At 33.9% G+C, this 72,089-nt stretch overlaps 5 protein-coding genes and 1 long non-coding RNA gene across 10 annotated transcripts; 4 read left to right on the forward strand and 2 right to left on the reverse strand.

The window, feature by feature from the left end:
* Window positions 1-19,675: 19,675 nt before the first annotated feature.
* On the reverse strand, window positions 19,676-20,724 carry LOC108470970 (nuclear transcription factor Y subunit B-3-like). The gene has a single exon (XM_017772512.2). The coding sequence runs from the start codon at window positions 20,455-20,457 to the stop codon at window positions 19,786-19,788; it is 672 nt and encodes a 223-aa protein (XP_017628001.1). The 5' UTR covers window positions 20,458-20,724; the 3' UTR covers window positions 19,676-19,785.
* Window positions 20,725-31,782: 11,058 nt separating this feature from the next.
* Window positions 31,783-33,841, forward strand: LOC108471202 (alpha-1,6-mannosyl-glycoprotein 2-beta-N-acetylglucosaminyltransferase-like). Its single transcript, XM_017772809.2, has one exon. It carries the CDS (start codon window positions 32,221-32,223, stop codon window positions 33,538-33,540), a length of 1,320 nt encoding a protein of 439 aa, XP_017628298.1. The 5' UTR covers window positions 31,783-32,220; the 3' UTR covers window positions 33,541-33,841.
* Window positions 33,842-35,086: 1,245 nt separating this feature from the next.
* On the forward strand, window positions 35,087-41,549 carry LOC108473484 (phytochrome C). Of its 3 annotated transcripts, none has more exons than XR_008274004.1 (5): window positions 35,087-38,219; window positions 38,726-39,542; window positions 39,710-40,006; window positions 40,504-40,941; window positions 41,060-41,549. XR_008274004.1 is itself a non-coding variant. In XM_053021028.1 (5 exons), the coding sequence occupies exons 2-5, from the start codon at window positions 36,176-36,178 to the stop codon at window positions 40,715-40,717; spliced, it is 3,372 nt and encodes a 1,123-aa protein (XP_052876988.1). In that variant the 5' UTR covers window positions 35,087-35,875; window positions 36,133-36,175; the 3' UTR covers window positions 40,718-41,549. The 3 variants fall into 3 exon arrangements, 2 of the variants coding, with proteins under 2 accessions (XP_052876988.1, XP_017630551.1); XM_053021028.1 differs by having other exon boundaries at window positions 35,087-35,875; window positions 36,133-38,219; window positions 40,504-41,549; XM_017775062.2 differs by having other exon boundaries at window positions 35,087-35,528; window positions 35,733-38,219; window positions 40,504-41,549.
* Window positions 41,550-41,687: 138 nt separating this feature from the next.
* On the forward strand, window positions 41,688-45,445 carry LOC108473485 (putative pentatricopeptide repeat-containing protein At5g09950). Its single transcript, XM_017775065.2, has one exon. It carries the CDS (start codon window positions 41,792-41,794, stop codon window positions 45,026-45,028), a length of 3,237 nt encoding a protein of 1,078 aa, XP_017630554.1. The 5' UTR covers window positions 41,688-41,791; the 3' UTR covers window positions 45,029-45,445.
* An 8,345-nt stretch (window positions 45,446-53,790) lies between these two features.
* Window positions 53,791-58,057, forward strand: LOC108470637 (glucose-6-phosphate 1-dehydrogenase, chloroplastic). 3 transcript variants are annotated; one of them, XM_053022185.1, is made up of 11 exons: window positions 53,791-53,887; window positions 54,052-54,235; window positions 54,712-54,902; window positions 55,038-55,132; window positions 55,237-55,351; window positions 55,946-56,151; window positions 56,239-56,388; window positions 56,474-56,594; window positions 56,691-56,920; window positions 57,022-57,222; window positions 57,570-58,057. In XM_053022185.1, the coding sequence occupies exons 2-11, from the start codon at window positions 54,118-54,120 to the stop codon at window positions 57,820-57,822; spliced, it is 1,680 nt and encodes a 559-aa protein (XP_052878145.1). In that variant the 5' UTR covers window positions 53,791-53,887; window positions 54,052-54,117; the 3' UTR covers window positions 57,823-58,057. The 3 variants fall into 3 exon arrangements, with proteins under 3 accessions (XP_052878145.1, XP_052878146.1, XP_017627490.1); XM_053022186.1 differs by having other exon boundaries at window positions 53,795-53,919; XM_017772001.2 differs by having other exon boundaries at window positions 53,887-54,235.
* Window positions 58,058-65,878: 7,821 nt separating this feature from the next.
* LOC128283560 (uncharacterized) lies at window positions 65,879-66,864 on the reverse strand. The gene is made up of 2 exons (XR_008273932.1): window positions 66,835-66,864; window positions 65,879-66,140 (listed from the first exon to the last, which is right to left on the reverse strand). It is a non-coding gene; the product is annotated as an uncharacterized LOC128283560 (long non-coding RNA).
* Between the last annotated feature and the right edge of the window lie 5,225 nt (window positions 66,865-72,089).

Consider the following 72,089-nt stretch of genomic DNA (forward strand, 5'->3'; position numbering starts at 1 on the left):
ACCTGGATGGAAAAAAAAAGATGGAAAAAAATTTTACATAAAGAGAAAAAGAGAAAAGGGCCCGTGGCAATTGGCAAACATAAGAATAGCTTTGTGTGTGTACTGTCCAGTGACTTGAAAGTTGAATAGCATATGTATATATATTTTTATTTTACTTACCATTATTTTGTTCTTACTTTACTCCAACATTATTACATGGAAAACAATTTTTCCAGATTTAGATAAGACCCATTTTTTGTTCATTATTTATTTCATTTGATCTATTTTCCTTCAATATTTTCACCAAAATAATTATAGTAAGAGATATGGCAGCAGTGAAGAAGAAGAAGAAGAAGCTTACCTTGAAGAAGACAGCAAATGAAGAAGCTGAAAGACTACAGGATCGGCCACTGAGATCGCAAATGAAGAAGTGAAATGAGCTTGAGCTAGTTGGAGGTGGCCGACGGACAACTAGATCGGGGGAGGTGGTGGTGACCGGTGAGCTAGGGATTTGTTTAGAAATGGGAAAAAAGGGAGGAAGGTAGTAGGCTAGCAGCAGGAGGAACTAAACGAAAATGAAAAAAAAAAAGAGTAAAGTTACTTAAACTTAAAAATAAAAAAGGAAAAAAATATAATATTAAAATCGGGTCGGGCCGGGCCGAGCCCGGGCTAAAAAATTCTTACCTGAGGCCCGGGCCGTTTTTTAAACGGGCCTCATTTTTTGTCCAAGCCCATTTTTCGGGCCTATATTTTTACCAGAACCCTCCCATTTTTCGAGTGGCCCTTCGGTCGGGCCGGGCCGCCCAGCCCATGCACACCTCTAGTTCCCTTGCATGTAAGTGATTCTTTGACTTGTTTTTGTTGATTTTTATGTTTTCGGGACCATAGTAGCATAAGCTAGCTAAATAGGGGACTAATTTACAATATGATTGAAAGTATAGGATTTTTCCATGAGAGCATTTTTGTTGTTCTTGAATTTTAATGGAAGAAAATGAATCTTGGTTGTTTAATAAACAATTTTTGTTAAGGGATTTTTAATGAAATGGTCAAATAGGGGTTAAATTCTGAAAAATGAAAAGTTTGTGATAAATGTGTGAAATTATGGGATATATGGGCTGCTTTGAGCACTTATAAAATTCGGCTAGGCTTGGGTGTTGAGAAATTTGCATGAATTTCATTTTACGAGCCTAGGGACTAAATTGTAAAGAATTTAAATGTTAGGGCAAAATGATAATTTTGTCATATTATGAAATTGGACTGAATTGAATAGAATAATTATTAAATTAGTTAAATTTGATATTATATAGATCAAGAAAAGACACGTTCGGGTTTAAACCGGGGAAAAGAAAAAGTAGCGGATTGATCTATCGATTTATTCCGTACTAATTCGAAGTAAGTTTGTATAATCACATTGCATATTTATATACTTTAATTGAAATATATGTATGTCAATTTAGTAATTATGGTATATAAATATTGAATGCATAACTGATATAGTACTAAGAATATCGAGCCCCGTTTGAACCTTAGAAATTCGTAAGATACAAATGACATGTCATTAGGATTACCGATTTTGGTTGAGATCCTGTGTAACAGCCCGATTTAGACCCTATTTGGAACAGTGGTTTTAAGACCACAAATCTGAGTCAGAAAAATATTTTAATATTATTTTTGGGGTCTACAATATGTTAATTTATATGTGTGAAATTTCGTGATTTAATTTTATCGTTAATAAAAGGACTTAATCGCGTAAAATGTAAAATGGCTAGCTATTTGTTAAAGTGCCTATTTGCTTTGGTTAATTAATTATGAAGTCCTTAAAATGAAATTTAGCCATTTGATAATGGGATGGACGGTAAAAGACAACCATTATATAGGTTTCTAATTATTTTATAAAGGTTAATATGGTAATTGTATAATAAAGTATAATAAAATAAAACATAAAGAAAATGTTACATGTTCATCTTTTATTTGACTTGGCCGAATGTTAGAAGAAAGAAGCCATGGATAAAGCTTTGAATATTCGGCACTATTGAAGCTTGAATTAGGTATGTGTTTTGCTCGGTTTTTGATAATTTTTATGTTTTTAAGATCGTTGCTTTGTCTTCTACCTAGCCCATGCCCTAATTTTCGGAATTGATGATGAATTTGCCATTGTTGATAATGTGATGAAATTGTTGTTTGATGATGAAGAATAAATCTTTGATGCTTGATTTTCATGTTTAATTAAGTGATTTTTTATAAAAATGTGTATTAAGGATTAAATTGATAAATTTATAAATTGAAGGGTCAAAATATGAAATAAATGAAATTTGTGGACTTGGATGAGTACTATGAATGTTCGGCTAAGCATAGGCATAATGAAATTTTGAATAATTTGTGTTGTTTTGAATTAGGGACTAAATTGTAAAAATATGAAATGTTAGGGGTTAAAGTAAAAAATACTCATTTATGTGTTCTTAGATGAAATTGAATGAATTGTGGAATAAGTGAGTTAAATTTGTATTGAATTAGATCAATAAAAGTGGAAATAAGATTTGGATCGGGAAAATCGAAAGTTATCGATTAGTCATTTCGGTCCGTTCGTGTCCATATGAGGTAAGTCATAAGTAAATAAATATTGTTAAATTGAAATGTATATGTATTATATGTGCTGCATTGGTTTGTAATTAAATATATGTATATGCCGAATGGTAATCCAAATGTATGTATTGTGAATAAGTTATATATATATATATATATATATATATATATATATATATGTTATTATGATATTGAATTGTTTGAGAAGCAGAATATATGAATACGAGAAAGTTCTGATAACATGATGACGTCCGAAAAGCCCCGTACGAACCCTAGGAATAGTAGAGGATACATATGTCATGGCATAGGATTCCGAGATATGATTTCGTGTAAGACCACGTCTAGGACGTTGGCATCAATTTGAGATATCGTGTAAGACAGTGTCTGGGACACTGGCATCGATTAGAGATTTTGTGTAAGACCATGTTTGGGACATCGGCATCATATTTTATTCATGTAAGACCCTATCTGGGATAGTGGCATCGATATGTGATTATATGTAAGATCACGTCTGGGACGTTGGCATTGTACGATATGTGTATGTGAGTAAGACCACGTTTAATACGTTGGCATCGATATGTGATTCCATTATGTGTTTACGAGTAAGACCCTGTCTAGGACAGTGGCATCGATATGTAATTACATGTAAGACCACGTCTGGGACGTTGGTATTGTACGACATGTGTGACTATCCGAGTATCCTATTTAATTATGAATTATTCAACAGGAAATGTTGAGTAAAGACCGAATGTGAAATCGAATTAAAAGGTTTAGGTATGTGTTAGCTAATGTATTGAAATTAAGGTAAGTTTTGGTATTTGAAGTGATGATATGAATCATGTTATAAAGTTGGTTATATGTATATTGAATGCAAATCTATATTTGGCAAAAATGATATAAGTATGTGATATTAAAGTGTGAAACATGTGTATACATATATGATTTTTGGTACGAGTGAATTGTATATGAATTCAAAAATGGTAGGTGACATATATTATTATGAATGAAAGAAATGTATACAAATAAATGTGTGTCATATGTGCTAGTTATATGACCTTGTGATTCTATGATTCGAACATGAGAAATATGAAACAAGAAACATGGTTTTGAAATATACTGTTTTGATTTGAAAATTTGGATATGAAATAGATATCGAGATGGTGGTGTTATGATGTACGGTTCATATATATGTAAATTGGCTAGTGAAGCATGATATGCTTTGGTTAGTCATGTAATAATTATGTGCAAACTTGATTTATATAATTGAATTAACGGTTGTTATTCGAATTTGAAAAAAAAATGGTATATATATTCATTGATAAATAAGATAAGAGAAGTTATTTAATGTGGTATATGAAATTACAAGTACAATGAATGTAAATGTGATTGAGATTTGTTAAATTCGGCTTAGTGATATTGATTAATAAATATTATTGAAATGATTTATTTGCTTATGGCTTACTAAGCTTTTAAAGCTTACTCTGTGTGTTTTTCCTATGTTTATAGAGTTTCGGAGACTTGCTCGAGTTGGAAGTTATAGGAGACCTCATCACACTATCCAGTTTTCGTTTCGGTAAATTAATGTTTTGAGATTCGGTTATGTGCATGTATAGGCTAGTTTTGATATATTTGGTTTTGGAATTTGTGTGTGTGTGTGTATATATATATATATATATATAGCCATGTGAAAATGGCTTGATTAAGATGTTAATGTTGTGTGTATTCGGTCAAGTCTTAAGGTTATTAAGTATGTTTTACGATATATATATGTGTGGTATTTGGTTATATGGTTCGGCATTAAGAATGCTAATGATGACAAATAAACAGCCATGAAAGTAAATCATTTTGGAAAGTATGAAAAGTGTTATGTTTTGGCTTGATAATAAGGTAAAGTGATATGTATATATATTTGATTGAGTATTGGTTATGTCGGTTCAGTTTACGACGGCAAAGTCTATACTTATATTATGCTTGAGTGTTTGTGTTTTTAGGTACGGTTCATGATGGAAATTGATGATTATATTTTAAGTATGCTTGATGGCCACTTAAATAGAAAAAAGTGACATAATTGTCATGATATTAAGTTTTGAGATAGCATGTTAGCTTAAAATGTGGGTGATGGAAACGTTATGACTTATTGAGGTTGAAATTGATGTGCGAATGGTTGTTTATTTTAATGGTTAGATATACGAGATTTAAACATGAAAATTTTGTATGCTAAAAATGGATAAGTTTGAATTATTATTTGGGCTCAAATTGGTAAATTTTGCTATAGCAAAATGGGTATTATTTTAGGTTGATTTGCTAGACGTATAGATGGAAAATGAATTAATTGTGTATACATAAATTTTGATATGTTGTACAACATATGAAATTTGATAGGTTTGGCTTGGAAATTGAGTTTATAATTAGTTATTGAGGTTATGGTAAAAATGCACATGAAATTATAATGTCCAAAAGCTATATTCCTCCATTTAGTAGTATTTGATATTGACACATACTTGAATACCCAATAAATGATATAAATGATATAAATGATATTTAGCTTATGAAATGGATATGTACAAAGGGATGATGTGATATATGCACTTGTATATGTAATGAAATATGCTTAACCATAATTTATGTATTCGATTACTATTAAGGTGGTGACCATACGGTTCGAATTTTGTAATTATGAAACATGAACAATTTGGTTTTGATATTTGATAGCTTGGCTTCAAATTTTTGAGTAGGCAAATGGTATGGAAATGGAAAAATATTGAAACGTAGTCCGTATAAGAGAATGTTCGAAAAAGCATGATTGTGTGGTAGAATATGTGATTCAAATATATGAATTTGACTTGTATGAATAAGAGGTTGGTTATTATTTTATTTTCGAAAAATAACTTTTATAAAGGAAATTATATTACAAGGTGCATGATTTGTAAAGACTATCTGTTCTGAATTGTGTTTTGATCGGTAATGCTTTATAACCCTAATTCAGCGACGGATACGGGTTAGGGATGTTACATCCTACATGTGTTGCAAACTCACCACAACTCGTATGAGCTTACAGATTTTTCAGCTCGTAAAAGCTTATCGTATTTCAGCTTGGAAGAGCTTATCGATTTTGGCTCGTAAGAGCATACATGTACAGAAATTGACAAATTTACTGTCTAATACACTTCGCGTGTACCACCCGCGTATCTAACAGTATTCTAGTTGGTTCAACGGGCATAGTGTTATTACGGGGTTATACAAGTTCGATATGAACAAGTACAGATATTTACATGAAAATAATTTATAGATGGATTCATTGCATAGATGTTACATGTATATGGAATTCAATTAATTGATGAATTTGTATATGATTTTTTGTTTTATGTGAATATATGACCAACATGATTATGAATTGTATCATAGGCTTTGGCCTAATTGATCTGATTCATGCTTTGAGTTATTTACCTGAAATTTGGGGTAATATGGTAAGTTTTATTCTATGATTTACAAACTTACTAAGTTTAATTGCTGACTCTGTTTATTTGTTCATGTTTTATAGTATTTAGGAAGCTCACTCGATTCGGAAGTCATCGAAGATTGCGTCATACTATCAAATACTCATTTTGGGTTAAATGGCATGTATAGGTATTTTGGCTAATGTGGCCTATATGTTTTGTGGTGTAATTAGCCAATCGATTTGGCTTGAAAATGATATATGTTTTGATATGTAATTAGATGTAGTCGTCCTTATGATATATTGTGTATATTTGTTATGTGAAAGTCATGTTGATGAATTGGTGTTGAAAGTGCCAAGTTGTTGAAATTGGAGAATGTTATGAATGCTAAGTTAGACATAATGTCTCATACATGTAGTTGACCATTTAGGTAACCTTTAAAGTATGTTTGGTATGTTTTAAGGTGGTCAAATGAATTTGTTTGTTATATCATGTTGTGGTGTAAATGTTCATGTCATAAACTTGATATTGGTTGGTTTTGAGTACCTATTTATGCCATGGTTGTAAGCCAATTGATGCGTATAGGTTGATACCAATGTGGGTGAGGAATATAGCTTGGAAAATGGCCTATTTTTGTCCACACGGACAGAGACACAGGTGTGTCTCTCAGCCGTGTGTGACATACGGTTAGGTGACATGGCCGTGTGTCCCCTGATGCTTCTTTTGAAACCAAGTCAGTAGCTTCACACGGCATAGCACATAGGCGTGTGGCTTGGCCGTGTGGCACAAGTCAATATACCCTCTAGTTTTCACACGACCTAGCACACGGCCTGGCACACGGGCGTGTGAGGCCATTTCGAAGGGTACGCAGCCTGGCACACGGGCGTGTGGTCTGGCCGTGTGACCTAAGTTAGTGAGTTACACAGGGTCGAACACAACCTAAAACATGGGCGTGTCCCATAGCCACACGGGCATGTCCCCTGGCCACACGGGCGTGTAACCCCTGCACTTTGAAAAAGTTTCCTTGTTTTCTTAAAAATTCGTAAAGAACTCGATTTAGTCCCGAACCACTTCTAATGTCTATTTAGGACCTCGAGGGCTTGTATTAGAGACTGTATAAATGTATTTGAATGGTTTTGATATGAATGATAAATGCATATGAAATGTATGATTGTTTGACTTATAAGTCTGGTAATGCTTTGTAACCCTATTCCGACATCAAATACGGGTTAGGGTGTTACATAAATTGCTAAAATAATAAAGTTGTCATGAATTTATGTGAAATTTGATAAACATGGGTTGTATGAGACCAATGGAACATTCGTTAGCTTAGTTCAATTTTAATTGTGTTTATTGTTTAAGTTTTGGGTTTAGGGACTAAATTGAATAAAAGATAAAAGTTTAGGGTAAAGTGTAAATGTTGATTAACGAGTTAATTATGTGAATTTTAGTATTTAAAAGTATTTTAATTGGATAATGGAATTAAATTATTATATATAGATCAATAAACAGGTCAATCGATAGACAAATGCGAAAAAGGAAATTTTGTTTATTAGTACTCGGAGTCGTGTTTGCTGTAGAATTGGTTTAGGTAAGTTCGTATAATATAAATGAATTGATTTAGTTGTTGTTTTTTGAATTATTAAATATCTAAGTATGTTGTATTTAAATTTGCTTGCATAGTAAATATTAAATTGTAGAATTGAATCAAATTGAAATAAAATTATAATTGAGGGTCATGATTGAACATGGAAAAGTATATAATTGAATTCATGTGAAAAAGAAATGCTTAAATAATTATATGATATGTTAATTATTATTTATGTTATGAATGAATTAAATTGATTGATTTATGGCAATTAGTAAATTAAACTAAATTGCATTATTAGCTAAATTAATGTTATGTTTGATAAATAAGAACTATGTGGATGTGTTCTAGTAATGGTATAATGTGAAGAAAGTTAATTGAAATGGACATGGTATATAACTCATATGAACCTTGTGGATACTTAGTATACAAATGACATAGCATTAGGGATTATGTGGTTTTGGGTGCTAGTCTTGGATGTCCTACCGATGGCTAAGGTCCCACATCTGTTGTGGATTTTCCATAACTCATGTGAGCAGCATCGTGTAACTAACATCCCGACCTACAGCTTGTGTGAGCAGACCCATTTCACAGCTAGTGTGAGCATTTATAGATATGGCTCTAAGTAGGCCCATTCTTGACATTTTTGGGGCCCTAGACAAAACCATAAAATGGGGTTTTAGGTTCCTTAAAAGTTAGAGAAAAATTTTTAAGGCCCCTTAAAGTTGGTAATTTTTTTCGACCTTTAAAAGTTTTAAAAAAAATTTAGGCCCTTTAAAAACTAGATAATAATATTTTGGACCCCTTTTAACCCTGGGCCTTAGGCGGTTGCACCTCCAGACGACCCCCAAAGCCGAGCCTACTCGTGAGAGCAGTTACAGTTATAGTTACAATTACACTTTGTGTGAGCATGGCTCCTATGTATCCGACATTATTTCATTTGGTTCATCGGATGTTAAATGTATAAAATGAAATGAAATATACGAAACAGTTATATGGAATTAGACATTTAATAGAGAAATTTATATGAATTATTGAAACAAAATGTGATATACAAAATGATTGTGTTATATATGTAAATGAAATAGTAAAATGAAATGTTTAGATGAAACAGTTATACAAAATGGTTATATGGAATGATTAGATGAAATAGTTATACAAAATGGTTATATGGAATGATTACATGAAATGGTTATGTGAAAATATATGTATGAATTGGGACATTGGATATAGATACGGGGTTAAAAGCATATGTGATGTTTGGTTTATATGCCAAATGTGTTATCTAGGTATAAGTTTGATAACATGATTAAGTTATAAGTTTTACATATTAACTCACTAACCTTGTGAGACTTGTGATGTGTACAGGTAATTAACGAACTCATGATCATGATATTAAATTATCTTATAAAATGTTTAAAATTTCATCCTTTATGGTAAGTTAAAGTTTAAGTTTATTACGAACTTACTAAGCTTTACATAAGCTTACCTCGTGTTGGCTTTTCTTCCTTGTAGATAGTCAGATTCGCGCTGTTGATTGGATTGCTTTTGGAGATCACACTATCCGTTAATTTATTTGATAACTAATTGTTTATTTCGGTCTAGTTATAAGTGCCAAGTAAATAGGATGTTGTTTATATGTGTTATAAGCATTATGGATATGTTTTGTACTAATTGAAGTATGAGAAATGTTATTTGGTGTGGATGTCAACTAATTTTTGGTTGATTATGGTGTGTAATGACAATGGTATGTCTATATAAGTGTTTTGATAATATGCTATATGCCTTATAAAAATGGTTAAGAAAGGTATAAGTGTGTGTTTCATGTTCTTGAGATGCATGGATACATGTCTTGTGATTTAGTAAATGATGTATGTGAATTGGATTTTAAATGTTTGAATTGTGGTACCAATGAGGGTACATTGGTTAGGCACATAGGTTGAATGATTTTTGTATGTTTTAAGCTTAGTTGAATATGTTTTAAACACGTGAAAGTGATTAGAGATGGATTGGCTTGGTGTCTAAGAATTGGTTGATGAATTGGCTTGCATTAGAGGTCATTTTGGAAGCACATGGCCTGGGACATAGGTTATCACGCGGTCGTGTACCACACACAGTCATACCATACGGCTGTGTGTTTTTTTAATTTTAAAGTGCAAGTTTTTCCATATGGCATTAGTGAGTTACATGGTCTAGAGACACGGGCATGTGGAGTAGCCACATGGGCATGTAAGTGTAGCCACACGACCATGTTTAAGGCCACACAGGCAGACCTTTTTCACACGGCCATGTGATCCTTGTTTTCAATTTTTTCCACATTTTTCAGTTTTGTTTCAGATTAGTTCCTGTTTGTTTCCAAATTGTTTCTAAGGTTCCATAGGCTCGATTTAAGGTTAATTTTGTATGAATGCTATGATTACTGATTGGACTTTGATTTATGATATTTAAATTGATTTTTGAAATGTGTTTAAATATTATCAGATATGTTAATCATCGTAATATCTTGTGACCCTATTCAGGAGACGGAGACGGGTTAGGAGTATTACACCTGCCACATGGTCGTGTAGTAGCCCATGCGGCCCTTGTACCTTACTCCAATTTTTCAATTTTCGCTCATTTTTTCACTCATTTTTCTCCCAAATGATATCCGAAGTATAAAAACATGAAGTTAAAGGGTTGGGAGTATAAAATTCACCATTTACATCAAATAATCACTCAAAAATGCATTAATAATGATATTAAAACATATTACTTTTAACATCTATCACTTAGTAAGAATAAAGGTTTTCACATATTGGTTGACTACAAACAAACTTAAAAATGGTAAAAGAATGTAAGTGAATAGAAGATTAAAAAATACTTACATTAGATAAGCATTGATTTTAATCATAAAAGAAATTTATTTTAGGGTTCCAATATTCGAAAATCGTATTTATGACATCTATTTTTTTTGAATAATCTTATCATAGGTTCTGATCATATCTGCTTTTTTCGACATAATGCCTAGAACTTCCAAATGATAAAGGAGGGCGGAGGGTGATCGTATTCAAGTTGTTCGACTCAAGAAAGAAAGATTCGGATCTAACCTAAAAAGAAGAAGTCAAATAGATTTAACAAAAGAAGAAAAATTAAAAAAAAAAATATTCAAAATAATAACTAAATAAAGAATAGATAGAATAAAAATGGAAGATGGATTGAATAAACCGATGGATATTATAGATAGATAGATAATTCAATTAATAGCTCTAATCAACTCTCCAAAAAATAATCATTGGCAAATTGAAGGATTAAAATGAATTTCCTCAACTCTTTGAAGAAAATTGAGAATAAAACTACTTCTAAAATTCACAAGAAAGAAATCTTGCACAAAAAAAAAAAAAAAAAACTTAACACCTAAAGTTGAAAAATTTATTGATGAAAACAATTGTCTATCTAATGAAAAATGAATAGGCCTTTATATAGGTTAGCTAATTACATCCAAATAAAACTTTAAAGTATAATGAAATTCTAGGTAATCCAAACAATAAGTAGTTTTAAACTAAACTTTTTATTTAACTCGAAATATAAAACTCCTAAATAACTTAAAATACTTAAAAATATATCCAAAATTCATAATAAATAAATAATAAATAAAATAAAACCAAAAAGCCTAAAAATCTAACCCAATATGATTTAAAGTCGAATTAAAAGCCCGAAACTCGTGATTTCCGTAATAATCTTGTCCAGAAATTTTGCTCACGCAATCTTCCCTAAAATGTTTATACCTGAAGCTCTCAAACTCGAAATCGAGTGACTCAAAGTGTGTTTCAAATATAAGAGATAGATCTTCGTACTCAATGAGGACATATCAACCTAGAAATGCATAGATCCTGTCCAAAAAGCCATCGCAAGTTGACTGATTTTTTAAACTTAAAAATTGACAGCTTCAGTGAATGGAATTTAATAAAATTCGCACTGTCCATATATGTATCATACGACATTTTAGAAAGAAACATTCCCATATCTATGTGGAAAAATAAAATAATTTTTTTAAAATATTATTTATTTATACTAAACAAGGAGGCGTTTATCCTAAAAACGCCACTAATTGTTACAAATTACAACAACAATTCCTACAAAAACGTCGCAAATTGTTCTGTTCAAATACATAAGATCTTTTTAAAAAATTATTCTATTTTTAAAAAGAAGTTATTCTTTGTTTGGAAACATTTAGTACGAGAAATGCCATTATTGGTCCATAAATTTCATGGCATTTCATCCGCATAGTTAAGGCACCAAACCCATTTCTCGGGAAATCATATTTCCCACTTTACTTGGTTGCTTTTTCCCCACCTTTTTGCTAGAATCGCTACTAATATATTCATGCTAGTGGTGTTTTATGTATAAACGCTGCAAATGTAATTAATATAGAGACGTTTTGTTGATAAATGCCTCTAAAGGTTTAGTCTAGTGGTGTCTTACTTGAAAATGCCGCTAGGTTTTGCAACTGTATCCCTACTTTGTTGTAGTGAAGCTTCCTAATCTTTCACATGGTAACAAAACTCAAATATCAAGTTATGAGGGATGGAAAACACCAATTCTTACCTTATTGAAGCTTTTTCTCACTAGATAATTTTTCTCTTTCAAGTGCCACTTAAACTCTAGTTGAAAATGAAAGATTTGATAGTGGACTCAAGCTTGAAGATGAATTTTTTAGTTGGTTTTTACAAGAATACAAAGTTTGGGTGTTGGATTTTTGGTAATTTTTGAAGAAAAAGCAAGAAAAATGAAAAAAAAATAGAAAGCTCTCATGGCTAGATGGTGAAACGAATGAGTGAGGGAGAAGAGGGTTGATTCCCCTCTTTTTCATTCTATTTTAAAATACCAAAAGCTTAGTCAAAGTCCAACTAAAATAAAATAGTAGAATGTCTTATTTGGCCTTCCAACTTTACCAAAAAAATTATTTTAGCTCACTATTTATTTTTTTTCCTCTTTTAGTCCTTGAACTTGCATTGTTTGTCAAATCACCCTAATTAAAATAAATGCCACATCAGCAGAAGTTAACAAGTGTTAACTTTTCCATCCATTTTGGGATTAATTTGACAAACAACATAAATTCAAGGGCTACAAGAGGTGAAAATTTAAACAGATAGCTAAAATGATTTTTTTTTTTTGTAAAATTGAAGGGCCAATTAAATCATTATGCCTATAATATAAAATGTGTGGTCCACAAATTCATCTTTTCATTCTAATCACATCCAAAAGGTCCAAATTTATTCCACATATCAAATTAGTATAAAATAATATATTCAATATATAATTATTGAGAAATGACCAAAATACCATTATTCTAACAAAATTGAATTACAAATATGCCATCTTATAACAAATGCTTAGTTCTATGTGTAACATAGAAATAATTATAATTATTTAAAAGAATTTAAAAATAGCAAAAAATTAGTGTATCACCATATGAATTTAATAATGTATCCTAAACAAATGTAAAGAACAAAACATTAAAAATTACTTTAATTTCTAGCACACATTTAATTATCCTAAACAATCACGGGCGTGTGGCTTGGCCGTGTGACCCAAGTCAGAGAGTTACATGGGTAAGGACACGGGTTGGGACACGACCATGTGCTTCATATTGAATTACCACACGGCCTAAGACACGGGCGTGTTTCTTGGCCGTGTGAGCCACACGGCCTACCCACACGGGCGTGTGTCCCTTGCACATATGAAAATTTTGAAATTTCGCGAAAAATTCTTCGAGTTTTCGATTTGGTCCCGATTTATTTCTAAAGTGTATTTTGGGCCTCAAGAGCTCATATAAGGGACAATATGATTGTGTTATGAATGATTTTTAAAATGTATATTAAATGTTGTGAAATACTCATGTAATAGTTTGTAAATCCCGATAATGCTCCGTAACCCTATTTTGGTGACGGTTAAGGGTTAGGGATGTTACAAATACTCCCCCAATCGTATAATCTGAAGCATTCGTGCATACCTCATACACCTTTGAAAAGTCTGGTAAAGTAAGTACATGCTCACTAATTATGACTAGCTTCACTTGGTTGAAGGCTTTCTCGCACCGAGGGTCCTAATCCCACGCTTTACCTTTTTTCAACAAGTCCGTCAAATGTGACTCCCAATCAGCAATTGCTCGAACTTTGCTTGCATCCATTTGAATCGTGCCACCTTCCACAATATGGCCTAGAAATGGCACTTCTCGTTGGGCAAATGAGCATTTCTCCTCTTTGACATATAGCTCATTTTCTCGTAGGGTTTGGAATACATCCCTCAAATGTCCCACATGCTCCTCAATCATCTTTCTATACACCATAATTTCGTCAAGATAAACAACCATAAAATGATTTTAAAAGGGTTGCAATACCTTATTCATTAGGTTTTAGAACGTGGCCAAAGCATTTGTCAACCCGAACGGCATCACAAGGAATTCAAAAGACTCATACTGAGTCACACAGCCTGTCTTCGGCCCATCCCCTTCGGCTACTCTCACTTGGTGGTACCCCGATCACAAATCCAACTTAGTAAACCATCTCGCGTTACCAAGTTGATTGAACAAATATGCAATAAGAGGAATGGGATACCTGTTCTTCACAGTGATCTTGTTTAAGGCCCTATAGTCGATGCACAATCTCAAGGACCCATCATTTTTCTTTGGGAACAACACGGGCGCACCAAATGGGACTTTAGATGGTCTAATGAACCTGACATCTAAAAGCTCTATCAACTGCTTCTGCAATTCTTCTAACTAGGGCGGAGACATCCGATATGGTGCCCTTGTCGACGGTTCAATATTGGGCAACAACTCAATCTTGTGATCCACCTCCCTCTTAAGTGGCAACTTTTTGGGCAACTCCATGGGTATTACATCTTGAAATGACTTCAACAACTGATTTACTTCATTTGGAATTTCCCCCTCAGATTTCTCATCCACATTGTCCCTCAAGGTGATTAAATAGGAGACTTCATTTCTAAGTACTCCTTTGACAAATTGGATTGTCGAAAATGTTTTTCCCTCCATGCTTCCCTTTCTTTTCATTCACACCATATATTGATGGTTTGAATCATAGATCGTCATGTAATTCTCAGAAGGATGAATACCCACATTAACTCGATCAAATAAGCTTAATCCAAGTACAAAATCATAATCATTAAGTGGAATTACCTTAATAGTTGCTTTGCCAGTCCACTAGTCAAGTTTGAGTTCCACCCCTTTTACCACACCCATTATGGGAATGCTTTCTGAGTTTAATGTTTTGATTCGACCCGAATCCTCCTCAATTTTGAGGCCAACTTCCTTTGTCATTTCTTCAGACATGAATAAATCGGACGCACCAGTATCGACAAGTGCATTCAATCCTTTGCCAGCTATGATGATGTCCACAAACATCATCCCATTACTTGTCTTGTCTTCAACACCACCCAATATCGAACTAAGGCTTTTGGTGTCGTCTTTGGCTTCCTCGCGTGCCTCTATGACATGAAAAGTAGCTTTCTTCAAACAGACACTCATCCTATGTGGGCCTTGACAAAGATAGCATCTCATTGGCCCTTTCTTATCCCAAGGCTTACCTTGACTAGCCCTTGGACCTTCGCCATTCTTTTCTACTTGATCCTTGTCTCCCCCGCCATTGTCTTTGGGTCTTGACTTGGGCTTGGAAGACTCACTATTATCAAACTTTCTTCCCCCCAACATCGTAGAAATTTTCTGCCTCAGCCATGTCTACAGTTAATTCAGTGATACCTAGGCGACGCAATTCTTGCTTAGCCTACATTTTCAGCCCATCTTCGAACCAATAAAATGCTTTTTTCTCATTCAAGTTTGAGATCTGAAGCATCAACTCACTGAATTCCTGAACATAATCTCGAACAGTGTCTTGTTGCGTAAGCCGACGCAACTTAGCATGAGCCTCTCTTTCGGCATGCTGCGGATAAAATTGCTTATTCAACTCTCTTTAGAACTCCTCCCAAGTCCCAATAGTCATTCCTCCATGTTTCTCATCCGTGGACCTACGTCTCCACCACAAGAGAGCAACACTAATAAAGTAAATCGAAGCAGTGTTTACCTTGGTGGCATCATCCTCAATGGCCATTGCTCGAAAATATTGCTCCAATTCTAACAGAAAGTTATCCACTTCTCTCGCGGTCCTAGCCCTTTTGAACTTTTCAAGTTTTGAAAGATCTACATGACATTGCTTCGGTCCCGAAGCCAACATCCCACTTCCTAGGGCAGCCTTACAGATAGTGAGCTCCCCCTTAAGCTCAACAATCTCCTCTTTCATGGCAGTCACCAGGGCCTCAAGAGCTTCGTCCCTTACAATTAATTTGTCCGAAGTGGACCTGAGAGTGTCCAACACAAATTCTTTGCTATCTTCCCTCATTTCTTCCATACGAATCAGGACCACCTCGAGTGTCTCCTTCATGTCACCAACAGACTCTTTGAGATTGACCACTCAATTTTTTAAGCTCGATAGTATGTACCTCGATCGACTAGCCTTTTTGGCCCTTCCACGGGTCTCCAATGGCTCATTCTCACCAATTTCTTTTGACATCCTTCAACAGTGCTTTCGCAAACTTGGCTCGAATACCAACTGTCACGGACTTAGAATTTTTACCTTACAATCCGTGTAGCCTTAGGTAGTTTCTTGCTCCAAAAAGGCCTAAGTCAGCCTCACTCCCATAATATGAGGATTCAATAGAACTTCTCCACAAAAACCAACTCAAACGAAAGCAACTCAAAGCCAAACGAGGATGAACGAAGAATGAAATAATAACAAGTCACAGAAAAATAAGAACACAAGAGAGAGAGAGAAATTTGAGTGAATGCTCTCAAGAATTCTTATTGCTCAAAACTCAAGTGATTTATAATGAGGGGAGAGGCCTCTATTTATAGTTGAGCCCCCCAAATCCAACGGTATAGAAGTACATCAACGACTAAGATTAAAAGGTATTTACAAATCAAATCTCTATGATTACAAAATCATATCTTCTAAGATTACATATCATATCTACGATTGCATATCCTTGAAAGTTATGTTTCCATATATGTCAAGCTTGTAGATGGACCTTTAATCTCTTCAGGCAATGGGCCAGTCCGATCGGGCCAAATGATCTCCTTCTCACGTGGTGGATCGTACAAATGTGTCATGGTTACGGGCTCTCATGCGCAACCCATGGCACTATGTGTCACATAGAAATAATTATAATTATTCAAAAGAATTTAAAAATAGCAAAAAATAGTATATCACCATATGAATCTAATAATGTATCCTAAACAAATGTAAAGAACACAAAGATTATAATTTACTTTAATTTCTAGCACACATTTAATCATCCTTATAATACAAAAAGTAGAAAATACTACAAACAATCAAAGAACTTAAACATAATGAAACAAGTAAATTTAACTAATATTAGATCAATTCAACAAAATTCAAGTTAAAGATTCAAATATTGTTAATATCGTTAAAATTTTTCCATTGAATTTTTGGTGTGATATTCTAAATAAATAAATAAATAACCGATTTGATATCCATGTGATAAAAGTTGACATTGTAAAGGATCTAAATTGATTTTAATAAAAAATTTAATAGTGTTAACAATTCTTGAACTTCATGTCAATATTTTAATTAGAATAAAGCATTTAGATTATATAATGACATTATAAAAATTGAGGTACCAAATTATGTCAAAATTTAAACTATAAAGATTAATTCTCAAATTTAAGTGTTGAATAGTGGCTAAAATTAAAGTTTGACTATTCTGTATAATCTAAATTAATAGAGGGTTTAGAATTGCAAGTTAACTTAATAAGGTAAAAAAGAAAAAAATGGGACATGTGTCGAAGGCCTTCCTTTTATATTTAATAGTATAATTTTATATAATCTAAGTTAGTAGAGGGTCTGAATTGAAATTTAACCATTTATTTTTTAGCTAAATTATAGAATAAAAATTTAGAGGTTGTAATAAGCTCAAAGTTCTTGTACTCTCCGTATACATGAAATTTAATCTCTATACTTTTATTTTTAGGAACTTAGCCCATTTACTTTTTGAATTTAAAATTTAGGTCCATTTTTTAACATTGTTATAATTCTTCTATTAAAATTGTTGGTGTGACATTTTGAAATTAAAAGCAATACTAACTTGGTATCTATGTAATAAAAAATGACATTATAATGAATCTAAATTTAATAGAGAATTTTAATAGTATTAACAATTCTTAAAAACTCGCATCATAATTTTACTCAAAATAGAGTATTCAAAGCTAACAAGTGACATTATAATTACGTCAAGGTTAAATTATAGAGATTAAATTTCAAATTTAATGAAATATAAAGATTAAAATTAAAATTTAACCATTTTATATAATCTCAAAAAGTAAGAGATTACAAGTGAAATTTAGTCATCATCTTCTCCTATCAAAATAGAAAAAGAAAGAGAAAAGGATATGTGTCACGTAAGTAAGGCCATAAAGCCTTTCTTTTATATAGATTAGTATCATCCATTCGGATTGATGTCTCTCTTTAAACTAATATTTCAATTGATTCTTGATTTAATTGGTTAGTTTAGTCTGGTTTAAACAATTGTAATTTTAAGTCTCTAAATTTCATACATTTATAATTTAGTCTTTCTATTTTTATTAATAACATTATAAAAATATTAAATTAATTAATAATATTATAAAAATAAAAAACCAAATTAAATTTAAATTTTTTTAGGTAACTATATTCAAAATTAAAGTAAATAGAAATCAAATCTCAAATTAAAAATGACCTATTTTTATAAAAGAAAAGAAAAGAAAAAGAAATATGATGAGAGTGTAGCACATGTGAGTATGAAAATAGTTGTTTGAAGATTCTTTTTATATATATAGGTATTTAAGTGAATTCATATCATAAATTGAACTATTTCAGTAAACTAATTATTATCTAATTTAATTTTCAAAAACATGTGTGAGACACGTGCCAAACCATGGAGCAATGAGTTGTTTTCCATCAAACAAATGTAAAAAATAATTTTCTTCACTTATTTTTTTAGTATTAAGATAAAATGGGAAGATTAAATTTATTGATTAAGCTTAATTAACAACAATTAACGAAAGTATGATTTTACGAAGTTGAATGAATAATTTGGCGAAGAAAATTATACTCAAGGATACAGTTTTAGCCAAAAATAAATAAGGTATTGTATGTGGCTCTTATCCCGAAAAAACTAAAAAAATTCAGTTGGAAGGTGGAGCTATAAAGTGGGCAACTAACTATGATGCATGGAATAGAGTGGAGTTAGTGCTCCTCATGTTGCCCCCGCCCCCACTTCACTTTCATTTGCTCTCCAAAACCCACTTGCCACATGAATCAATCTTTTCTTCAAATATGGTTTAAGATTTTAAAACCAAACAAAACTGCATGAGAATGTTTGAGCTGAAACCCAATATGGTTTTAACAAATGGAGCAAAGCTGGAAAAAGGCTTCCCTTTTACAACATCATCTATATTCAATACCTGACATAAATCCATAGTTACCAAGTTTTTTTTTTTTTTTGACCCTCATGCAGCAATTGAAACAAGCACAAAATCAGCTTTTACATTCTATTTGAAATTCGAAGGATTGAGGCATGCATATGATAATATCTAAAATTGGAGGCATCTAAAAATGGAATAGTGAAAAGAGGAAGTCTCCCCTCCCCTATATTGTATTGAGATGAGGATGACCCAACCCAACCAGTCCCACAAATGGCAAAACACATTTCCTCCTTTTTTTCTAAAACAAACATGCCAATCCAAACTTTCCTTTTCCTTTAACATTGACACACTGCTTCTCCAAACTCTTTGCTCTTATCTAATATTCCCCGTCAATTCAACACATAAACTAATTACGAAGGAGATGGCAGAAAATGTATTAAAGTTTTCATCTGCAGTAGTTGCACACCAGGGGTTTTTTTTTTCCCATTAAATTAGAATACTACTAATTCTCTTTTATCATTGAAGGTTACAACTTTTTTTTTACTATGCATCATCTTCTTCTTTCTTCTTGCCGACAATCACATATCCCACAAAATAGAGACCTAAGAAATCGAGTTAATGCTTAACAAGTAAAATTTAAATACCCAATCAACAATTAATTAACATCAACAATTTTCTTCTTAAACCATGCTCCATACCCCCTACCAAACCATCTACCTTACTTTCTACCTTGACCTGACAGCAGCTCCACCTCTTGCTTCATCATTGGCGGCGGCAACGCCTGTGCCACCACGTTTCTCCATGCTAATCTGATGATGATACCCACCGGAGCCGTAAACGTGACCTTGATGATGGCCCATCAACATCATCCCTCCGTACATCCCTCCTCCATTGAACCCACCACCACCACCACCACCACCACCACCACCACCCGGACCTACTCCACCTCCACCGCCACTCCCTCCGCCACCGCTGCCACTTGCCCCGCCGGAGGAACCACCACTAGCGCCATCTTTTTCTCCCCTTCCCATGGAGCTCTTCTCGCCTTCCATCTCCCTGTACTTCTGCAAATAAATCTTCAAGGGCTCCACGTACTCCTCGAATCCAAGCGTCGTCATGGCCCAAAGCAGATCATCCCCGTTAATGGTCTTCCGCTTTTCGCGCTGACACTTGTCTGAAGCTTCTCCTGTGATGAAACTGATGAACTCGGAGACGCATTCCTGGACCGTTTCTTTAGCGTCTTTGGAGATCTTAGCGTTCGCCGGCAACGCCTTTTTCATGATCCTGCTTACGTTTGCGATCGGCAAGAACCTGTCTTGCTCACGCGCCGACGTTTCGCTGTGAGCGTTTCCTCCGCTGTTGTTATGCCCCCCCGATTCATTGTCGGATTCAGCCATCCCCAAAGAAAAAAGAACAAAAAAGGAAACAAATCCCGGACAAGTTTTCTATAAGCTAGCGGAGAATTTGGGGGGTTCGGTGAGGGTAGAATTGGGATTTCACGATGATCGTTGTCGCTGGTCGGAAAGGAAGAACGGGTTCCGAAGAATGAGGAAAGGAGTGTCGGATGCAGAGAGAGAGAGAGAGAGAGGTTGTTTGGGTCCGTTGGATAGATGGGATAATAATGCATCGGGGATGACACGTGGTTGGTTTTGGACCGTTTGTTTATCGATAAGAGTGGACTCATGAAGTGGAATTTCGGTCGTTGGATCTCCTGTGGGCCCTGGAGATCTGAACGGCTTGAAAACGAACCACGTGGTGGAGGAAAATGGGAGAGTGCGTTTTTACTTTTTAGGAGCACGAGAGAATCTTTAGGCGGCTGCTGCGGCTCAGCGATTTTTGGCTTGGCTGAGGTGAGCTGAATCGAGCTGGCAATGCCAACTCATCATCCTTTGTCTTGGTACACGTGGCAAGTCATGAGCCTTTGACGTTACATGCGTCAGATTGCGGAGCTTTCCAAATTGTTAGTACCCGATTCTCCGATATGCCCATTGCCCATTGCCCATTGCCCATTGCCCATTGCCAATTGCCATGTGAAGTCTTCTATCTTTTTACCCTCATAAATACTCTTATCTGTGTACTTTTCGGACGCTTTTTTTTTTTTTTTTTAATTTTACTCTCACATCTATCCATTTAATTATTTTAACTTCATACTTTAATCTATTTGACTTCAACTTACTTTTTAAAATTAAATCAACTTAAGTTTGGTAATTTGAAATTAATTTTCTGGGTATGCAATACGCTTTTTCTTTGATAATTTTCGGTTTAAAAATAATTATTAGCTAAAATAATTTTTTTAAATAATTCAAATGTGAATTTGTCATTTTTTCAAAAATATGTAAATTTTGGCTTAATTATAATTCTAACACTATTATATTAGCCTTCACTTATATGAAGCAATGATTTAAAGTTATTATCAAACACTCATTTGACATGAGTTAATATCGTATAACCCTCATCTTCATCTTTAATATTATATTATTTATATAAAATAAACATATTGTGTTGGATTTAAAATAAATAATATATACATAAAATTAATTAAAATGATTAATTTTTATATATTTTCATGATTTATTGTCTATATCTGGGGTTTGATTAATTCTTATTTTGAAAATATTAAAGTTTTAATTATATATTACAAATCATATTCGAGCAATCATTTAACATATAAAAGTAATCATTTTACATTAAAAAAAATTGTTTGAGAGAAAATACCAGTCGAAAAATATAATAAATATATTTATTAAAATTAAGAAATAAATAAAATATTGAATGAAATGGTAAAATTTATAGTGTTTTGAATTAAAACTCATCATTGATGAATTAATAAAATATGATAAGACAAAATAGCATGAGAGTGGAAGCCTTGGGAGAAGCAGCCCATTGGGTTTTGGAAAAGAAGCTCAAAGCCTAGTCCTTTTGAATCTAAGGATTACAAGATGGTTGAAGCCGAACTAGGAAATTGGATGACCATGGATGCTTAGCTTAAACCATTATCGACAGAATGGTCGATGTGTGTGGAACTGGTGACCGAGCCCTCTTTGGCCCGCCATTGGGAAAACGGCTCTGATAGCGAGCCAAAATTATTTTAGTAGATTTTTATAACATGTCATTTTCAATTATTTATCTCATTTTCACAGGTTGTGAGTGATAAAATTTAACCAAAATTATTTACATTTCATGCTATATGTCTAGATTAAAATCATATTTATTTTAGTGATTTAATTGTTATATTTATATAATTATTACGTTATTTTTGTGACCTACTTTTTAAAACTCATATTGTGTGAATACCATGTATTAATTCATCCCCTTTTTGCTTATGGATTAATATCAAATGCACTGATAAAACTTTCACAAAGGATCACAAAATTTTTATCTTTTTACTTGCAATATACTAAATAATGATCCGTTAAATTTTAATATAATTTTCCCAAGGAATTTTTGGTTTATGACCTCAAAAATTAGTAATTGATTATATATGGAATTAAATCTCCATGTTAATGTATACTATATCTATGTTTGGCTGCATCAGAAGAGAAGGGTTACTCATTGCTATTATTTCACTTAAAAATTTAAATTTTAAAATTTAAAATTTATAAAAATTAAAAATGATGAAATTAGAGAATATGAACTAAACCCATAATTTATGTATAGTACAAGCCCTACTTGCATAATTTGACACTGTTACTATTTGGATCAATATTGATATTTCAAAATTTTAAAAATATAGGGATTAAATTTGACTTGCTAGAGTATAATGAATAAATTTGTAAATTAGACATAGTACAAAATTAATAGAAAATTTTGACTTTTATAATTATTATTTGTATTTTCACACTACTAAATCCCCATAGGTGGACTAAAAGTTTTGCCACAACTTATGAAATGCTGAAACTAGCAAATCTTGCGGTCTTATGTGATTTTTTTTGTTTTAAATTTGCTTGAATCAACCTAACTCTTGAAAGGTAAGAATTTTTCCGAAAATTCTCCAAGACACTGAAAGTAAAGTTGAAGCAACTAAAAAATGAAGGAGCAACAAAAAAACTTAGAAAGTCACAAGAAAGCAATACACAGCAAGTGTTTGAGTAAATAAACTCAAATATATTTTAACTCAAGAATGGAACAATAATATGATTATAAATGAGGAGGAAGTCTTCTTTTTATAGTTGAGCTCCCCCATATCCAACAATACAAATTAAATTAAATCAATGGCTAAGATAATACCAATATACAAGGGTGTCCTAAGAGATTTAAACTTTGGATCAAATTTTACTTATAGTTTGCTTACAACAGGATCCTTAACTGGACCATTCCTCACCTTAGAAATAACAGGCCTCTTCAATAAGTCCCTAATCATAATACCCTTTGCCCCAGGCTTTCTAGATGAACGACTATTTTGACCTGATCCCTTACCAATACTAAACTTGAGCCCTACCACCTCTTTCCCTTTTGATTGAGCCTACTTTACCTGTGCCCGTTTCGACTGGCTACACTTTTTATCCATTTCAAACACGCTACAACAACTATTAAGTCGCTACTATCCTTTGGCATAAGACCATCATCCTAATCATTTTGTTCAGCCACAAGATTGAAACGTGATCCCGTATTCCGTGGATGAGGTCGACCCTCCTCATCTAAAGGCTTCTTCGACTTTCTCTTAAATTTTTTAGCAACTACCATCCATGATCCAAAAACCTCCCCTTTTGCCCTTTTATCAAGGTCTGTCGTCACTGGTTGTTGTTCATGACTTGTACCATTATAACCTCGATCATCGACATCATCTCATATGTCCCTCGTACTCTTTCCAATCTTCGGACAAAAATCTTATAAGTGCCCAAACAAGTCACATTCAAAGCAAACATTTAGTAGACTCTCATATTCAACTCATTGTAGTCTCCCCTCAATCCAAATCTTGGAAACTAGGGGCTGTTTGAGATCAATACTTGTTAGAATTAAGTGACCCAAATTCTTATTTAAATAAAATACGATGGAAAATAAAATAAAAGTAAAATCCATATAGAACTAGACTTCTTTTATTTTATTTTAGAATAAGGTTTTTAAACCTTATTAAACTCCATCTATTTTATATTGATTAGGATAAGGTGTTTCAATCCTACTAGAATATGGCTTTGCAAGCCTATAAATAGACATAGTCTATTCCTCTTGTATTTGAGTAAAATTTTTCGACATAGTGAATTTTCTTTCTCCGCCTCGTGGTTTTTTTCCGAAAGGGTTTCCACGTAAAATTTATGTGTTCTTTATTTTATTTATTTTATTCTATTTTATTTTTCACAAATTGGTATCGAGCTTAGGGTTATTCATCTCGATCACGGTAATGGCGTCTTTGAAGTATGAAATTCATTGTTGGATCGCAACACCGATTTGCGTTGTGGCAAATTAAGATGCAAGCGCTTCTTGCACGATGGATCTAGAGGATGCCCTGCTAGGATAGATAAGATGCCTTCGACATTAATGAGATGAAGAGAAGAAGCGTAAGGATCGAAAGGCATTAACACAATTACATCGCATTTGTCCAACGAAATTTTACAGGATGTGATGAAAAGAAAACCGCCATTGTATTATGGAAGAGGCTAGAACAAATATGTATGTCGAAAACTCTAACAAGCAAGTTGCATATGAAGCAGCGTCTTTATGCTCATCGTTTGGAGGAAGGTGCGTCAGACACGAACACTTAATGTGTTTAAAGAAATTCTCTCAAACTTGGAGGCCATGGAGGTTCAAGATGATAAGGAAGATCTAGGGTTGATTCTACTTTGTTCGTTGCCCGTCTTATTCAACCTTTAGAGACACGATTTTATATAGCCATGAGTCTCTCACAGTTGATGAGGTTTATGATTCTTTAACCTCGTATGATAAGATGAAGCATCTTGTGGTTAAACCCAACTCTCGTGGAGAGGGTCTCATTGTTCGTGGGAGACAAGACCGAATGTTGATGATGATCGTGGTAGAACACAGAACGGAATCCTCGTGGTAAATCTAAGGGTAGATCGAAATCTTCAAACAGAGGTAAAACTTGCAACTTCGCAAGAAGAAAGGGCACATTAAACTGAGTGCTATAAGCTACAAAATAAGATTAAAAGGGAGGCTGCGAATCAAAAGGAAAACAAATGGAAAATTCGGTGAAGGCGATGTTGTAGAAGACTACAGCGATGGTGAACTTCTAGTTGCTTCATCAATGATTCTAAAGTAAGCGAGAGTGGATACTTGATTCAGTCTGCACCTTCCACATGAGTCCCAATCGGGATTGGTTTACAACTTATGAAACAAAGATGTCAAGGTGTTGTTTTGATGGGAAATAATGCTTCATGTAAAATCGCGGTGTTGGAACAATTAAAGTTAAGATGTTTGATGGAGTTGTCGAACACTTAGTGACGCGGCATGTTCCGAATTGAAAAGAAATTTAATTTCGTTGAGTACTCTTGATTCAAAAGGTGCGATACACAATGAAAGTGGGGTTTTAAAGATTTCCAAAGGGTCCTTGTTGTGATGAAAGGGCAAAGAAAGATTGCCAAGTTATATGTTTTACAGGTTCTATCATTATTGGTGATGCAATTGCCGCTTCCTCTTCCTTGTCGATGATGATATTACTAAACTTTGGCATATGCGCCTAGGGCATATGAGTGAGAATGGTATGGCGAATTAAGCAAAGAGGACTTCTTAATGGGCAAGGAATTTGCAAACCTGAATTTCTGTGAGCACTGTGTTTTGGGAAGCAAAGAGAGTTCGATTCACTAGAGGAATCCATAACACGAAGGAAACGTTGGAGTATATCCATTCGATCGTGGGGCCGCCCGAGTGCCTTCGAGAGGTGGAGCTAATTATATGCTAACCTTTATTGATGATTTTTCCGAAAAGTTTGGGCGTTCTTCCAAGCGAAAAGCGATGTGTTTTCCACATTTAAGTCTTGGAAAATTATGATTGAAAACAGACGGAAAACAGATAAAATACCTCCGCATGCACAATGGCTTAGAGTTCGCTCGATGAGTTTAATAGATTGTGCAAGTCGAAGGATCATGAGACACTTGATTCGTCATACTCCACAACAAAAGCGGCGTTGCGAGAACGAATGAACGAACGATCATGGAGAAGGTTCGATGTATGTTGTCAAATGCCAACTTACCAAGTCATTTTGGGCGTAGCGACCTCATCTGCATGTTTTTGATCAACCGATCTCCATCCGTTGCCATTGAGAAAAGACTCCACAAGAGGTATGGTCCGTAATCCCGCTAATTATTCGATTTAAAGATTTTTGGGTGTCCTGCGATGCTCATGTTGATAATGGAAAATTGGAACCGAGATCCATTAAATGCGTTTTTCTTGGTTATAAAGTGGTGTAAAAGGCTATAAGTTATGGTGTCCTGAAAATAGAAAAGTTGTAATTAGCAGAGATGTTGTTTTGATGAAACCGCTATGCTACCTAACTTATCTCTTAAAGACTCTTCCAATAAAGAAAACCAAAAGCGGTGGAGCATCGATTAATACGTAATCAACTCCTCAAGCCAAGACAAAAATTGAGAATAGAGTTGCTTCTTCACCGCAATACTCTATCGCCAAAAACAGGACAAGAAGAGAAATTAAACCTCCAAAGAAGTATGCCGAGGTTGATCTAGTTGCTTATGCTTTAAATGTGGTGAAGATATAGATGCGAATCAAGAGCCATTTAATTATTCGAGGCGATTAGTTGTGAAGACTCGAAAAGTGGATGTTTGCTATGCAAGAGGAGATGGAATCACTCCACAAAAACAGAACATGGGATCTTGTAAAACTTCCTAAAGGTAAAAAGGTCATTCGTTGTAAATGGGTGTTTAAAAGAAAGAAGGACTCAGGAGTTGAAGAACCCAGATATAAAGCAAGGTTTGTTGCAAAGGGTTACTGATCAAATTCCGAGTGGACTTCACAGATGTGTTCTCTCCAGTTGTTAAGCATAGTTCGATTCGAGCTTTGCTTGGTATTGTGGCCATGCATGATTTGGAGCTTGAGCAGTTAGATGTAAAACCGCATTTTGCATGGAGAACTTGAGGAAGATATTTACATGCAACAACCGAGGGTTTTATAGTCTCGAAAAAGAGGACTATGTTTGCTTCTTTGAAAAAGTCCCTTTACGGTTTGAAACAATCACCAAGACAAGTGGTACAAGAGGTTTGATTCCTTTATGACTTCTCATGATTTCAAAAGAAGTAGTTTTGACAGTTGTGTCTACTTTAAGAAAAATGTTGATGGTTCTTTTGTGTATCTACTTCTTTATGTTGATGACATGTTGATAGCGACAAAAGATAAAGAGAGATAAGAAAGGTTAAAGCCCAACTAAGTGAAGAATTTGAGATGAAAGATTTAGGACCAAGAAAGAAGATACTTGGTATGGAGATTCTCGGAGATAGAAAAGCAAGTAAATTGTACCTAAGTCGGAAGGGTACATTGAGAAAGTTCTTTGGAGTTCAATATGCAGAGTGCTAAGCTGTTAGTACTCTTTTAGCGACCCATTTTAGACTTTCATCACCCTTATCTCCTCAATCGATAATGAGATTGAGTACATGTCACATGTTCCATACTCTAGTGCAAGAGGATCTCTCATGTATGCTATGGTTTGTTCACGCCCGATTTATCATATGCGATCGGTGCAAGTTAGCGGATACATGGCGAATCTCGGTAAAGAACACGGAAAGCGATTCATGGATTTTAAGATACTTACGAGGCACTACTAATGTTTGCTTACGTTTGGAAGAACTAAAGATGGAGTTATAGGGTATGTTGATGCTGATTTTCTTTGGAGACCTTGATAGAAGAAGATCTCTCACAGTTACGTCTTTACAATCGGAGGTTGTGCAATTAGTTGGAAAGCCACTTTGCAAACTACGATCGCTTTGTCTACCACTGAAGTCGAGTACATGGCGATTCATGAGGCTTGTAAAGAAGCTATTTGGTTGAAGGACTATTTAGTGAACTCAATGAAGACCTTCAAATCAAGACGAGATTTTGTGACAATCAGTGCCATCTTTCTTACAAAAGATCAAATGTTTCATGAGAGAACAAAACACATTGATATTCGGTATCATTTTGTTCGTGATATTATTGCTCGTGGTGATATTGTTGTGAGCAAAATTAGCACTCATGAAAATCCTGCAGATATGATGACTAAGTCACTTCCTATAACCAAGTTTGAGCATTGCTTAGACTTGGTTGGTGTTCATTGTTGAAGTTAAACCCTTAAGGGTTTTTGGAAGAGGTGAAGAACTTGTTTATTGAAAGTTCGCGATGAAGAACTTGTTCATTGAGAATTTGTGTCAAGGTGGAGATTGTTAGAATTAAGTGACCCAAATTCTTATTTAAATAAAATACGATGGAAAATAAAATAAAAGTAAAATCCATATAGAACTAGACTTCTTTTATTTTATTTTAGAATAAGGTTTTAAACCTTATTAAACTCCATCTATTTTATATTGATTAGGATAAGGTGTTTCAATCCTACTAGAATATGGCTTTGCAAGCCTATAAATAGACATAGTCTATTCCTCTTGTATTTGAGTAAAAATTTTTCGACATAGTGAATTTCTTCTCCTCTGCCCGTGGTTTTTTTCCCGAAAGGGTTTCCACGTAAAATTTATGTGTTCTTTATTTTTATTTATTTTATTCTATTTTATTTTTCACAATACTGATTGCCATACTTGCAAAACGACCCCTCGACTCATTTTCTGCGTTATCATCAACCTTAAAAACTTGTCCAATAATGTTTCCTTTAGCTTTCAACAAACTCTTTTTGTACATGGCATCGGAGAACCCTGGAAGTTGAATTTATACAACCATTTGATACAAAAAATCTTGTGATGTTGTGAAAAAGGTGGACCAAGGCTGCACAGTTAAGATTGTCTATATATCATCCATGGACTTTGCAAGAGCGCCTTACTGTAGTCTGTCTGAGTCTGAAATTTGACTATGTAATAGTCGCTCTCTAAATCCATTAGTTGGAATGCTCGTTTAGACCTCTAGAGGCTATAAAGTTTGCTACAAAATGCATTAATTGAAATCAATTCTATGGCCTAGCAACTTAATGACAACCGATTTCGAAATGCTCTTCTGGATCAACGTATGCACCCTTTCCGAAAACTGAATATCAGGAACACCATCAATGAGTTGTGTAATCACATTACCATATTTAAGATCAAAACCATCATCTTCATATAGGTCTCAGATCCCTCCTTACCTGATTTCCCACCAAGGAACATTGCCTTAAAAGTCATCTGGCCTATCATATCTTCCTCCATTGCCATCGTATTCCTATCCGGTGGATCCTCCTCTCGTTGCCGCACTTTTTTCATAGCCATTGCCATACTGGTCTCTCCCAATTCATCACGTTGGGAGGAGACGCCACCACTTGTAGAGAATTCTATAACCCTGCTTATTGTTGACCAAAAGACATAATAGGTCTTTTATAAGTTTTTATTATATAAATTGATTAAGACATGAAAGGTCAACACACAATTTTTAATTGCCTAGCCACTTAAAGACATATTAAATTTACTTAAAAGCTAACATTGAAAATAAATCTGAGAATTGAATAAACTTAAAGCTAAATCAATATTAGGGTTGGTGACGGATCGTATATTCTTTTGCAAAATTTGATTACTAAGCATTTTATCCAGTGAAATCCAATGTAATTTGATTCTTAGACAGTGTATTAAATTTAGATTTCATTACTTATCATCATCACATTTTCTTTAGTGGTTACGATATTCATCATTACTATTGATGGCTTGGATTTTAAAATTTTGATTCAACTGTATAAAAAAATTAATTAGGGATTATTTTGAAAAATATTAGTACATGAAATTGGATAATACAATATGGTCATGTATGGGATATAATTTAATATAAATTAAAATATATAATTTGTTTTTTACAATTAGATGTCTTTTTGCTTAGTTTAATTAAAAAATTCTCAAATTTTACTGAATTTTAGAAAATAAGTTTAAGTTTTAATTGATTTTCCTCGCCAAATTTTAGAGAATACAAATGAAAAAAAGGTGAGCAATATTTTTTTTAGAGAAGACAAAGTCTTTTTCAAGTTACCAATCAAACAAAAGAAGCATTGGACCAAGGGCAAGACAACAACGAGAACAAGGAAGCTTCCCATTGTGGAATCCGATGGAAACAACGAAACATTTCTATATTGATTTAATCTCACCAAAAGTCGTCAAACTGTAGTATAAATTATAAATTAATTCTGAAACTTTTCCTCAGTATTGTGTTACCAAAATCCTTCCATCATCCTAGTCATTAACTTGTTAAATGTCTGTTCAAATATGACCAAAGTATATTTATAACACAAGGATCATATTGTAAATACGTATGCTCCTATTGCATAAAATCAATTCAAAAAAAAAGAAAAAACATGAACAAATTTTCTTGACATTGTATGTTTTTTAACACATCATATCCAAACTAAAGTGTGTATATTAAAGTATTCAAGTATTTACATTTGGATTTTTCTATTTTAAACATATTTTATATTACGTTCATAGACATTTAACACCTAGATTGATGATTAAAAGAAGTAGTGAATTTAAATTATAAAATTGTTTGGTATATTACTTAAAATTAAATACATAATATAATTAGATCATCCGATAAATATAAAATTTAAATTATGAATTCTTTTTATTTTATATGTTTATCCTTAATTTTTAAAATATTTCACATTATTTTATAAAGATAAAGTACTTAAAAGATAATATAGTGTTCAAATAAAATAAAAATATTTTTCAAAACAATATAATGTTAAAATAAAATAACTGAAAAAATTCTATATTAAATGATAATATTAATTGTCAGCTACCTTGTCAAATAAAACATTCCGAAAATTAAACATCAACTTAATATTTGAACAATAATTTAGATACCTTTGTTGAAATTTACCCTTTGGTAAAAAAAAGTAATCGAGAAAAAGTAAGAAATATTTATTGATAAAAATTGTGGAGAGCCATGGAATAAAGTGTTGGTAATTTTGACGAGTTTTAAGTAACCTACTCTCACTTGGTTCACTTATTCACATTTAAAATTTTATCTACAAATAGTTTAAATAAAATATGAAACCCAAAAATTTAAAATTCATCTTCTATATGGGTTTAGTCTTTGGACAAAATCTTTTATTCTGACTCCATCCTGAACATATATATTATAAAAATTAATTATATTAATTATATATGTTATATAATGATTATATATATTTGTATTAAAATTACTAATCTAATAATAATTAAATTTATTTTTCAAAACTTAAAACTTATCCAATTAAATAATCTAACCCAAAATATAAAATTTTAAAATTATATTTAATATAATAAAATATTTATTATATTTATGATAATGTTTTTAATATAAATAATTTTTAATCTATTTTAATATGTTGAAAACTTTTATTTTAATATTTTCAGTGTATTATATTTTAAAAAATATTTTAAAATAAAACATAATCTAAAAAATATCAAATATAATTGAATCAGATCTGAATTTACTTGTTTTTTAAATTAGATTAAACTTAGAAAAAAAAAGGTTTCTTTTTCGAGTCAAGCTCGATCTTAAACTACCTTGCATAAGCTTGACCCGCACACTATTACATTTAATTTTAAGATTAATTACTTGAGGTTTTTTTTTTTTTTCAAACTCGTGTTTATGAACTTTAACACCGTCTTAGTCTTTAACGAAAGTCAATTTCTCCTTGTTGAATTTACCTATTTTTTTTTCTTCTTTTCTTACTTTGAATCCGTCAACCAAGTAATTTACACCGTTGATCTTTCTGATTACGGGCAGCCATGGCTGCTATTTCATCCATCGCCTATTTTCATTTATTTACACTTTCTCGATCTCTCGACGTCCCTCGAAACCTAACATTGATCCCCATTTCCCATGAGTTTTGGGGGTTTCTCTTTAACCGCTAAAACCATTGATCCCTGTTGCCGCAAGGAAGAAGCCCAGTGTTAAAGAACTGTCTTTTGAGGGTTTTGGCACTTACCCTTTTACTTATTCAGTTTCTTGTAAACTGGGTTGCTTTTATTCTTTGCTGTTTGGTTGTCTATGATTTTTTTTTTTTTGAGTTTTGTGGTATTTGTTTGAAGAGACAAATTTGAGCTGGTAGTTGGTTGATGTTGTGTATTGTTAGTTCTATGGCTAATTGCAAGAAACTGCGTTTGAAAGATGCAGCTCTTAAACGTTTGCTATCTGTAGTTGTAGTTACCTTATTAGGAGTTTTACTTTTGATAGTTTCTCTTAGGACCAATACAACCCCAGGTTTAAGTGAATTAGATGAAGATTTAAGTGAAATCGCTGATATTCAGAGCTTTAGTGAGAAACTCAACCTTCCTAAACAGAATGAGTTTTCGATTCGATTGGCAAAGCAAAACCAGATGCCCCCAAGGAATAGAGATCTGTATCCTAAGTTAGCTAAAGATCATATAACCATTGTTTTATACGTGCATAATCGGCCGCAATATCTCCAAGTGGTTGTTAAGAGCTTGTCCAAGGTTGTGGGCATAAGTGAAACATTGTTGATAGTTAGCCACGATGGCTACTTTGAAGAAATGAATAAGATTGTGGAAGGGATCAAATTTTGCCAAGTGAAGCAGATATTTGCCCCGTATTCGCCTCATGTGTTTCCCGACAGTTTTCCAGGTGTTTCATCAAATGACTGTAAGGAAAAAGATGATGCTGGGAAGAAACATTGTGTTGGGAGTCCTGATCAGTATGGGAACCACCGGTCTCCGAGGATAGTTTCTTTGAAGCATCATTGGTGGTGGATGATGAACACTGTGTGGGATGGGTTGAAGGAGACCAGAGGGCACAATGGACATATTCTTTTCATAGAGGAGGATCACTTCATTTACCCCAATGCATATCGCAACCTACAGCTTCTTGTTTCGCTGAAGCCTATCAAATGCCCAGATTGCTATGCTGCAAATCTGGCACCTTGTGATGTGAATTTAAGAGGGGAAGGATGGGATAGTTTGATTGCAGAGAGAATGGGAAATGTAGGTTATGCCTTCAATCGGACTGTTTGGAGAAAAATCCACAAGAAAGCTAAAGAGTTTTGCTTCTTCGATGATTACAATTGGGATATAACAATGTGGGCGACAGTCTATCCTTCGTTTGGCAGTCCAGTGTACACGTTACGAGGTCCAAGGACTAGTGCAGTTCACTTCGGGAAATGTGGTTTGCATCAGGGCCAAGGGCAGACTAATGCTTGCATTGATAATGGATCAGTAAACATGCAAGTAGATGACATTGATAAGGTTGCTAATATCAGATCAGAATGGGGTGTGCATGTGTATGACAATCAACCTGGGTATAAAGCCGGGTTTAAGGGCTGGGGTGGCTGGGGAGATGACAGAGATCGTCAATTATGCTTGAATTTTGCTCAAATGTACCATTCGCACAACACTTCTCTTTCAGCTGTGACGATGAGTTGAGACTTGAGCATCTCAGATTTCCCACTGTTGTAACTGGTGAGAGCTACATTATTTTCTTCAATAGTTTATAGAAACACGTATAAATTCAAAGTTGTTATAGTTTTGTATCATCGAGATCGTTTCTCATTCTTTCTCCAAATTGGCTGCTTGTCTTTGGAGCAACACGGAGAGCAATAAGTTTGTGTTGGCAGTAGTGGATTCTTTTGAGCTCAGATTGCTTTGTAAGTTGGTTGACATACAAAATTTTCTTTACCATATTAGTAAATGGAAACACACACCAACAGCTATGTGATTCTGTCAATATCGTGTGTTTCTTCTATTTTCATACACACCATAGAATTGAAAATTGCTGCATTGCCTATGATAAGAATCTATTTTCTCCTTCCAGATGTTGATACTACTTTTAGGCTTTTAATTGTATTCTGCTTGAAGCTCTGTTAAGTCAAGATCTTTGTTTATGGTGAATTATTCAGCGATAAATTGAAACTCAAAGAAGCTTGATCTACACCAAATTTAACGTCAATACAATCAGTTAACAGTTTTTTTCTTGATTTGGAAAGGATGCATATCCAATCACAGTTTTTTCCCTGACTTAATATAAATTATTTTAAATTTAAAATGAATTAAAATGGCTAATTGAATTCGATTGATATGGGTATTATTGCCAATGTGGGAGGACACGAATTTGAATATGTTGAAAGATATTATTCTCTTATTTTTTATAATATAAATAATAAACATTCTAGCTTGAATAAGATTAATTTTAGATGGTAAAATACATTTGATTAGGATTTTACTTTAATATCATCTAGACTCCAATTTGATTTATCTTAGACTGTAAAATTGAATTAGAGATGTGTTATTAGGATTTTATTTGAATACAACTTTGATTTAAATATGATTAGTCCTAAATTGTAAAATTGACTTGAAAATTTAATATACCGAATATTTTAGTGAATCAAGTAATTAATATTATTTAAGATTTAAAAAACTTATTTTATTTTAATTAATGTAACAGCCTCTAATTTACTAGCAAAATATCAAATAGAGGAAACATTGTAGTGCGAAAACACCGAGACAGTTGGGAGCTCGGTAACAGTACAGACAGCAACCTTAAACAGATACACGTGTCAATTTGCCTTCTCTCCCGTAAGTGTCACGACCACGCACGTGATGACGGTATTAGCCTGTTTGGTAGTTAGCTGTGAGTTGTGGCGGTGATGATGATGATACCAGCACGCAAAATCCGAATTCATTGTTTTTTTTTTCCTTTTAAATAAGGAAATTTATTTTATTTTAAATTAGATTATAAGATTGAAAATAAGATTATTTTAAAATTTTAAAATAATATTTATTATTTTATAAAAAATAAGTTTTTGTTAATTTTAAATTGAAATCGGAGAGATAGATTGAAGTCTAAATAGATAATATATATTAATTTATAATTATCATTTTAAATAAAAAAGAAAGGAAATGAAGAGAGAAGTTGGATCTTATCCTACACCCTTGTCAGTGTTGTTCATTTCTTTATTTAGCTTTTAAATTGGCCTTTTAACGCACTTCCCACTTATCATTCAACTACAATTTTGGTGGGGGAAGGAGGATTGTAAGGGCTTGTTGCCTTTGAACTACCCAGCTAATTTATTATTTTCTCATGTAAATTATTTTGTGATACTAAATAAATAAAAAGTTTTCATAACAATAGTTAGTTAAAAAAAAAAAAAACAGGTTGTGCATAACATATTAAAATACAAGGTAGGCAAAAAGCCATTTCTAAGCTCCTCATAAAATTGCGTAAACTCAGAGCCAGAAAAGACGGGACCGAACCCAAGCCATATTAGGTAGTCGCTGGAATTAAACCCCTTGTGCGCCATCTTGGGTCTCAATTGTCAATTGTCAATTCTCAATCAGACAGCAGCAGGAGTTCCTCCTGAAATTCATCGCTCTGCTCCTGGAGCCTCCTCCACTCTCTCTATATAATAGTTGCCGTAACTATTTTTTCCTTTCATTAAGTCCAGCACTCTTTCCCAGTAATACGCAATTTTTCTTTCCTATAACTACGTCTTCAATTCACATACCGGGTCATCATTTTATTAGTTTCTTCAGTATCGGCTTTTTCTTCTGGGGCTTGGGCTTTGTCAATGGAAACAGTTTAGAATAATGAGTTGATTACTTGGTTTCTTTTTGTTTAGGATTTTGGAGGGGCAAATTACGAGGAACCTGCCCAAGGTGGTGGAATCTATTTTTCTGGCGAGCCTTTTGATTTCATTGGTGCCTTTTTATTTTGGGATTGAGAATGGAATCATCAGAATTATCTATCTGAGAGAAAAAGCTGGTAACTTTTTCTTCTTTTTTTAATGGTTGTTGAGGGATTTTTACTTTGGTCATGATTCCCGGGTCCAGTAGATTCGTGCTGGCAACAAATAGGATTCTTTTAGTATGGGAATTTCAATTTAGTTACGGACTATGTTGGTGAAGTCTCAAGTTTTGTCCTGGCATTGGCTGTACAAACATTAACGGATTCCATATAGAGCTTTAGGTTTTTCTTTTGGTCATGCTGATTTTGAGATATTACATTTATATGGGTTGAAGAAGAAGCAGAAGAAGAAAGAGGAAAAAAAGGGTGTTTGAGAAAATGTCATCCAGGTCAACAAACAAGAGTAACTGTTCTAGGAGCAGTTCGGCACGGTCAAAGCAAAATGCTCGTGTGATTGCGCAAACTACAATCGATGCCAAGCTACATGTGGATTTTGAAGAATCCAAGAGGCTCTTTGATTACTCCACTTCTATCGACTTCAACATTTCAAGTTCAACCAGTAATGTTCCATCTTCTACTGTGTCAGCTTACCTTCAAAAGATGCAAAGAGGGAGTCTAATTCAGCCCTTTGGTTGCTTAATTGCTGTTGATGAGCAAAACTTCACTGTTCTTGCTTATAGTGAAAACGCTCCAGAATTGTTGGACTTGGCGCCTCATGCTGTTCCAAACATAGAGCAGCAAGAGGCTCTTACTTATGGAAGTGATGTGAGAACACTGTTTAGTTCTCCTGGTGCAACGGCCCTGCAGAAAGCTGCTAATTTTGGGGAAGTTAACCTTCTCAATCCGATATTGGTTCATTGTAAAACATCAGGCAAGCCCTTTTATGCTATTTTGCATAGGATCGAAGCTGCGCTAGTTATAGATCTAGAGCCAGTTAACCCAGCCGAGGTGCCAGTAACAGCTGCTGGCGCATTGAAGTCCTATAAGCTGGCAGCCAAAGCCATTTCAAGGTTGCAGTCATTGCCAAGTGGGAACATATCTCTGTTATGTGATGTTTTAGTTAAGGAAGTTAGTGATTTGACAGGTTATGATAGGGTAATGGTTTATAAATTTCATGAAGACGAACATGGAGAAGTAATTGCTGAAAGCCGTAGACCTGATTTGGAACCTTATCTAGGCTTGCACTACCCAGCTACCGACATACCACAAGCCTCAAGATTCCTTTTCATGAAAAACAAAGTTAGAATGATATGTGATTGTTCTGCCCAACCAGTTAAGGTGATTCAAGACAAAGGATTAGCTCAACCATTAAGTCTCTGTGGATCCACGTTAAGATCTCCTCATGGGTGTCATGCACAGTATATGGCAAGTATGGGATCAATTGCATCTCTTGTGATGTCAGTAACTATCAATGAGAATGATGATGAGATGGACAGTGAGCAAGACAAGGGAAGAAAATTATGGGGATTAGTGGTCTGCCACCACACTAGCCCCAGATTTGTTCCATTCCCACTGAGATATGCCTGTGAGTTTCTTATACAAGTATTTGGAGTGCAAATTAACAAGGAAGTGGAGCTGGCAGCCCAAATGAGGGAGAAGCATATTCTGCAAACCCAGACTGTGCTTTGTGACATGCTGTTGAGAGATTCCCCTGTAGGAATTGTTACTAAATCTCCGAATGTTATGGATCTTGTTAAGTGTGATGGGGCCGCACTTTACTACAGACAGAAATTTTGGTTGCTTGGAGTTACCCCTACAAAGGCACAAATTAGGGATATAGCAGAATGGCTTCTTGAGTACCATAGGAGTAGTACGGGCTTAAGTACTGATAGCCTTATGGAAGCTGGCTATCCAGGTGCTTCAGTTCTTGGAGAGGCAGTTTGTGGGATAGCTGCTGTTAAGATCACTTCTAAAGACTTCCTGTTTTGGTTTCGGTCCCATACAGCTAAAGAGATTAAATGGGGTGGTGCAAAGCATGATCCTGGTGGCAAGGATGATGGAAGAAAGATGCATCCAAGATCATCATTCAAGGCTTTTCTGGAGGTTGTCAAGTGGCGTAGCCTGCCTTGGGAGGATATAGAAATGGATGCAATTCATTCCTTACAGCTGATATTGAAAGGATCCTTGCAAGACGAAGTTGCTGATGATTCCAAAATGATTGTGAATGTACCATCCATTGATGACAGGATTCAGAGGGTGGATGAACTGCGTATTGTCACTAATGAAATGGTCCGCCTGATTGAGACTGCTGCTGTCCCAATCTTCGCCGTTGATTCCTCTGGTAACATAAATGGATGGAACTCTAAAGCGGCAGAACTCACTGGCCTGACTATTGAGCAAGCAATTGGCATGTCATTGTTTGATCTTGTTGAGGATGATTCAGTTGATGTTGTCAAGAACATGCTTTCATTAGCCCTGGAAGGTGATAGTGGGATTTATCTTTTGAACTCGCTGCTTATTAGATATTTCTTTCTTTTTTTTTTTTTTTTGGTCTAGAAATTATATCCTTATTTAATTGAACATTGCATTTCAGCATTGTGGATATTTTTTGTTTCTTTCATATATACCTTTGGTTAAACTGTTTCACTTGCATTTGCATCCACTATTTTAGATAGCGCAATCATATTATGGAGTGCATAACTGTGTTATTTACCAGTGACATGTTTGTAGGCATACTGATCAGAGTATTGGGATTGGGATTAAGGTTTTCTGCATCGTTCAGCACGGGTTGTTTACTTAGTGCTATCATGCTGACTAATTTTTAGATCTTGTCGGTTTTCATTGAACCATGTAATTGGACATTTCCTTATGCAGGAAATATCACTTTAGCTTTGTCCATAGGGCTCCTCATATTCAATCAATTTCCTTTACACTGTTTAGATGTTTCCTGAATTTATGCTTACATTTAATGTTGATGAGAAATGGCAGGTATAGAAGAACGAAGCATTGAAATCAAGCTTAGGACTTTTGGTTGTCAGGAAAATAATGGACCTATCATCTTGGTTGTTAATGCATGTTGTAGTCGAGACTTAAAGGAAAATGTTGTTGGAATTTGCTTTGTTGGGCAAGATCTCACCAGCCAAAAGATGGTCATGAACAAATATACGCGTGTCCAAGGTGACTATGTTGGTATTATGAGGAACCCATCTGCTCTTATTCCCCCAATTTTTATGATTGATGAGGTTGGCAGATGCTTGGAGTGGAATGATGCAATGCAAAAGTTGACTGGTATGAAGAGGGAAGAAGCCATTGATAGAATGCTTCTAGGGGAGGTTTTTACAGTAGACAAGTTCGGCTTTAGGGTGAAGGATCATGACACATTTACCAAACTCAGGATATTATTCAATGGGATAACTGCTGGTGAGGATGCAGATAAACTATTATTTGGGTTCTTTGATCAGGAGGGTAAATTTGTTGAAGTATTACTCTCAGCAAACAGGAGGACTGATGCTAATGGAAGGATCACTGGGATTTTGTGTTTTTTGCATGTGGCTAGCCCGGAGCTTCAGTATGCTTTACAAGTGCAGAAGATATCTGAACAGGCAGCAGCTAGTAGCCTCAATAAGTTGGCTTACATCCGTCAAGAACTCAGGAAGCCTTTGAAGGGGATTGTATTAATGCAGGGTCTGATGGGGGCTACTGATTTGAGTAGTGATCAGAGGCAGCTTCTGAGGACAAGTGTAATGTGTCAGGAACAAATGGCCAAGATTGTCGATGACACAGACATTGAAAGTATTGAGGAGTGGTAAGAGTGCTTAACATGCTTCTTACCTTAGTTAGCGTCATATTTGTTCATTGTTACCATCAGTCTTTCATGGATTGAACATTTCTCATTATTGTATGGTGTTGTTCATAAGCTGGCCTTATCTCTTCTCTCTCTCTCTCTTTAACGAAAGGTTGCTCCGTGTGCAGCTACATGGAAATGGACTCCGGGGAGTTTAACCTTGGAGAAGCCTTGGAAGCTGTCTTGAAACAAGTTATGTTAATGAGCCAAGAGCGGCAAGTTCAGGTGATCCAAGATTTACCTCCTGAAGTCTCATCCATGTACTTGTATGGAGACAATTTGAGGCTTCAGCAAGTCCTATCAGATTTTTTGACAAATGCACTCCTCTTCACTCCTGTGTTTGAGGAATCATCGGTTTCATTCAGGGTAATTCCTAGGAAGGAACGTATTGGGACAAAGATACACATTGTTTATCTTGAATTTCGGTAAAATCCGTTTCCTGTATGCTTTATCATGTTCATAGCTGATGCAATCTGGCAAGTTCTTTAATATTAAAAAGGAAGAAATGACTCAACCACCACATTTCCACATGCCTTATAATTTCCTTTTTCCCTTTTTTGCAGAAGTAAAATAGGCGAGTGGGGGGAGTGACTAGAGTAGTCATAAACTTTAGTATGGTTAGCGACATTAGTATTGTTTACATCCTGAAAATGATAAATTTATTGTTTTCGTTCTCTGCTTGGGTTCTTTCCTCGCTTTCCTTTGTTTACCTAATTTGAATGGTCTTACTTTTCCACCTTCTTTTAGCCATTTTAAGGATGCATTTATTGTACTTATGGCATGTAGAAATAAATTATTTTTAACTTCTCTTTGGGTGAGTATTCATACTCTCCCATGCAGTGTGGCAATCATGCGGTGTTTCTATATATCCTAATATAAAGAATCAATATGAAGCTGTTAACTTTGAGTGATTATGTTGCAGGATCACTCATCCAGCACCAGGTATCCCCGAAGATTTAATTCGGGAGATGTTTCACTATAGGCAGGGTGTCTCAAGGGAAGGTCTTGGCCTATACATCAGTCAGAAGCTTGTAAAGATTATGAATGGTACTGTACAATATCTAAGAGAGGCTGAAAGGTCATCCTTCATTATCTTTTTAGAATTTCCATTGGCTCGCCAGCTTGGCCACCATTGAAAACCCATAGCCAAGTGAAGCTTATAAGCATCGAAACAAGGCTACTGCAGCTTCCATATGAACCGTATCAGTAGCTTGTCATCTCAAGCAAACAAGCACCTTAACACCCCGGGGTGATCATACCGAGTCTGGATGATACCGGGGGCTGCTCAGCCTGTTGAAGAGCATTGTCCATTACAAGTATGTAAAGCAGGCAAAAAGTTTGATGCAGAGTCGAGGCTTTGGTAATGGGAACACTCGATAAAAGATTAGCTAATATCTTAGAAACCCCCTTTTATTAGGTATCTTTCTTGCATTACAATTCAGTTAACCGAGGTAATATCTAATTTCTTGGACATATAGTACCAATGTCGCTGCTTTTGGTGTATAAGAGGCTACTGTACATTGAAACCTCCAGATGATCTATTGACTTGATGAGAAACCCTTTTCTAGCTATGGGGGAGAAACAGATTCAAAGACATTGGTGCGTCGTGCTTGTGAATGCAGAAGAATTAGATGAGTTCTCGAACAACTGCAGAAATCTCCTTCAAGCCATTGGTACCGCAGACAGTTCCATAGTTTTCAGTCGTCCAAAGTTGCAGTTCCAGAATACCCGTAGTAAGAGTTAATATTGGGAGGATTGGCGACCGACTTTTGTGTTTCTAAAATTGCTGTTCCCTCCATTGATAGTATTTATGTTGTCTTGTTTGTGTTCTTTGATGTTTCTGTTTGTAAATGGCGGAGGCCTGTCTGTTTGTTTGTAAGCAGCTGTATCATTGTGTTGGTAAAACGGCTGTAAACCTATCGTGTTCTTTTTTGTTCAATGAACTTATATACTTAATTTACGTGAAAAGGGCGGATTCAGTTTATGTTTTTGTACCATAATAATAATAATAATAATAAACGAATCTTTATGCATGAATGTTAATATTAATGAATTGTCTGTTTCAATGAGAGTTCGTTTTTCAGTATAACATTTTTCGACTCTTCACTCTTAATATGCATTTCCATTTGTTCGTCAAAAACTGATAGTTTTGAGCAACACAAAGGAGGGCGAAAAAGCATGAACCAGAAAGGTCGACCTTCAACGTCGTTATGCTCCGGTTTCTCTTCCCATCTACTCAAATTCCCATGCGTGTTACCTGCAACTCAACACTTGCTTTTACTTCATTCGCCCCTTCACTTTTTACCAGGAGCGCCACTAACCAGCATTTTTGCAGACCCCAAGTCCTCCATTCCTTAATCAACCCTTCTCTTCCTTCTCCAATCCCATTGGAAAAGTTGTTTTCTCACTATAAATCGTCTCAATCTCAACTCTCCTCCCCGCCCTTTTCAGCTTCAAGTTTCGAGCTACGCGAGTCTTTGGTTACGCGGTACAGAGATTCTCGTAGCTTAACCGATGCTAAAGAGTTTCATTTGCAGGTCCTGAAACATGGGTTTAACGAGGATTTGTACTTGTCCAACTCCGTCATCAATGTTTATGTAAGAGCTGGTGATTTAATATCTGCGCGAAAAGTGTTCGACGAAATGCATGAGAGGAATCCGGTTACCTGGGCTTGCTTGATCTCAGGGTACAACCAAAATGGGATGCCTAATGAGGCGTGTGAGGTTTTTAAAGAGATGATTTCTTTGGGTGTTTGGCCTACTCATTATGCCTTTGGCAGTGTTCTTCGAGCTTGTCAGGAGCTCGGACCATGTGGTCTTCAATTTGGTTTGCAAATTCACGGGATGATTTCGAAATCTAAATATTCGTTTGATGTAGTTGTTTGTAATGTGATGATATCAATGTATGGGAGTTGTTTGGGGTCCATTGCCAATGCACGTCGCATTTTTGACGACATACAGGTTAAGAATTCAATATCTTGGAACAGTGTTATATCAGTTTATTCACAAACTGGAGATCCAGTGTCTGCATTCAAGTTGTTCACGAGGATGCAAACAGAGTGTATAGGGTCCAGTTTCAAGCCTGATGAATATACATTTGGGAGTTTGATAATTGCCGCTTGTTCTTCCATTAATTTTGGTTTATGTTTGCTCGAGCAATTGCTTAGTACAATTACAAAATCTGGGTTTCTTTCAGATCTCTATGTAGGTAGTGCTTTGGTGAATGGATTTGCAAGTTTTGGTTTAACTAACAATGCTACGAAGATTTTTGGGCAAATGAGTTCGAGAAATGTAGTCTCTATGAATGGTTTGATGGTTGGATTAGTAAGGCAGAAATGTGGTGAAGCAGCAGCTAAAGTTTTTATGGAGATGATGAACTTGGTTGATGTAAATTTTGACTCTTACTCTATATTGTTAAGTTCTTTTTCCGAATTTAGCGAGTTAGAACATGGGAGAAGAAAAGGTAGAGAAGTTCACAGTTATTTAATTCGTAGGGGCTTAGATGACACTGTGGTTCCACTTGGAAATGGACTTATTAAAATGTATGCTAGATGTGGTGATATTACTGCTGCTACTTCTGTTTTTAGACTTATGGTTAATAAAGATTTGGTCTCTTGGAATACCATGATTTCTGGTCTTGACCAGAATCAGTGTTTTGAAGATGCTGTCTCAACCTTCTACGCAATGAGAAGAACTGGATTAATGCCTTCGAATTACACTGTAATAAGTGCCCTGAGTTCATGTGCAAGCTTGGGGTGGAGGATAAACGGACAACAGATACATGGTGAAGCTCTAAAATTGGGACTTGACGTGGATGTTTCGGTCTCAAATGCTCTTCTTGCATTATATGCCACTATTGGAGGTCCTCCTGAGTGCAAGAACATTTTCTCCTTGATGCTGGACCATGATCTAGTTTCATGGAATTCTGTGATTGGAGCATTAGCTGATTCAGAGTCTTCAGTTCCAGAAGCAGTTAAATGCTTTTTAGACATGATGTATTACGGGTGGGTTCCCAACAAAATAACCTTTATAAACGTTCTTGTGGCAGCATCATCTCTTTCACTCAGCAAATTGAACCATCAGATACATGCTCTAGTAATTAAACACTTTCTCGCAAATGACAGATCTATCGAGAATGCACTTTTGGCTTGTTATGGAAAGTGCGGGGAGATGGATGAATGCGAGAAGATCTTTTCCAGGATGTCTGAGAGAAGAGATGAAGCTAGTTGGAATTCCATGATTTCTGGGTTTATACATAATGAGCTATTGGACAAAGCTGTTCATTTAGCCTGGTTTATGATGCAGAAGGGTCAAAAACTGGATGGTTTCACTTTTGCCACTGTTCTAAGCGCCTGTGCTTCAGTCGCAACATTAGAGCGTGGCATGGAAGTTCATGCTTGTTCTGTAAGAGCTTGTTTAGAATCCGATGTTGTGGTTGGAAGTGCAATTATTGACATGTACTCAAAATGTGGAAGGATAGATTATGCTTCAAGATTTTTCAACATGATGCCAGTAAGGAATGTATATTCTTGGAATTCTATGATATCAGGCTATGCTCGTCATGGACATGGAGACAAAGCTCTTGAGCTCTTTATGCGTATGAAGCTAGATGGTCAATTACCAGATCATGTAACCTTCGTCGGTGTTTTATCAGCTTGTAGCCATGTGGGATTGGTTGATGAAGGGTTTTCTCATTTCAGCTCTATGAAGGAAGTTTATGGGTTGGCTCCCAAGATGGAGCACTTTTCATGTATGGTGGATCTCCTTGGCCGAGCTGGTGAACTTGACAAAATAGAAGATTTTATAAATACCATGCCAATGAAGCCTAATGTTCTTATTTGGAGGACAGTTTTAGGGGCTTGCTGCCGAACCAATGGCCAAAAGACAGAGTTGGGTCGGAAGGCTGCTGAGATGCTCTTTGAATTGGAACCTCAAAATGCAGCGAACTATGTCCTCCTTGCCAACATGTATGCTTCTGGGGGGAACTGGGATGGTGTAGCAGAGGCCAGGGTGGCAATGAAAAAGGCAGCCGCAAAGAAAGAAGCCGGTTGTAGTTGGGTCAAGATGAAAGATGGCGTCCATGTATTTGTGGCTGGTGATAAATCACACCCGGATAATGATATGATCTATGCAAAACTCAAGGAACTTAACAGAAAAATGAGGGATGCCGGATACGTGCCGGAGACAAGATTTGCGTTGTATGACTTGGAAGTAGAGAGTAAAGAGGAAATCCTGAGCTACCATAGTGAGAAACTGGCAGTGGCATTTGTTCTCACACGCGATTCCAGATTACCGATTAGGATAATGAAAAACCTTCGTGTTTGTGGTGATTGCCACATGGCATTCAAGTATATATCGAAGATTGTTGGTAGGGTAATTATACTACGGGACTCAAACAGATTTCATCATTTTGATGAGGGTAAGTGTTCATGTGGAGATTACTGGTAACTGACTTGGGAATTGCATGCAACACTTGGGGTGAATCTGAGGAATATCATCAACTCCTGAGGTTGAAATCTGACTATTGCTTGGCTCACAGCGGGGTTCAGTATGCTCTACTCCATTCCAATACATAACATGGTTTGGTGATTTGGCAGCTGTTGACTAGTAAATGCTCACCCCCTTCCAATTATTTTTCTTCAATCGGAATAAATACTGGGATAAAAATTTAGAAAAAAAACTGAGTTTGCCCACAGTCTCACACTAACATTTGGAATTCATATTCAGCGTCGCAGAGAATTAAGTACTGATGTTAAGATTCTTGGAATTTTGAACAATGTCAATCAATATTACATGTGGGTAATATACAAGTTGTTTTGTATCATTCTTCAGCTATATCAGGTTTCTGGTTTTTTTTTTCTTTAATTCAAATTTTAACGTTGATTTCATGCACCTTTTGATTTAGAATTATTCCATTTAGCCCATATGTATTAGATTTTATTTAGTCATTAAAATAATAGATTATTAGTTGAATATTTGGTTGAATTGGTATAGATTGAAAAAAAAGTTTATGGTTTAAGCTTATTCTTAATTTATTAAAAAAATTAATTTTAAAATTATATATAAATTTTGATTTTGTTATGAATGTTATTCAATGGATATTTAACATTTCATCTTGTAACCCCTTTTTCTTATTTTTGTATTAAAATATGAAAAGTCTAATCTCCATATATATATATATATATATATAGTGGAGTTTATTATTGTAAGTATGATGATAAAGTATAGGATGCAATAGAAATCCTTATATTCTTATATCCATCTTTTATCTATTAGTTTTGTTTATAATACGTTATCAACACGAGCGTTTACATCAATCCAAGAGTTGTGTTTTTCGTTAGTTTGGATCAATGAATGTAATACATTTTATAAAGATGTCTATTATGATAAAATTACTTATAATACAGTCAAATTACTTGTAATTTATTTTATGACAAAATTTTGTTTGTGAGAATAAAAAGATGATTATGGCATCGTTAGTACAACTCATTTGGAAGCTGTTGATTTCTTCACCACCCTTAAAGGGAATAATTGATCTTTTAATTTTATTATTATAGTTTTAAAGAATAAATTTTATGCAAGTTTGTTATGTTTTTAACAACATGGTTATTATATTTTGTTTTAAATTATTTATGAAAATTTTATATATTTTGAAAAATTTATATGACATTTATTTGTTTTCTTTGAAGAATATAAATATCTCTCAAATTCAATTAGCGACAAATAGTGAATACTTATGCTTAGTAGACAGTGCAACTACTCATACTATATTTAAGAATAAAAAATATTTTTTTCATTTAATAATGCAAAAAGCTAGTGTGAGTACTATATCTAGTAGTACCAAAATCATAGAATGCTGTAGAAGAGTAAATATATTGTTGCCTAGAGGAACTAAGTTTCAAATTAATGATGCGTTATACTGTCCTAAATCTTAAAGAAATTTGTTGAGTTTTAAAGATATTTATCGTAATGGATATCATTTTGAGACAATAAGTGAAGGGAATGATAAATATTTTCAAATTACGAGTATAATTCAAGGAAATAAAATTATTTTTGAGAAATTGTTTGCACTTTCTTGTGATTTGTACTACACGAGAATTAATACAATTGAAGCACATACTATAATAAATCAGAAGTTTACTGATGATTTTATTATTTGGCATGACTGGTTAGGTCATCCTAGTTCAGTTATGATGCGAAAAATTATTGACAATTAATGTGGACATTCATTGAACAGCCAGCAGATTCTTCAAGCTAATAATTTTTCATGTGATGCTTGCTCTCAAGGAAAATTAATCATTCGGCCATCACCAGCCAAGATAAATTATGAATCTATCACTTTTCTAGAACAAATATAAGGAGATATATGTGGACCAATACACCCTTCGTGTGGACCATTTAGATATTTTATGATTTTACTTGATGCTTCAACTAGATGGTTGCATGTATCCTTTTTATCAACTCAAAACATGGCATTTGCGAGGTTACTTGCTCAGTTAATCAAATTACGAGCACATTTTCTAGATTTCCCTATCAAGACTATTCGTTTTGACAATGCTTGTGAATTTACTTCCCAAGCTTTCAATGATTTTTGTATGTCTATTGGAATAAGTGTTGAACAACTTGTAGCACATATTTATACACAAAACAGTCTTGCTGAATCATTAATCAAACATCTTCAAATGATTGCAAGACCATTACTTATGAAGTCAAAACTTCTAATTTCTGCTTCGGGGCATGTCATACTACATGCAGCATCACTAATTCGAGTCAGGCCAACAAATTTTCATAAGTTCTCCTCATTACAAATGGTTTCTTTGTCAATATCCAAATATTTTCCATCTGAGAACTTTTGGCTATGCTGTATATGTTCCGATTGCTCCACCACAACACTCTAAGATGAGTCCTCAAATGAGGTGATGAATATATATTGGATATAAATCTCCATCAATAATTAAATATCTCAAGCCATCAATGGGGAATTTATTTATGGCTCGATTTGCTGACTGTCATTTTAATGAGTCAATTTTCCCGACGCTAGGAGAAAAAAATAATCAGCTGGAAAAAGAAATAGATTTGAATGAATTATCATTGTTACATATTGATCCTCATACACAACAATGTGAATTGGAGGTTCAAAGGATAATTCATTTACAAAGTTTAGCAAATTAATTGCCAAACGCATTTACTAATCCAAAAAGAGTGACAAAATCACATATACCAGTTATAAATGCTCCAAAAAGAGTGAAAAAATTACACATACCAGTTGTAAATGCTCCAATCAAAATTGATGTCCTTGAAGGACAAACTCTAGCTACTAGTGAGTCTAAAGCACGTTTGAAGCGTGGTAGACCAGTCAGTTCTAGAGATAAGAATCCTTGAAAAAGAAAAGGAGCAAAAATAGATAATGGACAGATCGAGGAAGTAATGAATTTAAAAGGATCTCTAAAAGAGATTTTAGACATGACTGAAGTTCAAGAAAAATCTCAGGTACCTAATAACGAAGAGATCTCAACAAATTATGTCATGTCAAGAATTAAATAGAACTGAAATCAAATCGACATCGATGACATATTTGCATGCAATGTAGCATTTGATATTTTGAATGAAAATGTGGATCATTAACCAATGTCAATTGAAGAATGTAAACAAAGAGATGATTGGCCAAAATGAAAATAAGCAATTGAAGTGGAGTTAAAATCTCTTGCAAAGAGAGATGTATTTGGACATGTAGTTCGTACACTTGAAGGTGTAAAACCTGTGGGATATATATGAGTTTTTGTAAGAAAAAGAAATGAAAAATGAGAAATTATGAGATATAAAGCGCGTTTGGTTGCACAAGGATTTTCACAAAGACCTGGTATTGATTATGAAAAGACATACTCCCCTATGATGGATGCAACTATTTTTAAGTTCTTGATTAATCTGGCAATAAGACAAGTGTTTGATTTATGTCTATTGGATGTAATTATAGCCTATTTATATGACCCACTTGATAATAACATTTACATGAAACTCCCGGAAGGTTTTAAATGGCTAGAAGCAGCTAATTCATGTTCTCGAGAACATTACTCCAAATTAAATAGATCCCTCTATAGATTGAAACAATTTGGGTGCATGTGGTATAATCGCCTTAGTGAATACTTATTGAGGGAAGGCTATAAGAATGATCCCATTTCCCCATGCATTTTTATAAAAAATTTTGGATCAAGATTTGTTGTAATTGATGTGTATGTTGATGATTTAAATATCATTGGGACTCCTGAAGAGATTTTAGTGACAATAGAGTGCTTAAAGAAAGAATTTGAAATGAAAGACCTTGGAAAGACAAGATTTTGTCTAGGGTTACAAATTAAGCACCTAAATAATGGAATCCTTGTGCATCAAACAACATATATAGAAAACGTGCTAAGAAGATTTTACATGCATAACGCACATCCGTTGAGCACCCAATGTTTGTTAGGTCACTTGATGTAAATAAAGACCATTTTCGTCCTTGGGAAAATGATGAAGATTTTCTTGGTCTTGAAGTACCATATTTAAGTGCTATTGGTGCATTGATGTATCTTGCTAGTTATACACGACTTGATATATCATTTGCTGGCAACTTATTAGCAAGATTTAGCACTTGTCTAGCCCAAGGACATTAGAATGGGGTTAAACATGTTTTTCGTTATCTTCAAGGTTCAAAAGATATGAGTTTGTTTGATCCTCACAATACTCGATCACAATACTCACAATACTTGGTTGGTTTTGCAAATGCAGAGTACTTATTTGATCCTCACAATACTCGATCACAAACTGGTTATGTTTTCACATATGGTGGTACTACAATTTCTTGGCGTTCTATGAAACAAAAAATTGCTATTACTTCTTCTAATCATGCTGAGATTTTGGCAATCCATGAGGCTAGTCGTGGATGTGTGTGGCTAAGGTCTGTAATTCATCACATATGAAAAGATCGTGGTTTATACTGTAATAGCCCAAATTTTAGCGATGTCGAAAATAGTGGTTTGAGACCACCAAATCCAAAAAATGAACTCGTATATTATATTATTTAATATTTATGAGCCAAATGTAGCTTTTAAAAGATTTTTGAAATAGTAAATTGTGTTTTATAAAGATTTATTTGGTTAAGAAATTGAGAAAAAAAGTATCGAGATCTTGGTGTTATAAACCGAGCCATAAATATTTTTATAAATATTTACGGAGTGTCAATAAGGTAGCATTAAAATATCGTTAGAAAATTTTGACGTTTGGATGATTAATTAAATAAAAAGGACTAAATTAAAAAAGGTGTAAAACTTGCTAGAAGGATTAAATAGCTCAATTGTCAAATGAGGAAGGACCTAAAGTGAAAATAAGCCCAAAAGAGATATTTTGGGCAGCAATAGCTGAGAAAAATCAGGAAATGGGTGAAATAAGGGCAAAATTGAAAATTTGCCAAAATTAGCTAAATAAAAATGGGACCAAATTGGAATATCTAGAATTCTCTTCATTTTCATCAGCTGAAAAACAGCCATGGAATAGGGTTCAAGCTAGTTTTCATACTCTAGCTTCATGTAAGTTTAATTCTTGCTTTCTCCTTGAAATTTCTAAGATTTTAGACTTTTACAATTGGGTCCAACTTAATATGTCATTACTTTTTGATTCCATGACTAATTTTTAAAGTTGCTATCGATGAGTGCTGGAAGCATATGATGAATAAATATAGAATTAAAACTTTAATTTTGATATATGATGACTTTATCAAGTAAAATTGATGGAAATTGATTTTATGACCTAATTATGAAAGAGTTTGGAATTAAGGTCTAGTGCTAAAGTTTTGATTTTCAGGGGTTATGAAGTAATTTAAAATGATAGACTAAAGTATTAATTGAGAAAAATTAGCTCAATTGAGGGGTTAATTGAGCAATGACTGAATTGTATGAACTGTGAAATTTGGGGTAAAATGGAAATCAACATTTTTCATTAAAACTGTTTTGGAAGCAACAGTAGTCTAATTTTGAAAAATCACCAAAAATTTTAGAAATTGAATGTGAGGATGAATAAAATATGAAATTAAAACTTATTGAGTCTAGTTTCTTATAGAAGAAACGATGTAAGCAATGGAATTGTAAATCATGAGATATAGTAAATTTTGTGAGACAATGTCAGAATGATTTCGGGTTCCCCTATTCTGACTTTGTAAAATCATAAAAAATTTAAAAAAAATAATCAGTGGCTTAAATTTATATGTTTAGAATCCTGAATGAGTCTATTTTCAAAAGAAAAAATGGGAACATCATTCGAATCCTGTACGAGGAGATAATTAATTTTTAGTGAAGAAGGGTCAGAACTGTCAGGCAGCAGAACAGGGGTGACTTTAAAGAATAAATTGTACTTATTGGCTAAACCAAAAATTTTAAAAATTTTATGGTAAGAAGATATATAAGTCTAGTTTCAGGAAAAATTAGCAGATCTTAATTTGGAGCTCCATAGCTCAAGTTAAAAATAATTTAGTGACTATGACACGGATGGACAACTTTGAAATATAAATATAAGTAAATAGTTAATGTTACTTATAAGCGTGTTATATATATTAAGGATGTAGAATGGAGAGGAGGAGGAGAAAAATATGTGAGTGGCTTATGCATAAATTGATCACATGCTCGATTATATTTGGTAAATGTTAAACTTTGTTAAAATGAAAAATGTTATAAATTCATGTTTGAATTAAATGTTATATATGTTAAAGAATAATTTGAATATTTGATATTGCCTAATAAATGAATATCCGATATTGCTTACTAAATGTCAAACCAAATATATATATATATATATATATATATATATATATATATATATATATATGTTATAAGTGGAACATGTGTGAAAAAATGTGGTAAGTATTTTCATGGTTATTATTGAGCTCATTCACATGAATCTATCATTTGAAATTGTGATAGATAGGAAGAAATAGTGAATGTCATGCTTATGTATGGTTATATGTATTTATTTGAGACACAAGAAAATGATGGTTATATATTTGATATATGGAGACATGAGACTATGATATATGAACATGGAATATATATTTTATAAATGTGTTCGTTCATAATTATAGAATTGTGCAACTCAAGTGTACTATTTGTATAAAGATAGTATTTCAAATGATTTGATGAGTAAAGCTCCAATGTGAGATAGTCTGAAATCAAGACAAATTGTTATGAAAGCGTACTTAAAATACATAGATATGATTGTTATAAGTTATGTGAATAAATGATGTCTAAAAGTATATGCATATGAGAAATTTAATGAAAGTTGAGCCCATACATGTTTATTGATATTCATATGAATTATATGACTAACAATGTGATAAGAATAGGTATTAGGGCTCATGATCAATTCGAATAATTATGCTTTGCATAATTATGTTGAATATAGAGAAGTGGTAAGTTAATTGCCATGTTTTATAAATTTATTAAATATTACATGTTTACTTTGTTTTATTTTTTCTCCTAATTAATAATGATTCGATAAGCTCAGGTAATGCCTCGTACCTTGTTCCGATGACGGATATGGGTAGGGGGTGTTACATATACTCTAAAAAAGAAGCTCCAACAGTTTTATATGAAGATAATACAACTTGCATTGCACAACTTAAAGAAGGATATATTAAGGGTGATAGAACAAAACATATATCATCAAAATTTTTCTTCACTTATGATCTACAAAAGAATAGAGATATAAATGTTCAATAGATTCGTTCAAGTGAGAATTTGATAGATCTTTTTACTAAGGCGCTCCCTATTGCTATAGTTGAGAAGTTAATTTTCATTATTGGATTGCGACGTTTTAAAAATCTTAAGTAATACTTACATGAGGGGGATTAAATTCGTTCTTTTAAGGTTGTGACATACAGTGTATCAAAGGATTATGTACTCTTTTTTCCTTCACTAGGTTTTTGTCCCACAGAGTTTTTTCTAGTAAGGTTTTTAACGAGACATATCATTTATACAATGAACATTTAATGGGAAGTGTTATGAATGTTATTTAATTGATGTTCAACTTTTCAATCTTTTATCTCCCTTAGACTTTCCACCTTTCATCTTCTTTAACCATCTTCCTTAAACATTTCATCTCATTGTAACCGATTTTTCTTATTTATGTATTAGAATATGAAAAGTCTAATCTCTCAAAATATATAGTGAAGTATACTACTTGTAAATATGACGAAAAAATATACAATGCAATAGAAACCTTCATATTCTCATATCCATATTTTTATCTATTAGTTTTGTTTATAATAGATTTTAATTTATTTTTAATTATTATGTGCAATTTTAATTTTGATTTTAAATTTTAGATCCCACGAACACTGTTACTTACATTATAATATTTTATATTATTTCCACATAATTTTAAGTGAAATAAACGCTTTTATCACTATAGTCACGTGGAAAAAATTAATTTTGTAGAAATAATTAAAATTATTTTTAAAAATAGCACAATTTAGATTTATTAATTCATTTTCTAATTTAATAAAATATTTCATTAATAAATTTCCCATAACTTAAATAAAATTAAAAGCAAAATTTAATATATACAATTATATCAAATAAAAATTATTATAATATTATACATTAAATTAAATCAAAATTTACATGTAATTTTAAATTCATCCGTAAAAATATCATATACACATTGAAGGTAAAACATTAAAAAGTGAAGACCATAAATTTGATTAATGCTATTTTTATTTAATACTTGCCATATTTAAATTACTTATTTAATATATTTTTCAACCTATCTAAACCTATTACTGTTTCGTTAAAAATTATAATTTTATAATCAGCAGTTATAGTTTTATTAATAAATAAACTTTTATTTTAACTAATTAAATCTTAATTTATTTGGAACCGATATTGTTGTCAATATAAAAAATATAAGTTTCTAACATATCAAGCGCATTATCCTCCTATAATCTATATTTGTTTCTTAGATTATATAAAATTAAAATTAAAAATAAAAATATTGTTGCTTGTTGATTCCTTTCTTTGGTCCCTCCCCGGATCATTACACAAACTTGCATCATATATTTCTTTCCATTAGTTTTTTTTTTTTTTTTTGTTGAAGTTCCATTGTTTATTGATTTGAATTCAACCCAAGAAAGGAATCCTGAACGCTGAAGTTGATGAAATAGCCGCTTTTAGCGCCACTACATATATAATAAAAACCTGATAAGATTAAAACAGAATCTAAAAGAGGAAATGTTCCTGACCTCACATTTCAGATTTCATTAGTATTTTTGAACAACTCTAAAGGGCAAGGATATTTTTCTAACATTCTTTTCCAAAGTACCCCAAACATCTATCTCCTTACTCGTATCATAATCCAACAATGCACGCAACATGCTTGCTTTAACATTTGTTTAGTTTTTTCTTTTTTCTTTATTCCCTTATTTATTCATCATTTGCATGGCTGCACAGATTACTCCTCCTTCTTCATCTTCTTCTTCACTTGCCTTCTCTTCTGAATTCAATGTTTGGAAGCCAATGAGATGTTGTTTCTTTAAATGGGTTTCTCAAGTTTGTCCCAGAATCCGTCCAAGCAACCATTTCCGGATCAAATCCTCTAATGGACATCCATTAAATGCTATTTCTATGCAGGGTGGTCAGTCATTTTATTACTTTAAAAAAAAAACCGTTTGATTTGTTCATAATATGCACTGAGTTGTATTTGCAAATGAAATTTAGATAATTGATTTTTAGTTGGTAATAATGTAACCTGTTATTTACAACTGGCAAGCATTCTAGTTGTTGGATTTTGGAATTGTTGAATGGAATAAGCTGCTTTTACCTTTCAAGATTCGAGATATGAATACTTTGACTTCACCTATGTATGATTTCTGGGAAGCTTTGATTTTGTGTACTAATATGATTTTGGTGGATAATTATCAATTTGTCAAATAATAAACTATTTAAAGAGGTTTTTAGATTAGTCCAAAGCGGTGCAATAGTTTCTTTTACCATGTATTCGTAATTGTGATTTGAAAGTATTTTTTGGATTCTGGAAATCATGTGATTTTGTGTATTCTTCATCAAGTTTGTGGTTGGTTTAGTTTCTCACTCGAGGGCTTTTGGGATTAGGTATGGACGGTAGCCCTTTGGCGAAAGGGATCAACCCTGAAGAACAAGAAGAATTTTTCATCGACATCTTGGACAAAGAGGAAGCACTGTCTACACTCAGCATAACTGTTGTTGGAGCTTCAGGGGACCTTGCTAAGAAGAAAATTTTCCCTGCACTTTTTGCTCTTTACTATGAAGATTGCCTTCCTAAGGTAAAATCTTCTTCATTTCTTTCTTAAGATCGAATAATTTTCTTTGAATGGAGCCTACATAATTTCTATATGGCAGAAAAATAAGACATTGGCAATGACTAGTGAGTTTGTGCTATGTTTCCTCTTGTTATGCAGAACTTTATAGTTTTCGGTTATGCTCGTACTAAACTCACAGATGAAGAGCTCAGGAACATCATTAGCACAACTTTAACTTGTCGAATCGATAAGAGGTAAGATTATTATCATGCTGGAGTAACTTGACTAATCTCTATCATGTTATATCTAAAAAGTCTGTATGTTGTTGTGTTGATTTATTACATGGTATGACTTGTAGGGAAAATTGTAAACATAAAATGGAGCAGTTCTTGAAGAGATGCTTTTACCATTCAGGTGAATATAATTCCGAGGAGAATTTTGCTGAACTAGACAGCAAGCTGAAAAAGAAAGAGGTAAGGTAACATGTTAGCTTGCATTTTTTCTCGGTTTCCTCAACCTCCAATCAATCTTACTCTGTTGTTTTCGTATTTACTTTTAAGACTAGCTTAAAAATGTACATGCAGGTACAGGAGCTGGATAGGTTTTAGCAATGCATATCTAATGGTATTAGATTTGCTATCTTTTTGGAGTGGGATGAAACAGACTTGAGAATCTGAGAAATTTCCTTCAGATTTATGGAAAATTTACTTTTGAAAACGAACTATTGCAATCACAACATATAGCATTTTCTAACATTTTACAATTTGTTTCACCTACAAATTGTGATACCCCTACACGATCCTCCCATTGAAGTCCTGACATTTTTAGAATGGTGCAATAGTGGAAGGTTTTTCATGTTTGTTCTTGTATGATAATACCGGGGAATTGGCCTTAGAAAAGATCGATTAAGATCTGATACTTAATAAAGTATAATACAGAAGGTTAGAAAATGATATCAAGGATTATTACTCATTGGGATGTCTTATTGAACCTAATGATGGATTTCATTGTTTGCCTGCTAAACACGCAATACATGCACACTGACATAGAAATGGCTTATTTTCCAGGCTGGAAAACTGTCAAACAGGTTATTTTACTTGTCGATACCTCCAAATATATTCGTGGATGTGGTGAGATGTGCCAGCATGAAGGCCTCTTCAGCAAACGGCTGGACAAGGGTCATTGTTGAAAAGCCATTTGGCCGTGATTCAGAGTCCTCGGCTGAGCTAACAAGATGTCTGAAAAAGTATCTAACTGAGGATCAGATATTCAGGTACATCTTGCTTTACAGTTTTTAAAATGAAAATGTCGAAGTTAATGAAACTAAACGAACATCTTAATTTTAATTATGCTTTTCTAGGATTGACCATTACTTGGGTAAGGAGCTTGTTGAGAACCTCTCAGTGCTTCGCTTCTCGAATCTTATTTTTGAACCTTTATGGTCAAGGAATTATATCCGCAATGTGCAATTCATATTTTCTGAAGACTTTGGTACTGAAGGACGAGGAGGGTGAGTTGCTGTTCATCTTTTTGTATTTAAAAACACGGTTCTTTTCAGTGACCAAGATCACTTATGTGTTTCTTATTGATTTCAGTTATTTTGATAATTACGGGATCATACGGGACATAATGCAAAATCATCTGCTGCAAATACTGGCACTATTTGCAATGGAGACCCCTGTCAGCTTAGATGCTGAGGACATTAGGAATGAAAAGGTAATGTTATTACCTTTGACATGATTTACTTTTACATTGTTTTTAGTTTTCCGGAAATTCTATTTATTAAGAATCTAACATGGTGCGCATTTTCAGGTAAAGGTTCTGAGATCAATGAAACCATTGGAACTAGAAGATGTCATCATTGGTCAGTATAAGGGCCACAACAAGGGTGGTAGAGCATATCCAGGTTACATCGATGACTCAACTGTACCTAAGAACAGTATAACGCCTACATTTGCAGCAGCAGCTTTGTTTATCAATAATGCTAGATGGGATGGTGTCCCTTTTCTCATGAAGGCCGGAAAAGCTTTGCATCGGAAGCGGTATGTGGATATTTTTATTCTTTGATTTTTATCGCGGGCCTATGCCTTGTAATCATTCTTATAATTGAATGGATTGAAAAGTTGTGGACTTGAAAACTCAGGGCAGAGATCAGAGTTCAGTTCAGACACGTTCCAGGTAATTTGTACAAGCGTAATTTCGGAACTGATTTGGACAAGGCTACAAATGAGCTTGTGCTGCGTGTGCAACCTGATGAAGCCATTTATCTGAAGATCAATAACAAAGTTCCTGGTCTTGGAATGAGATTAGACCGCAGTGACCTTAATTTGCTTTATCGAGCCAGGTACAGGGTTAAATTAACTGTTTTTCAACTCTATATGCTGCTTTCTTTCATTGACCTGCACTTAACGAGCTTGATATTGGAAACTATAATGTTCTGCATAGTAAAAACGATCATTGTCGGCCATTTTTTTCTAGTTCAGCGGCATCTTTAGACCGGCAAACCCATCGGTTTTCACTTAAAATCACAGATTTTACAACTACCCTTGGCAAAACAAAGATTTCTTGCCAGAAAATGCATATCTAACAGGATTCAATTTGAAAATTAAAGATAATTTTTGTCTGAAACTCCTTATTTCCTTCCAAGATTCTCTCATTGCATGAACTTAAGACTCCGGTTATGATATTCAGGTATCCAACAGAAATCCCAGATGCATATGAGAGGTTGCTCTTAGATGCTATAGCAGGGGAGCGAAGGTTGTTCATTAGAAGCGATGAGCTCGACGCTGCTTGGTCACTGTTTACGCCATTGTTGAAAGAACTTGAAGCAAAAAAGATTGCTCCAGAGCTATACCCTTATGGGAGCAGAGGACCCGTCGGAGCACATTATCTTGCAGCCAAGTACAATGTCCGGTGGGGTGATCTCGGGGGTGAAGACGACTAGTGCTCCAAAAGTATCAAACAATTGAATCCTGTATACTCATTGTAAACCATAGCAGAGCTGTTTCGTTCAAGTGTGTCGTGCATTTCAAGTGATACTTGTATTCACAAATCGAAATCATTATTTCACATGCTGATGCATTTGGCATGTATCAAAACTGAAGATGTGAAAACTGTTAGTAGTCTGCAATTATACTTAATCAATTTAATACACCAAGTTTTAGTTTAATATGCATAAACCAATTTCATTAAAATTTTAAGCTACATTTGTTAATTGATGTTTCAAATCGAAAGACATCATTTTATACGCATAATCTTTATTTGTGCAAAAGATAACTAGATTACTAACATCTCAAATTAGTGGGAGATTATTAATAATTTGCAATATTTAGTAATCCTCCATTGTTAAGAAATATATGTGTTCCTTAAAACTAAGCCAAATGAGTCTACATGATTAGCTCATGTATATATATTCTCAGATTGACACTTGGGATAAGTTTATCATATATTTCTAACAAAAACTATTATACTTATTATTTATGTTGTTTATATATATGTTCTTTCATTACTTATTTTTATTTTTAGGGTTAAATCACTATTTAAGTTTGAATTTGGCAACTTTTATCATGTTGGAGTCTGAAATTTTTTTGGTCAAATTTTGAATTTGACAATTGTTCACACATTAGGAGTTGTACTTTGCAATTTTTTTCATACTGAGACTTAAACTATAAAGCTTTCAAAGACTAACTTGAACAAAAAAAATTCAAGTCCCAATATAGGAACATTTGTCAAGTTCAAAGCCTACCTTGAATAAAAAAAAAATCATGTCTTAATATAGAAACAATTATCAAATTTAAAATCTAACTTGAAAAAAGAAAATCCAGACCTTTACCAAAATCAATTCTTAAAATATGAATTAACCCTTATTTTTATAAACTATTATCTTTTTTGAATTACATATCCATTCCAGTATTAATTTGATTTTTAGGGTTCCTATAATACCACTGTTGGTGCATAGGCTGAAGTGTACCACAATATGTTGAAACTAATGTTGGTATATCTCATGCCACAACTTCAGTCAAACATGTGCCAATATCAGTCAAATTGATCTACATATTGTCGGTAGTTTTTTACGACAAATGTACCTCTTATTTTAACAGATAACTTGACAGCAAAATTTGTGATAATTCAGAGCAGATAGTGGTTATTTTTATGATGGATATATTTTGGTGATTATCTTAGCTGATAATGAATAGCTTGTGTGACAAGGCAACAAGGACTTGATCAACTAATGTGAAGATTATATGTTAAGGTTTAATAATCATATATTTCTTTAAGATAATGCAAGTCATAGTTGATGAACATATTGAAGATAATATGGATGATTAATAAGAAGATAATGTGGTATTTTTGGTAATAATATGTAAAAGCTTATTAGTGTACTAATTAGTGTAACCACATTTTTTGATACACTTAACTACTAGATTTTTTTTTTTTGGGTTTGGTATTAAAATCATCCATTTAAAGTATTTGGTAAGATTATATATCTAATAGTTCTAAAAATGAAATGAATGAAAAAAAAAAAAGGTTGAACTCAATGTCCATTACTATTAGTGGTTCAAATTAGGCATATTGATTGAAAGACTAGAATAAGAGTTTTAGTCAAATCAATTGATGAAAAGGTGTTTTGGTGTATAGTTACTAGATGGGTACCTCTCTATATTGAGGCAAATGGTGTACGAACTCCTATAGTTGAGACAACATGGACATCAAAAGAAGATAAAACAGTAAATTATAACTCAAAACCTTAAATGTTATATTTATAGCTGTAGATCTAGAAAAATTTAGATTGGTCTCAAAATGTGTATCCACACGTGAAGCATGGATCGTACAAGAGACCATGCGCGAGGGGACACCATAAGTCAAGCTCTCAAAACTCTAGATGCTCACTTCTAAGTTTGAATCGTTACGAACGAATGATAGGGAAACTATTGCTGAATATTATGCCAAACAATATGATATTACTAATGAGGCATACTCTTGGTGAAGTGTATCTTAATGAGAAACAAGTTTGAATAATGCTAAGATCACTCCTTGAAAAGTTTACAATGAAAGTCAAAACAATTGAAAAAGTCAAAGACATGAGTACCATACGCATGGGTGAGCTAATTGAATCACTACAGACTTTTAAAATGAAACTACATGAGGCACAGAAAGGGCAACACGAAAATAAAAAAGGCAATAGCATTAAATGTAAATGCGGTAAAAGAGCATACGAAGATGCTTAACATCAAGGTTTAGTCGAGGCATTTGAAGCAAAGCGGTGGCGACCACATTTCTAAGCCACTTCATCTTTTCCAGGCATTGCTGGTAATATCGGATCTTGTAAACGTTATTTAGATGAAGAGTGTTACTGTTTTTATGTGACACCCTACACAAGATCCGTTGGTCGGATCCGAATGGATGATATCACAATACGTTGTCAGAATAACTCAAATTGCTTTTATTCATTTTGCTAAGTAATTTAACATATAATCTTAATGAATCTTGTACATTTCCAATTTCAGTCATAAACATGTACAATAGAAGTTCACTAGTTTCATTTAAAGCATTTTGAGATTATATGGGATCATACACAAAGTTAGGATTCAAATCTAACTCAAAATATTAAAATTCAACAATGTGTCTCGAGACATTCCTCCCATTTTTTTTTTGAAATCGATTATCTCAAGACAATTGTCTAAAGACAATGGGGTTCATGTCTCGAGACAATGACTTCCTTGTCTTAAGACATAAGTTTATGTCCTGAGGCATGTTCATTCTGTCTCGAGACCATTGACCAGAAAAATCCTAATTGATCATTTTTGTTCTTAATGTCTTAAGACATGCTCTAGATTGTAAGTGTATACAAGGAAATCAATAGAAAATGAACTGACTGAAATGAATTGAAAAATGATTTATTATTGCCTACCTTGATACAGTTTTAACTAGTGTATTTATATACAATTTATAGAGAGATAATTGCTACTAACAACATGTGAACAACTCACTAACGATACTAACAACCTAACAGATTCTTTACTGATAGAAAACGATGAAAACGAACAAACGTGGATGCAGACAAAGGCTTTGTGAGAATATTGGCAACCTGATCGCAGACTGGAACCTCACCAACAATAAGATAACCATCAACCACTTTCTCCCGAACAAAAAACAAGTCAAGCTCAACATGTTTGAACTTAGAATGCAAAACTGGATTAGCAGTTACCGCAACAACACTAGAGTTGTCACATTAGATAGTTGGAGTATCAGCAGAGTAAAATCGTAATTCATTCAATAAAGAAGCCAACCAAGTAACATAAGAAGCTGCAGCAACCAAACTTCTGTACTCAGCCTCAGCAATGGAGCGAGACACAACTTGTTGCTTCTTAGAGCATCAGGAGATAGGAGTAGTTCCAAAAAACACGTAATCACTAGTTTCCAATTGTCTATCATCAAATTCAAGCCTTAGTTAGCGTCAGCATAGCCAACCAGAGACAATCTGTCAAAGGGAAAAAAACCAACCCATAATCAATAGTGCTACTCAAATATCGTAAGATTCGTTTTAACACAATCAAATGAACACTAGTGAGCGCATGCATGAATTAACAAATCCGATTGACTGCATAAGCAATGTCAGGTCGAGTGAGAACCACATATTACAATGCGCCAGCAAGACTTCTATATTCAGTAGGATCATCTAGAAGAACTCCTTCATCTTTAGACAATATAAAAGAACTGATCATGGGTGTGTGGACACCCTTGGCATTAGCTAACGAACTTCTGCTAAGAAGATCCAGAATATACTTATGTTGGAAAATATGAGGACTCTCAATTGACGAACGAGTAACCTCAACGTCCAAAAAATAATGAAGGGCTCTCATGTCTTTAAGAGAAAACTCATCGTGCAACTGTTGAACAAAAGCATCAATACTTTCAGGTGCATTTTTTATAATGATAATATCATCAGCATAAACTTACATGCACATACTCGAGTCATTTGTAATCCGAACAAATAGTGAAGCATCATATTTTGATAAAACAAAACCTAAAGAGACAAGAAACTATTTTAATTTATCAAACCATGTTCGTGGAGCTTGGCGTAGCCCATACAAGGCTTTCGTCAGGCGACACACCAAAGGCTCACCATTCACACCACATTGAACATACCTTGGAGGTTGTTGTATGTACAATTCTTCAGTAAGATCACCATTCAGAAAAGCATTGTTAAAATCAACTTGACGTAGCTGCCAACTCTTCGAGATAGCAACAGATAAAATAGTCTGAATAGTAGCAGGTTTAACCACTAGACTAAACGTTTCTTTAAAATCACAGGTTCACACGGTCGCGTGGATTTGGGGATTAGGGTTTTTGGACAAAAATTCATGCCACACGACCGTATGGCTGATTTGGGAAAATCAGTCAATTTTCACACGGTCGTGTCCCCTGGGCATACGGGCGTGTGTGTTTGGGAATTAGGGTTTTAGTGATTTGGTGCCACACGATCATATGGGTAATTTGGGGATTTAGAGATTCTACACGGGCGTGTGTTTTAGGACACACAAGGCACGCGGGCATGTAAGACCCTTACACGGTCTTGTCCTCCCTGAACCCTATTTTAGCACAATTGGACAGAGAGTTACACGGCCATGTCACTGGCTCACATGGACGTGTGCCTCCTCCTCACGTGGGCTTGTTGACCTCCACACGGTCAGAGAACATGACCGTGTGACCCTAAGTCACCAATTTTAGTTCCATATATGTTTTTTATCTGAAATTGTGTCTATGTGTTCTGACCCTTGGCTAGGCTTTAATGAGGGTAGTTAAAACTCTGATCTGAGCTCTGGTTTATGTGTTATTTTTTATTGATATGCGAGATATCTGAATATGAACCCAGTTAGCCAAATGTGTGCATGTCTATATCTGTCTGACTATCTGTTGATGTGTTCATGGTTTTTGCGTGGTTGTAAGTATGCTTGTATTTGCATAAAGTAATTTTTGGGTTGGTTGTGAAGAGAAAGAAGACTGATTTTGATCTGATCTGGCAATTTTGACTGCAACATATTTGTACAGCGGTTACCGCATATACGTCAACTTTGCTGCGTATTATTTTTTTGAGTGGCTTAGTCCACATATATGGTCTGTAGGGTTGGATGGGTCTTTCGAGGTCTTATGTGGTGTGTTTAGTTGGATGAGCTTGTGCAGATCTTTTGGGGTGTAATCGGGGGACAGAGAGGTGTTGGCTAGATAGGTGGGTTTTTTATTACTTGGTTACATTCATCCGCATCTGTTTAAGTGACTGGATGTAAGATTATTTGACTGTATTCTATCTGACTGAATAAAATTTGTGATTGAGTATATGTGTATGACATGGTGTGCTTGAATTGCTACGTTCTGTTGGGACGTTAGTTTCAAGTTTGCTTTCTAATTCTGTGTATCTCTGTAAGTATGTTTCGCTATCAAACTGATTTCTGTAATTCTATTATTAGTCAAGTGTTGAACTCACATTGAGCTCGTGTAGCTCACCCCATTAGTGTTTTCCCCTTTCAAGTACATTTACATGTTCTCGGTATACGAAGATCTCAGACAGTCACGATTTAAAACAGGCTTTAATAGTGTTATTATAATTTTTGAGATTATAACTAAACAGTTTGTGTTGTAAGTACTATTTGAAAATTGTGGTACGAAATTTTATGTTTTATGCTCGTAAGTGTCGTTGGGACTGCATCTTCTTTTGAAATATCAGAATTTTATAACTAAGAGTATTTACACAACTTAAATACTATTATGTTTTTCGATTTGTAAAACTAAAATTTTCCTATTATCACTTCGGTGGTCAATGTGACCTCCGGGATTCGGCCTAAATGCAATACCTCTAACCCGTATCCATCACCGAAATAGGGTTACGGAGCATTACCAGACTTATCACTTAAACAATCATACATTTCATATTCATTTCTCATATCCAAACAAAAGTCATTCAAATTCAGTCATATAGTCCTTAACACGAGTCCTTGGAGCCCAAAACAAGCATTAAAAATAATTCGAGACAAAACTAAGAACTCAAGGAAATTTTGGGAAAACATTAAAAATTTTCAAAATGCAAGGGACACATACCCGTGTAGCCAGACCGTGTGTCTCACATGGCGAAGAGACACGCCCGTGTCACAGGCCGTGTGGGCATTCGAAATGGGATCACATGGTGATGTCCCAGCCTGTGTCCCACCCCGTATAACTCACTGACTTGGGTCACACGGTCAGACCACATGCCCATGTGCCAAGTCGTGTACCCTTCGAAATGCCCTCACACATCCGTGTGGTAAGCCGTGCGAAAACTAAAGAGTATATTGACTTCTGCCACACGGCCAAGCCACACGCCCATGTCTTAGGCCGTGTGAAACTACTAACTTGATTTCTAAAGAAGTATCAGGGGACACACGACCGTGTTACCTGGCCATGTGTCACACACGGCTAAGACACATGCCCGTGTCTTTGCCCTTGTAGACAAAAATAGGCCATTTTCCAAGCTTTATTTCTCACCCAATGTGGTACCAACCTACACATACCAAATAATATCAATAGGCATTCAAACCAATCACAACCAAGTCTAAATCATGCAATTTCATTATCACCAATCATAAGCTCTTAGGCATCTCAAATGATCATTTTAAAAACATGCCAAAATCATCTACAAAAACTACCTAAATGGTCAATTACATATATGCACTATCTTGCCTAAACATAACATGCATACCATTTATCAAGTTCACCTATTAAGTACCAATTTACCAATACACAATCAAAGCATTCTCATGGCAATCATAAATCATATAAGATGAGGCTATCCACACATATATATACATACCAATATATACCAAATCAAGCCACATTAAATGGCTAGTTACATAACAAAACATATAGGCTTCCATTAGCCAAATGACCTATACATGCCATATAACCAAAATACATAAAGTCCAAAAGTACTAAAAGGAAAGTTTGATAGTGCGATGCAATCTCCGACAACTTCCAAACCGAGCGAGCTTTCGAATCACTATAAAATGCAAAAAAATTAGATAGAATAAGCAATTAAGCTTAGTAAGTTCAAATATTTTAACACTTAGCTTACTATTTAATCACAATTTAAGTAAATAAACATAGCATAATGAAACTCAATTTGATCCAAAAGCCTAACACATACTCAATCACACGATTAGACATGAATTCACGAATCTCATAGATTCAATTAGCATATGATTCACATACATACATGTACTGATACATGTCAACCTCTTACTCTTTCATATTATCAGTATGCCCATTGAACCATTTGGAATAATATCTGATACTCGGGAATCTCGCACACTAAGTGCCAATACATGGTCGAAACCATCTCAATCTCATATCTCATATAAATGCTCACTCTCAAGCTATCACTGGGTCTGCTCACACAAGCTAATGTAACGCCCCTTACCCGAGACCGTTGCCGGAGTCGAGCACAAGGCACTACTAAACTTATTTGAGCACTTAACCAAATTTAGATAATTTATATAATACTTTTCAGACAAGCTGTCCAACTGTGTCATAGTTGCTAAATAATTCATATCTCGAGTTATAAAACTCGAAATCCAAATCCGTAAATTTTCTATGAATTTATACTCATATATCTACTTACCAATTTTTTTCTAGAATTTTTGGTCAAGCCAATTAGTACAGTTTATTATTTAAAATCTCCCCTGTTTTAGGGTTTGACTACTCTGACCTTTGTGTATTACGAATCAGATATCTCTCTGTACAGAGCTTCAATGACTATTCCGTTTGTCTCTAATAAAACTAGACTCAATAAGGAATCTGTACATATAAAGTATGACTTCTAATTATCTTTGTAAAATTTATGGTGAATTTCCAAAGTCAGAACAGGGGATCCAGAAATAGCTCTGGCCCTGTTTCACAAAAATTTAAACATCTCATAAAATATAGCTCATATACCTGTTTTGCTTCTTCCATATGAAAATAGACTCATCAAGATTCGATTCCATAATTTATTCATTATTTAATTCCATTTCTACTATTTTTAGTGATTTTTCAAAGTCAAACTACTGCTACTTACCGAAAACTGTTTTAGTACAAATATTGTTAACTAGTTTATAACATCTTTACTTCAATTCATTCAAACTCTATACATGCCATATAAATCTTTAAACATAAAACAAAAACTACATGAATTGATCTGAATAGTGTGCCCTGTTGTGTTGATCCGATCTACCCACTTCACTTCAAGTCAATCTTCATAAAAATATTAAACACACACAAGTAAGCTTATTGAAGCTTAGTAAGCTCATAGGCATATAAACACAAATCATATCAAATATCGTACACAATCATATATCTATTAGTTTAACTATTTCATCCTCCAAATCACAATTTCATTAATAACTCATTGGAATAATTTCCATATGGCAACTCACAATTTAACTCCCTTAGGCCCATTTCTCATTTTACTTCATTGTCAAATTAGGGAACAATAAGGAATTGAGTGCTTCATTATCACATTGCCATAGTAAACCATGGACTTTCACATTGATACGCATCACACACGAAGCCATAGCCTTTCCATGGTCTTACACGGTTCACATATCATACCGAAGCCATATCCCGACATGGTCTTATACTAATCACATTATCACATTATACCGATGCCATAGCCCAGCTATGGTCTTATACGGAGTCACATTATCACATTGCACCGATGCCATAGCCCAGCTATGGTCTTAAACGGGCACACTTGTCACATATGTTTCGTCAACTCATCAGGGTCACAGAATAGAAGCACTCAAATCCATTGTTCCTACTAATTTGTACTTTTAGTTACACATTATTCATTAGTTAATGCAAATTGATAGTATTCATCAACAATAAAATACTTTAACAATCATAATATTTTCATATCAAAACATTGAACTTTGCCATATGAACTTACCTGGACTAATTTGTAAAAGTCGTAGAAATTCGTGGACTATTCTTGAATTTTCTCCTTTCCACGATTCGATTGCTTTTCTTGATCTATAATTATAAAATCATTCCTTCATTAGCATCCATTTCAATTCTATTTCACTTCACAATTTATGCTGTTCAAATTTCGAAATTGCACTTTTACCCCAAAATTTACAATTTTCACAATTTAGTCCTTCTCAATTCACCCATCAATTGAACTAATTTTTCTCAATTAACACTTTATTTTATCATTATAAACTATTTCAAAACCTTTTATATTCTTAATTTCAACAGCAACCTTCAATGCACAACTTTTTCACAATTAGGTCCTAAATATCATTTCCTATCAAAATCACTTAATAAAACCACCTTAATATGAAATTAGAACTTAAATTTCATAATAATTCATCATAAAATTCCCTTATCCATCCAGGGTAACTTCCAATTTCACCCATAAAATCAAAAACTAATGAATTCTACAAGTGGACCTAATTGTAAAAGTCATAAAAACATAAAATTATCAAGAAAAGTAAGAATTAAACTCACATGATGTAAAATATGAAAACCAGCTTTCTCCAGACCTTCTATGGCGTTTTAGCTGAGAAAATATGAAGAAATGTCTAGATTTTTCAATTACATCATTATTTAACTATTAACTTTTATGCTATTTCCAATTTTGCCCTTGTTCACATTGTTTTCTTGCTTATTTCATACCCAAACCGTCCAGCCATTAACCTTTGGGTCTAATTGCTCTTTAAATCCATCTTTTAAATACTTAAGCTATTTACTCACAATTTAACAAATTTTGCGCTATTTTCAATTTAGTCCTTTTTAATTAATTAGCCTACCAAACGTTAAAATTTTCTAACGAAACTTTAATACTAACTCAATGACACTCCATAAATATTTATAAAAATATTTATAGCTCGATTTTCAACTTTGAGGTCTCGATACCTCATTTTTGACCCGCTTGACCTAATAAATTCTTTTAATTCACTAATTTCACCATTTCACAAATTCTTCTAAATTCTTACTTGACTCATAAATATTAAATTACTATCTTGTTCAATCTTATTTGTCGAATTTAGTGATCTCAAATCACCATTTCCGACACCACTAAAAATTAGGCCGTTACAGCTAACAGTCAAGATGTAGCTACACAGTGCTACTCACACAAGCTAACAAGTAACAGCAACACATGCCAGAAAACTCAGCCACTGGTAGAACGTACGAAACCAACACCCAAAACACGGTAACCCCTAATGACATGTCATTTGTATCCTATCTATTCCTAAGGTTCAATCCGAATCTCATACATCGCCAAATCTTTATCAAGTATATCCGTGAAATCATAATCATCAATAACGCAATATTAAAGCATTTAACACACAATTATTTAATATTTATTAACATACGAACTTACCTCGAATTAGTACGAAGACAATTGACCAATCAATCTACTACTTTATTTTTCCCCCGATCTAATTCCGAATGTGGCTTTTCTTGATCTATATAATCAAATTTAACCACTTTAATATTTATTCTATTCAATTCAATCCAATTTCATAATTTGACAAAATTACTATTTTACCCCTAAACTTTTGACTTCTTTATAATTTAGTCCCTAGCTCATAAAAATGTAAATTCATGCAATTTAGTCCACAACCATGCTAGCCGAATATTATCTAAGCTTAAAGCAGCCTATACATTTCATCAGTTCACACATTTCACCACATAATTTTCACATTTTACAAATAAATCCCCATTTTACAAATAAATCCCTATTTTACGTTTTCAACCAAAATCACTTTACAAAGCTTGTTTAACTATCACTAAAATTTCATTTTCATCCATCAAACATAAAAAAAAACCCACACATATTCATGGCAAAACTCTAGACTTTTAACAGTTTTACAAATTAGTCCCTAGGCTAGCTAGGTTAAGCTACAACGACTCCAAAAACATTTAAATCAGTAAAAACGAGACCAAGAATCACTTACTTGCACAAGGAGACTTGACTAAATGTTATGAACCCTAAAATGGTGTTTTTCTTCCCTTTAATTTCGGCAAAAAAATGAAATGAAGAAGAAAATTTGACTTTGTTTTACTTAATTTGTTTTTATTTATTAAATTACACAAATAACCTTTATTATAAAACCTTTAAAACACTTAATAATGTGTCCATATATGTCCACTCACATTATGGATGGTTTAATTACAACATAAACCCTCCAACCTTTTATTATCAAAGCTATTTAATCCATTTAGCTTATAGAACTCAGGTTTTGCACCTTTTGCAATATAATCATTTTTATCAAATTAAGCATGCAAACGATAAAATTTCTTAACGAAATTTTCATGTGACTCTAGTATCATGCTGTAGACATTAAAATAATAATAAAATAAATATTTTCACTTTAGATTTGTGGTCCTGAAACTACTATTTTGTCTTCACTAAAAATAGATTGTTACACTAAACCTCTAGGCCGGGTTTTAGGGCGTTACAAAAATTTATCATCCTAATTGCAAATTGTTGAAAATTAAAAACTAAATAAATTTGTTATAGAAAAATGTGTTAAATTTCCGAGAGACAAGTGTTATTAAATTGCAATCCTAAACAGTCATTTGTAAGGATTTGGACTCGTATTATCTAATAAACATTAAGCAATATTCCAAATATTTAACCAAAACTTTATTTGATATTATATAAACTTCTAAAAAATATAGCATTTAATAATATTTTTTACACCACATCGTCAAATATCATATATACACACGTACACACCCACACACGATCAAATAGCATTTAACGTAGGATGAAAGAGAAAGGTGGACAAAAGAGAGATACGCCGATAAAAGCACCTGAAAACGTTGTACAATCAAAACCTCCACCAATTTCTTCAGTGAAACTGAAACTATGCCCCCCTCTCCCAGCCGCCTGTGCAGGGCGAGAAAACCTCTAATCTAAAACCAAACATATTTACTTTTTAGATGTATTTATAGATGTATGGTACTGATTCATAGTGTAATTATATCAGTATAAAAACAATGTACGAATGATAGCTTAAAATAAAAATTAAAATTCTTGTTTTCTTTTATATATATTATGTCCAAGATTTTCAAACACCATCATTTGGGTCCCTCATTTCTTGTCTTCATCCACTGCCTTCTTTGTCGTTTCTTTGTCTGCTCTCTCTTTCTTTTCTTTTCCTTTATAGCTTCTCCACTTACTTATTTGATGTCTTCATCTTCCGCGGATGGTAATGGCAATGGCGGTGCAAGAAGATGCGGTGATTCCGAAGGACCATCTTTGACTCGTAGATGTACCAATAATGAAATCTGGCAAGGGCCTTTTCTTGAAGACCTTGTCCTCCAGGTCGCCATTGATGCTTCTCGTTCTTCTGGCCGCCTCGCCGCAGCTGTTGCACTTGCCAATGTGTTTCAAGTATGTCTTTCATCTTCTTCCTACTCCTCGTTTTGGTTTGATTCTTCTAAGAGAGAATTTTGATTGCATTAGATAATCATTTCCTTTTAGAAGCTAGCTAGTCAAAAATATCATTTTCAACCCTGAAACTGCACTATAATTTTACAGACACTGGCAGCTCAGATATTTAGTGTCAACTGTCAAGTCTTAGTAAGGGTGAAAACTGCTTTTGGGAAGGGAACTGACTTTGGATTGGTCTATTTTCTAACTAATATATGTCCCTTTCGAATGATGTAGCTTCGGGCAATGTTAGTTATTCATTTCCTTTTTACCACTTTCGAAATGTCTACTTTTCGGCCTCTTTTTCACATATTGAATCGTGGGAGGGGAAAAAAATAAAGAAAGGTTGTTTTGGTTTTTGAATTCCCTTTCTTGGAATGGTCCTTTTTAAGCTCTCTAGATTTTTCCAACTTTTTTGACTGAATTGTTAAGGCGCCATAGCTGCTAAAACTCCATGGGATTCTTTCTTTAGTAGTGCTAAAATGTGCAAACTGACCCTTTGAGTGCCTACTTTACTTCTTAAATGTGCTGCGAATCATATATAGCTTTTAGCATAATTTAAGGCCATATGCTCTCTTTTTGTACTTTGTTCTCTTACCTTCCTCATGTTCTGCATTAGATATGTCCCAAACTTGTTAGATATTTCGCATTATTTATGATTTTGAATCTTTTGACCATTGAGAAATGTGACCAAAATACATTAACGATTATTATTTAAAAATTTCTGGGTTGCAGTGCAGCATAATGAGTGCTTCATGCTTACCTCCCCTTGATTTAGTAATAACATCTGTCATTTTATGTAAGGCGTCAAAGTACAGTTACCCTACTCAAGCCATAGTAATTTTTTATTGCAGGAGCATGTTAATGAGAAAACAGAAGCTTTGGTATGTATATAATCAAGAGACTTGAAATTCAAGTGAAAAAAAAAGTAACAGATTTTGTAACATTTAAATAATATTACTACTAATTTCCATTCAAACGCGTATTATTGTCAATTTTTACCCAAAAAAATGATTACAGGGTAAGAAAATGATAAGTAATTTACAAGCAGCAAAGAGTGAAACAGGTAAAATTTTATATGATAATTGAGAAGGGATTGTATGAAACTGTGATTTCACGTCATTCTTATCATTTTTCAATAGGAAAATGATAAACTAAATTTTCTCCCTAATTTTTATCATTTTTAGTTGGATTTAGATTTTTTAGGAGGAAAATACTGAAAATTAAGAAGAAAAATTTGATTTGTCATTCTCTTATTGAAAAGGAATAGGGATAACGTGAAATCATAGTGTCATACAATACTTTCTCATTATAATTATAAGCAAAGATTGGTGTTTAAAATAATAAAATATTAAAAATTTCAAGGCTTTATGGTTATGTAGATGTAGCTGATGATGGTTTTTGTAGTAAAGGCATGGGGGGATATGGTTCAAAAGTTAGCATTGGCAAATGACCAAAAGGAGATGGAACCCAATGCTTGTTTATATTGAATTTCATTGTAAACATTAATTCATTATCTGAAATTTAATTAATATAAATTTATTATGTATTAATTCATAAAAAAATTTATCCAAGTGGAATATAGTAAATATTAATAAATCAAATGTATGGTGATGAAGCCTAGTGGAGATGCATCCCGATTCCCAAGTCCCAATAGTATGGGGTAAGTAAGATTGACTGAAATTCAGAGTGAAACAAGGGGCAGAAGAAATTAGTGAGGTAGGGAAGCCCCATTCAGGATTTAAACCATGAAAAGA

Source organism: Gossypium arboreum, chromosome 11 (assembly GCF_025698485.1).
Source record: "Gossypium arboreum isolate Shixiya-1 chromosome 11, ASM2569848v2, whole genome shotgun sequence".
In the NCBI taxonomy this organism is placed as follows: Eukaryota; Viridiplantae; Streptophyta; class Magnoliopsida; order Malvales; family Malvaceae; genus Gossypium; species Gossypium arboreum.

Coding starts and splice junctions, on each gene's coding strand:
- LOC108470970 (XM_017772512.2), bottom strand. CDS start 20,457: ATGGCTGAATCCGACAATGAATCGGGGGGGCATAACAACAGCGGAGGA.
- LOC108471202 (XM_017772809.2), top strand. CDS start 32,221: ATGTTGTGTATTGTTAGTTCTATGGCTAATTGCAAGAAACTGCGTTTG.
- LOC108473484 (XM_053021028.1), top strand. CDS start 36,176: ATGTCATCCAGGTCAACAAACAAGAGTAACTGTTCTAGGAGCAGTTCG. Junction 38,220..38,725: donor GCTTTCATTAGCCCTGGAAG/GTGATAGTGGGA, acceptor GAGAAATGGCAG/GTATAGAAGAACGAAGCATT. Junction 39,543..39,709: donor ATTGAAAGTATTGAGGAGTG/GTAAGAGTGCTT, acceptor CTCCGTGTGCAG/CTACATGGAAATGGACTCCG.
- LOC108473485 (XM_017775065.2), top strand. CDS start 41,792: ATGCTCCGGTTTCTCTTCCCATCTACTCAAATTCCCATGCGTGTTACC.
- LOC108470637 (XM_017772001.2), top strand. CDS start 54,040: ATGGCTGCACAGATTACTCCTCCTTCTTCATCTTCTTCTTCACTTGCC. Junction 55,352..55,945: donor GCAAGCTGAAAAAGAAAGAG/GTAAGGTAACAT, acceptor CTTATTTTCCAG/GCTGGAAAACTGTCAAACAG. Junction 56,921..57,021: donor AAAGCTTTGCATCGGAAGCG/GTATGTGGATAT, acceptor TTGAAAACTCAG/GGCAGAGATCAGAGTTCAGT.